This window comes from Lipophrys pholis, assembly GCF_963383615.2.
Source record: "Lipophrys pholis genome assembly, chromosome: 10".
NCBI lineage: Eukaryota > Metazoa > Chordata > Actinopteri > Blenniiformes > Blenniidae > Lipophrys > Lipophrys pholis.
Genome location: NC_137640.1, coordinates 17,475,993 through 17,536,940, shown reverse-complemented (window position 1 = coordinate 17,536,940; position 60,948 = coordinate 17,475,993). Strand labels below are relative to the sequence as shown.

The 60,948-nt window shown below is 39.4% G+C and overlaps 3 protein-coding genes across 6 annotated transcripts; all 3 read right to left on the bottom strand.

Moving 5' to 3' along the window:
• Positions 1-2,535: 2,535 nt before the first annotated feature.
• On the bottom strand, positions 2,536-14,260 carry LOC308116066 (phosphatidylinositol 3-kinase regulatory subunit gamma-like). Of its 2 annotated transcripts, none has more exons than XM_080474041.1 (12): positions 13,671-14,260; positions 10,461-11,179; positions 8,405-8,536; positions 7,862-7,967; positions 7,615-7,713; positions 6,587-6,767; positions 6,167-6,286; positions 5,883-6,025; positions 5,567-5,743; positions 4,405-4,476; positions 4,050-4,211; positions 2,536-3,214 (listed from the first exon to the last, which is right to left on the bottom strand). In XM_080474041.1, the coding sequence occupies exons 2-12, from the start codon at positions 10,711-10,713 to the stop codon at positions 3,025-3,027; spliced, it is 1,635 nt and encodes a 544-aa protein (XP_080330167.1). In that variant the 5' UTR covers positions 10,714-11,179; positions 13,671-14,260; the 3' UTR covers positions 2,536-3,024. The 2 variants fall into 2 exon arrangements, with proteins under 2 accessions (XP_080330167.1, XP_080330168.1); XM_080474042.1 differs by having other exon boundaries at positions 13,667-13,737.
• A 2,888-nt stretch (positions 14,261-17,148) lies between these two features.
• Positions 17,149-19,834, bottom strand: LOC308115231 (GTP cyclohydrolase 1 2-like). The gene is made up of 6 exons (XM_080472652.1): positions 19,400-19,834; positions 18,768-18,877; positions 18,579-18,634; positions 18,477-18,508; positions 18,290-18,374; positions 17,149-18,115 (listed from the first exon to the last, which is right to left on the bottom strand). Exons 1-6 carry the CDS (start codon positions 19,653-19,655, stop codon positions 17,944-17,946), a joined length of 711 nt encoding a protein of 236 aa, XP_080328778.1. The 5' UTR covers positions 19,656-19,834; the 3' UTR covers positions 17,149-17,943.
• A 5,120-nt stretch (positions 19,835-24,954) lies between these two features.
• Positions 24,955-53,326, bottom strand: kank3 (KN motif and ankyrin repeat domains 3). Of its 3 annotated transcripts, none has more exons than XM_080473557.1 (12): positions 53,187-53,326; positions 35,668-35,738; positions 34,687-34,767; positions 31,953-33,731; positions 31,731-31,833; positions 31,308-31,544; positions 31,029-31,119; positions 30,523-30,742; positions 29,766-29,908; positions 28,164-28,364; positions 26,595-26,696; positions 24,955-25,638 (listed from the first exon to the last, which is right to left on the bottom strand). In XM_080473557.1, exons 3-12 carry the CDS (start codon positions 34,721-34,723, stop codon positions 25,579-25,581), a joined length of 2,973 nt encoding a protein of 990 aa, XP_080329683.1. In that variant the 5' UTR covers positions 34,724-34,767; positions 35,668-35,738; positions 53,187-53,326; the 3' UTR covers positions 24,955-25,578. The 3 variants fall into 3 exon arrangements, with proteins under 3 accessions (XP_080329683.1, XP_080329684.1, XP_080329685.1); XM_080473558.1 differs by having other exon boundaries at positions 24,957-25,638; positions 53,148-53,203; XM_080473559.1 differs by lacking the exon at positions 53,187-53,326 and adding an exon at positions 39,066-39,109 and having other exon boundaries at positions 24,957-25,638.
• Positions 53,327-60,948: the final 7,622 nt, after the last annotated feature.

The window sequence follows — 60,948 nt, the reverse complement described above, 5'->3', positions numbered from 1 at the left end:
AACGTCACTACTTTTTCACTGCCACAAAGCAGAAACCCGGCACAACTTTTTCAACTTGGAGACAATAAACAACCTGTCAAGTGTACTTGCGCAATAACAATCAAGCACGTGTTTTTTACCAGTAAGAGAGAAGTGCATTTTAAAGTGACCCATTGAACACCATGAAATATATATATATATAGAAAAAATAAATTGTAATCAAACCAGTAACAGAATGCAATATTAGCTACTCTTATATGTCTACGTTTTTTTTTATATATATATTATTTTGGCCAACCCAAACTGACAATGCCACAATGAATGACTATGGTGTGTTTCCCTATAAAAATAGTTTGAATGATTCCCTGTAATCCACGAGCACCACTTCATCGCCCCTCACAACTGTCACAATCACAGGAGTCCCTGGGTCACAAGCCTGTCAAATCGAACCAGGGCTGCAGAGACCCATTTAGGTCTGAAATGTAAACAACTTTTGATTTTAAAATAAATATCTATTTTTTTTTTATATAGATGTTCAATCACCATTTTAAAAATAATTCACTCCTCAGGAGAAAAAATAGTTTTACATGTATGTGCTCATATAAAAATATCCAATTATATCACATTTTGTGGTAATCTACTCTAATTGGTCCACCAAAGCAGGAATCTTAGATTTCCTAACTAAAGAAACATGCCTCCAAAAGAAGCAGTAATTGTTATACTCTCCTTTAAAGTTATATAGGGTTTTTATATTATTGTAATTTTGTATCTAACTTGACACAATCCTTCTGCAATAGAAATAAGATTGCCAGAATGAAGCACTGAAAGGCACTATTCAACATTTGACTATAGAGCTGCAAACCCACAGTGTAAGCCTGTTTAAGTAAACAAGGCTTAACAAAGCTGGACTCCAACTTGCATCCTCACACAATAAACACCAAATATGAGTCATCAAATAGATGGACACTTTGCATATGCCATACTTGCTTTTTAGTCTCATATTCTAAGGTAAATCCATTGCCTCCTTTTCATATCTACTCTGTGTTACATTTCATTACTATTGTCATACAGATTTTCTGGGAATATGCAGAATGAAGAATGGCATTATGTTGTCACTCTACAAGAATCCCCCAGTGTGTAAACTGAAAGAAAACGTCCATAAGAAAATATCTATTCAGAAATCCCCTGAATAAAGCCGCTACACCCCACCGCGCCACAATGGTGTCTAAAATCCATGAGAACATGCCATTCTCATAATGATTGATTGGTGTCTGCTTCTGTTCTATATAGGGTTGAGCTTCAATAACTTCCAATATAGTCTTGCATTTGTATTTATCAGTTCCAAAAACTAATTTCTCAAATACCATTTGGTTTAATTTCCATCGTTGTGAACGACAAAATCTTTAAATATCCGCTATTAAAGAAATTCAGTATATATCATTTAGTGGTGGCTGAAATCAATCGGATTTAATGTAACTACATGACAATGAGGTAGAGTGCACCAGATATACTTGAAATTAGAAGAACATGTGTAGAGGCTGCAACTTGTGAATGACACATAAACTAGGATACTACTTTAAATGTTCTAGTTATAATTAGTAGGGTCTTAAATAGTTTGTTGTGGTTGGACATTTGAACTGAAGAAAACATTAAGAACATCAGTACTGGCTTTGAAAGATACTATTTATCTGATGTTTGTGTGGAGAAGAAAAGATAAAGACTTGATTGCGAGACTTGACAACACCAATATTCAGTATATTAATTTGGCTAAAACAGAAAGCAGCTGTTGAAACCCAACCCCATGTCTCTCTATTTAGTTCATGTTATTCTCTATAAAGTGCTGAAGTTCATCTTCTCAGTCTGTGCAATACCCATACTGCACATATGTCGTGTCGTGCAGAGCTCCATCCTGAGCTCAGCTTCCTTGAAGCACCTTTACCACTGCAATTGCAATGATTGAATGGATTTGATTGTGTGGAAGATGCATACTGTAAAGGGATGTGCAAATTAGTGTTTAAGATGATCGAAAATAGTTTGGCATGGAGGCGCATGTCCTGGTTTACATTAGTTTGTAAAGCAGAAATATTGTAGAACTATATGAGGTTAAGAGTGGTCAAATCTAAATGTAAACAGAACCTAAATGTAAAAATGTATTAATATTTACCAACTTGACAATATTTTGTGCTTGTAATTCAGGTAAAAACCAATAAATCTTCAATGCCTGGAATAGTGATTAACTTAAGATAAAATTGCACGACCAGAAAAAAAAACTAAAACTGTACAAACACAAACACAAACACTGCTATTCTGAATGATAATTTCTGCTCAAATTTTTGTGATCTTCTATATTCCAAAATTAATACATTTCCACTGTTAATATTTTCAAACAGTTTTTGGGGAAATTAGTTGGCATCAATCATTCTCTGAGTAGCAAGTGTGTACTTCTGCAGAAGATTAAACTGACTGCTGAATTCTGTTGAAGATAAGTACTTAATCCAAATTATGCTTTGTAAGCTTCATGTGCAGATGGTAGTAAAAAGGATTTTTTTTTTTTTTCACAAAAAGGAATAATCGCTTTAAAACAGAAATAAGATTAGAACATAAATCGAGGCCTGCTTTTGACAGCAGACTAGAAAGCCTTTTGTATTCACTAGGCAGTGTTAAGAGCGTCAGACGACTCCTAAACTGGATCTTAGTTCACCTAAACTACTCATCATGCTGGTGCCAGGAGTAATGTATTTAACCAGGATATATTTTAATGAATGTAAACGACGTCATCCAATTCAACTGTACTTTAGAATAACTGCCTGAACCCTGTTAAGTGCCTGTTTGCTTTTGTTTGATAATGCTTTGTTTTTGTGACATCACAACATTATTTTAGAGATTAATATTTTTCGCGTTGCAGCTGTTGTGCAATTTCCGCGTGGTGACAACACTAACTGGTCCGATGTTTGAGCCTGGTGTCAGTGTCCATTTGGGTGTGTCCTCAGCACTAATACTGTGGAGCTTTGCGAAAGCGCCTTTGGGGTGGTGTGCTGGTGTGTCTCAGCTGGGCTGCTGGCTGAGAGCGGGCCAGGCCAGGGTTACATTCAGCTGCTGGTTGTGCTCCATTAAGGACGTGTGCCGGTAGTGGAGGACGAGCTCCCTCAGTGATGAGTACAGGTTGTAGGGCTCAGCAAAACCGTATCCTGTGGATGTCCTGTAGATCACGCAGTGCTTCACATCGCCGTTCACACTGTGTGAGAGGAAATGGGTCACTTTCTGGTTTACAGTATATATTTGGAACAAAACTTATAATCGTAATTGTACAAGGTATGAGCGATCAGGCAAAGTGCACATCTATTTATAATACAGTAAAGTCAGTGGCACGCACGCACACACACACACACACACACACACACACACACACACACACACACACACACACACACACACACACACACACACACACACACACAAAATTTGAAAAGAAATGAATAAACTGTAATAATGTCCAATATGTTTATGCCACCAATCTTTCTACATTATAGTTGTTTCATTAAAATGCACACAGACATACATAAAGGTGTTCAAGATTTTACACGTCTGTACAGGTTTGTTAATGGTTTATAAATGTTTCGATATGCTCATTGATGACTGGAAAATCTAGGCGCTTAAAAAGGCACAGTTTACTTTGCAAGTCATTTTCGAAGCGCAATCCTAAAATGCTTTAAAACATGGATTAATGTGTTGGTGAAAATATGCCTGACGTTGACTGTAGTTTTCTCTAAACTCAGACTAACTGTCATTTTCAAGTAAACCAGCTACAAAACATACCGATTTTTCTAAAAGGGACAAATTAAGCATCTGGTTGTTTTTGTTTACAAGTATGTTAATAAAAGAGTCACTCGCCGTTTAAAAGTGCTCTACTTTTCATCACTGAGGGCCTCTCTCAATGTGAAAGATTGTTGCCATGTGGTATATATGAAGAATGATATATATATGAAGAGCCCCACCTAAGAAATGTACCACCACTCGCCATTGATTAAAATCTTGTGAACTGTTTCTAATGCCAATATGAAGGTACTCACACAACAGAACAGGCAAAGGATCCCCTCTGAGTCTGGCTGTCTCTGATTAGGAAAGTCCCGTCCCTCTTTCCTTTAAGCAGCTCCTCTGCTTCTTTGCGTCTCATGCCACCCACGTACCAGCTCCGCTCCTCCTGGTGCAGATCTTCTGCCAGGGTGTAGGGGCTAGTTGGGTGGTGGGAGGTAGGGCACATTCAGCCAGAGAAATAACAATTTTAGGGTATGTAATTTTCAGAAAACTATTTGTTATTTTGTACCTTTTGAAGGAAAAAAACAACAACCTGATAATATGTGATGGAAGAGAAACAGCCCCAAAAAATAGCAAAGGAGATTATCCTGACAAGAGATGGGTACTTACTCTTCTTCTTCACTCCTGATACCAAGCCAGTCATTAATCTGGCTCTGCTTTGTGCCCTGCTGGGTGAGCCAGCTGAAACACGGAGAAAGGATAGTCAGGCTGCCATAGATGAAATACTAGCAAAGCTAAATACCAGCAGAGCAACTGAGGGTTCATTTATAGAAAATATGTCCCAAATGGTGTTTAATAACGACATAATTAGTATAAATTAAATAAGAGCAGTAAAATCATTCACACAATTCTCAACATGGCAAACTTCCCACATTTTTTATTTTATTTTTTTTAAATCCACAGCTGTGGCAATGCGGACAACAGCTGATCACTTAATCTATGTTTATAACTCAGCTGCGTCAATGGCATGTTAAAATTTTATCAGTGTCATCTCAGATGGATTCCTTCTGATGGATGTGACAGAGTCATGTTAACACATCTGATTTGCACGGGGCTTTTGGACCCTATTGGGAGGTTATCTGATATATGGGCAGTTGTGACTTTTAAGAATGAGGTTTAGACACCTGTTTGATAAAGACATCAGAAACAATTTCTTTCTTGCAGTAGCTGCCACCTGCTTTTCTGCAGTATGCAGTGCAAGCAAAGCTTTTTTCTCTGCTTGGTATTTTACTGTACTGCATTTTTTCACATTCAACATATTGAAACTCCCATGTGCTAAGTCTTTTTTATGGTTTTTTTAGAGGGTCATAGCTTCTAGAACCTACTCCAGCTTACATTGTACAGAATGCAGGGTAAATCTTGGACGGTTTACCAATCAGCTACAGGGCCAGCACAGAGAGATTGGATAATTATATATACGTTTTGTTTAGAGTCACTATTAAACTGAACAAGCTTGTTGTGGGAGGTGGGAGCCTAATAACAAAGAAAAGAATAGACACATAGAAATATCTCAGCCAGGACTTTTAACTTGAACCTTCTTAATGTGAAGTGACATTGAAAAACACACTATTTAGCCTAATTATAATTCTACAGGTAGTTTATCATTAGTATGGAATCGATGGTCCATAGTCCACACACACACACACACACACACACACACACACACACACACACACACACACACACACACACACACACACACACACACACACACACACACACACACACACACACACACACTAGAATAAAGAGTAATCTGAGCCATACATACAGGAGGTATTGGTCTCTGATCTTTCGTAGTTGCACCAGGTCAGGCTTCAGACTGTTTATTTTCTTGTCCACCTCCATGTGAGCCAACACTTTACTGCTCAGCTCTTCCTCCAGTTTTTTCTTACTGCTGTGGATTTCTTCCACTCTTGATTGTAGTTCGTCTGAGTTGCTTTGAAGTCTGCATGTTGATAATAGTATAAATTCAGTCAACAATACAAAGACTACTATTGTGCTCTGAGCGCTTTGGCTTGATGTGCACTTAATTAAATTTTTTTTTAAATAATGTTATTCTTGATTACTGGAGTATAAAAGCATACTTTTCAGGTTCTGTACTGCTGTCTAATGTGAGGAACATGTCGATGTATTCCTTGCTGTAGCGCTCCTGAGTTTCACACTCCTCCTCAAAGATCCGAATGATTTCACTGAAAGCCTCTATAGCTGTCCTCTTACTCTGGAGTTCCTGTGAAGAAAGAAAACAGAACCTTATATATTTAGTCTACCGTTATTGCAAACAAGTTACAAAATGATAACGTTGCATTTAGTCAACCACAGATTTACTTGATAAAAAAAAAGGAGGCTCAGTGTTTGGGAGCTGGTGTACCTGGGAGGTTTGGTTCAACTCATCAAACAGACGGTCAAACTCTTTGCTCTTCTCTTTGTATTGATCCTGAAATATCCTCAGCTGTTCTCCAGCTGCATCGATGTCAACTTCCATCACAGCCTTTAGATAGACAGAGAAGGAACAAGGTCATTTCATTCACAATCTTTTGATATGCATTTATTGTGAAGTAGAGTACACTTAAATAAAGTTGGTAGACCATCATATTAAAAATTAAGAGCTTTTTTGTCTGTTATTCGTTTTGATAGCAGTGTTGCACAACAAAATCACTAATAAACTATTAACAACACCAATAACTATTATCTACTCGTATATTTAATAATGTCACACATACATGCAAAACTGTTTTTGCTGTAATGTAAGACACAGCACGCTTTCAACACAACACTTTTACAGACCTACCTGCTGGTATCTGGATATTGGGTAGAGTAACCTTGTGTCCAGTTTAGAGTTGTACAGCGCGAGTGACTTCTTCTGGAAAAACTGAATCAGGTCGACCACAGAGGGGAACGCCAGAGGCTCAGAAAAACCATAGTGTCCCCCATTATGAAAGATTTTTATTAGTCGGTTGGAGCCGTCCTTTCTGAAAAAGTGAAAACACAAAGAATGACACTTGCAATTGTTTTGTCACTTATTATTGATTTTTGGGGGGGGGGAGAAATGAGTGGGTTTTCCTCTCTAGAATTACTTATTTTGCTCAGTCAATAAAATAATATACTAACAGACAAGTAAGGGTTGGTTTTAAATGATCAGTGTACAATATATGAACTTGCTACATGTAAGCTGGATGAACGTGGACTTAAATCCCAAAAACTGACCTGAGATCATCATATGGAGCTCAGTTCAAAGTATAAATCAGGTAGCATTGACCGAAGTTGGAGTGTCTGTTCGTTCTCACGAGTGTGAAATGAATGAATGGAATGAGCTGAAGTGAAACTACTCTTAAGTAGACAGGGTATTATGTTGCTGGCCACTGGAGTCTGTGCCAGATTGTAATCAACAGAGCTTTGTATGTGAAACCTAGTCTGTAGATATTTAACTAAAATTAGACAGAAAACCACAAACTGTATATATTGTTCCATAATAATAGAAAATAAATTTGAACCCAAAAACTAAAAGATTATTGGATTTCAGCATTTATTTTGTAGCCTAAAAAGTAAGACACATGAAAAATGGTATGATGCATTCAGTTGTGCGTGTGTGTGTGTGTGTGTGTGTGTGTGTGTGTGTGTGTGTGTGTGTGTGTGTGTGTGTGTGTGTGTGTGTGTGTGTGTGTGTGTGTGATAAAGCGCTCTCACTAGTGAGCTTTAATAGATTAAACATCAAAAGGTTGTACACACAGGTTGTGCACAAACCACTAAATCTTTTTTAATAGGTACATGTTCTACGTCAACTGTGTGTGCAGCTCATAGGATTAAATAGGTAGTTACCTTAGTGTCAATGTGTATTCCCTCTTAATTCTATTGGAAGCATCACGGACAAGAAATGTGCCATCTGGAGTGTTTCTCATCATCTCATTTACTTCCTCTCTGGATCGCATAAAAAAAGAGAGGGAAGTCTTTGTTAAAACCACAGAAACTTGCCTATATCATAAGACTTGATGGTGCCTGTGGATTTGTGACAAAGTGGCCCAATTTGAGAAGACCACTCTGCTTTATGCAGTTAAAAGTTCCGTACCTTGAGATGCTGCCCCAGTACCACTCTGCCTCAGACAACTGATGCTCCTCAGCTCTGCAGTCACAGGCTGCCATACCTTCAGTAATGTGGTTCTCTGGTTGAAGTTCTGTGTGGAAAAAAAGAAGAAGAAAAAAGAAATTACATTACAGAACAATACTTGTGCAGAGGAGGCACTTTGTTCATAGAAAGAAACATACAAACATTCCTTGTTTTGTTTTCTTCTGACATTCAGTGTTGTTTAACATTAAACAGAGCTGGTGGATTCTAAATGAAGTAGTTAACATACCAATGAACTTGTGTTTGTACATTACATAGCTGCCATGTGCTTGTTTATCTTACACAAGCTGCGTGATAATCTGTTAAATGTTTAAAAATATCAGGACACGTTGGGGTAGGGGGACTTAGATACACTGGTGATTTCCATTGAAAAAGACAACAGCAGTTGTTTTCAATTAATGAATTAGGGTTTTTATCACAATATTCTATAAAACCAATATGTCCTATATGACTTATTACAAATAACACAAAGATGTTGGAGAGTACCTTCTTGGTTGGTGACGCTGGTTTTCGGTGCGGACAGTGCATCGTCGCATGAAGAGAGGTCCTGCAAAGACGCTGTTGGTTTGTGAGAATGCACCTCGCCGTCGTCCTGGCCCATCTCAGGCTCCGAGAACTCTGAAACGACAAGGCAGCAGTACCCACTCTGTAAGCTCAGACCAGTGTGGAAACTACTGTCTTCACTTGGTGGCTGTTGCTTCACACTCCCCTGGACCTACTGTCAAGACTGGAGAGGGAGATATCTCTGTGTTGCCTGGTCTTGCACCATGTGGGGGACTGTCCAGACTAGTCTGCTGACAGGTGACACTGTCTGACTGCCTAAAATACCAGAAATGGCACTCCTCAATGTTCAAGCACACGCAGTTTGACTCGGTGCTGCTTAGCGCCCAACCTCGCCTTGCCTCGCCTAACAAACAACAGCTGTCTGCAGCGAGATGCCATGTAAGCCAGAAGGACGGGAGCTGATGTGCCACTGTGTTTGGAGTTATTCTCCCTGTGTGTGTGTGTGTGTGTGTGTGTGTGTGTGTGTGTGTGTGTGTGTGTGTGTGTGTGTGTGTGTGTGTGTGTGTGTGTGTGTGTGTGTGTGTTAAAAGTTGCGTTGCGATGCAGGGAAAGGTGAGAACCAGTTTAGCTATTTCTCAAATTATTACATTTATGTGTGAATTGTTTACTTTTAGTGGCATGTAAATGTACACATGCATTCAGTGACACGTGCAGAGAGAGTTGTACTGCCGGCAGTTGACATAAATCGTCCCGTCAACACTTGTAATGGCATGTCTGGAGATGCTTTAAATCGCTTTTGCAGACAGAGTGATATGCTGGAGGAATCAAACTTATGCTGTTGTAAAATTAGAAAGGCTATAAACTCGTTAACCCACGCCCTACAAACAGCAAAGCTCTGTTGAAATTGGCTTGATTTAAAAACCGAACAAAGGCCGTGCATTTAACATATATTAATTTATTTCAGTAACTCAACCTAGTTCACATATTTTTTAGATAGTGTGTTTGCAGTAATTTTGTCATTGAGGATAGTTTATTGTTTCTGTTGTACTTTGAATTGTAAACTCTTTTCAAATATTGGTTATAGAAAAAATGTGTAATTTTGAAAGTTTCATCTTAGGTTTTATGATAGCTGTGATTTTTTGTTGTTTGTTTGTTTGTTTGTTCATTTACTTACTCAACTACTGTTTATTACAAGAGCGTTCCCATCAGATTCTTTTATTAAAAGTTCCTTATGATATCCCCTAAAGCACCATGACAACATTTTCTAAAATCTTAACGTGTTTGTTAAAACTTTCAGTTGTAAAAGTTAGATTCTGACAGAAGATAATCTCATAATTTTTCGAGAGATTGCTGCATGTGCACGTTTTAATACATTTCAAATCTACCTTGTTGAAACAATTGCTCATGTGACGCTACCCCTTCTGCTGAGTTCCTTCTTGAACACGTCATATCTGTTTTATAAGGGACTTGTGAAATGTGGTTTGGTTGTAGTCACACTTTTTATCATCATCCACCCAGTCATGTTTTCACAAGATTCTTAGAGCTTCGTCATACTCAACGCATGTTGGAGAACTCTTTTTGTTCTAATATTGCCTTAAGGCTTCTTCTTAGCCACTCTCCCTTACCTTCAGAACTCTTAGGACTATTCACAAAAGGGAATTAATGAAATATCTAAAATAATCTAATCTAAAAAATAAAAACAAAAAGTAGAACCTGTGTGAAGTTTCAGATTGATAGCCAGAACAGTTTCTGTCAATTTCTTGTCTAAGATCTCGAGGAGATGGACCTCTACACCTCTGCTTCAAGAAGCAATTTGACGAGTTCACCAAACTTCTTTTCCATTTATTTTGGCTGTCTTCACACAAAAATAAATAAATCACCAACATGCAGTGTAGAGCGTCACATTTGAGCCAAAGCAACACTCTTTCACTTGGGATTTATTTATCACCGTTCTTACATCACCTAAGGATATTTAAAAAGAAAAGGAAAAACAACAACAACATAATAATTAAAAACATTATCAAATGAATGGTCTTACCTTCATCTGCTGGTACAGCTGTAACAATACTAGCCATGGATATGTCTGCCTGTGTTTGTGATTGGTTTTGCGGTGATGACATCATGATAGGAAATGCAGGACAGAGCTGAGGATTATTTCCCATATGGTTGCTGTTCTCGTTGGTGGCAGCAGCCTCATCCCTAAGATGGAGGGACGCTAGCGATGACGTTGGTAAATCAGCTGGCTGGAGCTTGTTATCCTCCGTCCAGAGCTGAGAACTGTCTGCTGCCATTTTCACAACATTGACTGAAAAGTCCAGCGAGGTTTTATTGAGGCGAAGAAGCAGCGGGATGGAGTTGATCACATACTATCAGCTCACAGTCACACTCATGGCTGAGGATAGTAGTGAGGATGGAGGTGCAGAAATCATGGCTGCCCAGTGTTGCGGCGATAGAGCACAAGTCTCATTTTCAACCCCCATTGTAAACATTTATAGCAAAGCCATGACATCGCTTGAAGATCCAAGGTTTTCACTTTATTGTACCAGTTTAGAAGTCGACCTGTCCACTGTTTTAATTTGCAGTCATTTGTCTAAGAAGATTCCGATCTTTGAATCGGCCACAATCCATCACAGTTTGAGCATCCTCTTGGTCGGTTGATATATACTTTGAAGCTATTTGTTGACCTGTAAAGATCGTGGAGGCTGATAGGCTGCTTGAGGTCTTCCTGAGTCCATGCATCACCTCATAATTGGAAACCTAGAGCACAAAAAGCACAGTATGAAGTCAGATCAGCATTATTGAACAGCCCTCGCATCTTCTGTAGCAGCATATCACTGATTTCCTGTCTCTTTATGTTCCAGATGCCTGATTTAGACCTGATTGTGTTCTCCACGATTATTTAATTTGGGTGTTTGTGGAGACCTGCTACTAAGATTTAGATAAAGCGAGAAACTTAGTTGTTGTTGTTTTTTTTGTCTTTCCATTCAGGCTGAAATTTTTTTTTATGTTTTCAATAAGAATGGAAAAAACACAGTAAAACACAGTAGCCATTCTTATAAAGAAATATGCATGTCAAAAATGGGAAACAAATCTAGATTCACTAATAGTGGGGAACTCCACCTTTAATTACTGGTGTGACCGACGTCTGTCGGATTGTCTGTGAGATATCTTTCTGGGGCCCTGGTCATATAAATTGAGGCACATAGACTCTCACTTCTGCTCTCAGACATTTTCAATGACTGTTCATTATATTCTTATATTCAAAAATAATTCATACATTGAGGGAAAAAATGTTATAAATAGATAATGGAAAATAATCACTAAACTATACTATAACATTACATATACTAAAACCAATTATTTTATCAGTAAAATGTTCACGCTATTAATGAGGTTAAATATAGATCTGGCTGTGTAATCCACACGAAATAGTTCAAATGCAGTGGGCACTGCAGTTTAGCAAAATAGTAAGTAATCTCCAGGATTTATAAAATGACCAACTTTGAAAGGGTCCCATTCAAGTACAACAAAATAAATGGCCAGGTTAGTTGCTGTTTGCACAGGAGTGACGTTTATTTTACAGTGACTTGTAAAAGCAAATAGTTTGTAGTATTTCTAAATCAGCCAAAGGAATTGGTCTTTCATCATAAACATGTCAGAGCGGCCCGGCAGCAATTGACCAAGTGGATGATGAAGCAGAGATCCGAATTTCTGAAAAGAATTAGGAGGCAAAAATTGTTCTTCCCCCTCATGTAATCATCAGTCGATAAAGTAGAAACTACACTAAAATCAGTATGACAATCCTAAGGTACAGAGCGGTTTGGAAATTTGTCAGGATCTCAACTTGAGAAGTCCAGGGAAATAATTTTTTTTTATCGCATCATTACATAGGTTATAAAAAAAAAAGCTCCAGTTTAGTCCGTCTCTCTGAAGTATCTGGGATTAGTCAGCGGTTTATTATTCTGTTGTATTCTTTACACTATGGCAGCTTGTTAAAGAGATTTGTGATGGGGTACCACTTTGTGGTTATTAGATCAAAATCAAAATAATAATTTTTGTTTATCAAAATGTTTTTACCTAAAGGATTCTCTTGTTTGCAAGCATGACTTAATGCATCCTATCTAAATGAGTTTAAACAGGAAATGTAAAAAATAATAATAATAATAATAAATAAAAAAATCATAGTTTTGAGAAATTAAAAACAAAAATGAAAAAATCTGATTTAAGTCGACAAACAGCTTAAATTTCTTTTCTGAATCTTTAGAGTGAATACTTGGTATCAACGGTCTAGAAAAGATTTGAAAATGTCAATTAATTTATCCTGTTAGAATTAAAATTTGGTTCTTTCCATGTGTGTTATTGTTTATACTATATAGGGGTGCTCTGTTAAAGAAAAACAAAACAAAACATATGTTATAATTTAAATCATCGCAGTGGAAAAATACTATAGATTAGTGTTTGGGCATCGAAAATGGCGTCGCAACAAAATAGTTTAAACGGTACGCAGTTGCGATGTCGTCGAGTTCTGCCGTTGGTACATAGTATATTGTGACGGGGTCCTGTCCAAACTGTGGTAGTAAATGTGTTCCCTCAAAAAGTGGCATTATCACATTGCATTCTTGTGTTCCAATACGAGCCATTAAAATTGATGTCGTTGGGATGCCATGTAATGTAATGCCTATCTTGTACATAATCCAGAAAAGAGATGTTGCTCAAAAAAATGTTTACTTCAAAAAAATTTGTCAATTTGGTTATTTTGTTCACCAAATGATTAAAGACAGTGGCTAGAAAACCAAGTCCACTTCATGAAAATGTTGATACGCATCTTGCATTATACAGCATGGTCCCGTTGGAAATGTCAGATACTTTCATCGACTCTGCCGCAATTAAATTCGTCAACTCAACCTCCATCAGATAATGCTGAAGGTATCAAGCCGATCTTGATCGCGTTCTTGAAATGATTTGGCTTAAATTTGTTGAAATTTGTATTTCTTATTTAGTTTGCTACCAATTGACATGGTGTTCTAAATGCACAAAAATACGAACAGCTGATATACGCCATGTTTTCCCAACGCCTCCAAGCTTCCCAATCATCCCGTACCTAAGCTTCGAATGACAGAGCAATATAAGCAGCGAACATGCACAGAACTTTCAAAATGGCAACTCCCGGTATAGGTAACAGCCGGACGACCTGAAAAAAATGAAGGATCATCAGTAAACTTAACTGTACGGGACGGTACGCACCTACCTGGGCCAAAACTGAAGGGACCGGCCAGCATGGGAAGCCAGCGTTTCATCGACATCCATGAAGCGACGAAGAGACGTTGCCGGACGCACACGTGGCTCAGATTAAACCAACCACCGGCCTCGGTCCTCACGCCATTCGGTGTCCCTCCACCCCTCCAAACCTCACTCCTCCTATCCCATACAGCCTCTCCTTCCGCTGTCCTCCATCTTTTTAAGGTCCTTTCGACTTGGCTGTAGTCCGTCCCCTTTGAGTGTCTCCGTTTTCCTTGCTGCCATCCTCTGGGCATATCTTTCCCTCTTCACCAAAACATGACTCGTCTTCATGAAAATCAATCCTTCACTGAGACCTTTTCCACAGTTTTACATTGTCATGCAATTAAAAGAAGAAGAAAAAACATCAGATCTATCAGTTGTAGTCTTGAGAAAAACCTATGAAAAATATACATATCTATTTTGATCAAATAAGTAAAAAGCTCTGACTCTATGCAGATTTTACAGCTTATATAAGTAAAGGAAAGGGAAATCTAGAAGAGCAGCTCTACACCTTCCACCGTAACTCTTTTTCACAGTTTGAGAGCACAGTGTGGCTGCACAGTGGGAGGAAAGAAGCATGAGAATGAGTCGGTGGGGGAAAAAAAGAAAAAAAAAAACTCCTATATAAATAAATAAGAGGAGGATGCCACTGTTGCTATACAGAGCGAGGGGCTTAGCAGTCTCCTGAAATCTTATTGGTCGGGCTGTTGCCATGTGCTCAGCAGTGAGCAGAGATGCTGCTAACAAATCAAGGAAATGTTCTAATATTAGACTGTATGTATCTAGGCAGCAGGAGCCCTTGACCTCTCAACTCCTCCAGCGTTACGTTCCACTTCACAGATCAGCATAATGAAAGAAGTGGTGTGGAAGTAACTGGTTAAAAAAAATATTACGGCGCTGTAGACAAAACAGCACCCCCCCCCCCCCCCCCCTCCCCCCCACACACACACACACACACACTCCCCCCCACCCCATTCACCCGGCTGTCTCTGTGATATCCCAGCCAGTATAGTTACAGTAGCAAATAGGAAAACACGGATCTTCAGACATCTTCTCTGTCATTTCTTTTTAAAACATTTGTCACCTGATAGATGGACATGTAGACAGACAGCTAACATACTGGCATTTTCTGAACATTGAGCTCTCGCTGTTCTTGCTTAGATAAGATCAAGCTTGTATTCTAGCTGTACTAGATTCCTTCATTAAAATTTAACATACTGCGACTGGTAAGCAAAAAATATGCCTTTTTTTTTTTTTTTTTATCAACCTGTCTAGGTTAGGCTTTGCAGTTTTTATGTAAATTCAAACTACTGCACATTCTGCATTTCCTGTGAATTTCTTTTCATGAAAGATATTATGTCACACCTGAGCGCCACTGTAAATCCTGAGCAGTATATCTGGTCTGTTACACATTTTTTGGGCATATTATACATGTTTACGTGCATACACAAGCACAAGCATCCAGCAGCACATTTTCAACACAAACAGCAGCTGAGAGCCCACAGCCCCCGTGCTCTGTACGAATTAGTTCCGTTTCATTGTTGAATTCTGATGCTGTTTACACTGGGAGGCTATTGTGGCAGCACAAATCAGACAAAGTTAGACAGCATTTGACCTATCAGTGATAGATCAAGTATGGACGGCCTTTCGTTTTTGGCTTGTATTAGTTGCAACCTCACTCGTAAAAAAAAAAATTCAAAGTTAGGATGCTGTGGTGGTGTAAAATAAAATGTGAAAATAATGCATTGGTTTGCGAATCTCATGGACTTATATTTTGTTCCATTGAGAATAAAACAACATACCCAATTTTGATCATGAGAAAATGAGAGACTTTTAAAAATATGTAATATTTATCCTTTATTTTTGATCACAGCAACACAGGACAACTTGTGATATTGCCATGTACTGTATATCGCTCTCTCACTTGCTTGCTTCTTTTTTTCTTTCTTTAGTAACTGTCATGAACATCCAGGAAGTCAGGAGACCAGTGTGGAAGATTTCTAAAAACTCATCGTCCCTCCCAGACGTGTGAGCTGCTCAAGCCTTGCGCACTAGAGTAATCTCTTACCGTATGAAATGCAGAAATTTGAACTGTGAGCTGATAACAAGTTTTATGGTCCCTCGTTTCTTTGGTCTGCTGGTGATGATGCCTTTGGTTTCCAACGAGAATTTCACAGTTTGATCCATCTGACAGCAGAAGTGTTTTGCATTTTGCCTCAGACCATTTCAAATGAGCATTGGCCCAGAGAAGACGGCAGCGTTTCTGGATCGTTTTCACATGTGGCGTCTTCTTCTTCTTTGGTTCAGCTTCAACTTGCATTTGTGAATTTCACGGTAAATTGTGTTGGCATACTATGTGATTTGATATTACACATTGTAGATGGTGAGGTCTTCATTGTTGTACAGATTTTATTTGGGGTTATATTTTTTCAGAAGCTGCGCCTCTCTCAAATTCTAATTTTAACACTCAGTCATGATGCTCATCGAGGTGTTGTCAAATGCCCCTCCAGTTTTGGATTTTTGCAAATTACCCTGCGTGCATGCATATTTGCTTGTCTGTGTGCCCTGTTATACTCTAGTGAATTTGGCACACACATCCAGATTCATTCCTGCTTCATTCTGATTCTTTGACCTACATTACATGTTAGCATGCACTAAGCCAGTTAGGTGCCACAAATTATATGTGGACCGAAACAGATTTCACTTATTTTAATCGACATTTAATACAGATTAGCTCAATAATTTCTATTTTTATCTTTCTGCAGTGTCAGTGATCTTGAGCCGTTGATTATATACTGTATTCCTATAGCCAAGCTTACTCAGGCATTAAATTAGTGTCATGTTAATTACATGTAAGAGGAAATTGAATGCTGCTTTGTAAGCATGTTGTGACATATTCATTTTTGTAAAGCTGATTAGGATCCATCACGTGTACTTGTAGTACACATTATATTAACTCGTGAGTCCAGATTTTATAATGCTTCTCAAACTATGAATGTTTGTCTGTAGATATGTGTGAATGGACGTGTATGTATATATATATTCTATGTACTGCACAAGACGTGTGTGTGTGTGTGTGTGTGTGTGTGTGTGTGTGTGTGTGTGTGTGTGTTCCAAGAGATGGAAGGAAGTTAATTATGTTATTTACTTTAGGACAAGGGGTGAGAGTAAATAAGTTTTACTTCTTCTCACTCCTTTTCGAATACTCATCTGACGATGTTTTTCTTGATTTATTTTTATATTTTTATTATTACTGTTCATTTATTTATTTATTTGAGAGGAAAACTTTGTTGGTAATTTTCTTTTTTTTCTCCTTATTTTTTGTTTTTGTTTTCGTACCTTGATATTCGAAATAAACGTTTCAATCAATCAATAAATGAATGTCAGCATAAATATACACATGTGCAGGAATCTGTACAGAGTAAATCATTAAGACGAATAATTTTATCACTCACTTTATTTTTAGTGCAGACACACTTCCATTAAATATTGGCACAGTGATTCTAAAGTGGTGGATTCTTTCTAAATATAGTTAAAAAAAAATTATATTGGAAAATGCCATTTGTTACCTTTAGGCATTTAGCAGTTCCTTATATCCAAAGTGATGTACATCAGAGAATAAGTACAACAAAATCTTTTTGCACAATAGAAATAATATCACATTATCATTTTTACCCCATAAAATGCTTTTTTGAGTATGTCTTTGGAAAATTACTCAGACACAAGATGTCACTCCTGAGAGCTTATTTTAGAAGAAAAATGCCAATAACTTCCTGCAGCCTTTACACTCACACAAGCAGGCAGATTTTGCAAGGTCGTGAACAGGCTTGTCTTTAACAAACTGATATTGAGAAGAGAGTTTTTCTGTAAACAGTGTGAAACTAACCCAAAGCAGTTGTACAATTAAATTTAATATCCAAGACTGCTGTCTGACGACAACGTACACCCAATCGTCTCTTAACAAAACACAAACAGATTAATAATTCTGGGACTGACTATTTATTCATCTTGTCACATGCATCGATAAAAAGGGCTGAAATATAATTGTAATTGCACGCATGGAAACAAATGGTTGGATGACAAGAAAACATGTTGATTTACTGTACGTATCAGCACACAAAATAATTAAGTGTTTGCAAGACATGTCCTGTATCCTATATTTGAACAGGACAAAACAAGAATATCAGCTCACTCGAGGCTAAAACCGATAACCTCCCACAATTGTATGTGTGAACTTCCATTTATGTATATTGTCCACTCAACATCGAACTTGTAAAAACATTTAACTTTTTTGTCGTGAGAGCAATGAATTCCCTCCTGGTCTTGGGATCATCTTGAAATCCTCCCAGCATGACACTTGTGACGGTACTGGCATTCATCTTCTGCACACCTCTCATCACCATGCACATGTGACTGCAACACACAAAACACATTGTGAAGCATACCAAAGGCTTGTCAGGGATATTCACTGATATTAGAGAACTTGGTGTTGTGGAATATAACCAGTCATTACATTCCGTTTCTCAGTTATTGCAAAAACACATTCATGTTCGTTTTAAAGACATTACTGTCACACGAATAACTCACGCTGCCTCAATGACCACCGCCACGCCAACTGGCTCCAATGCCGCAGAAATAGCTTCAGCAATTTGCTTGGTTAGACGCTCCTGAACTTCAGAGATTGTAACACAAGACACTTAATATATCAGATATAAACAAATAAATAAAAATACACACCAGGAATAAAAAAAAAACAATGAACTGCTGTTTTTACCTTGAAGCCTCCTGCTGTAGATCTCAACAATTCTGAAAGAAAGAGAGGAGAATGAGTGTGTGCGTGCGTGCGTGTGTGCGTGCGTGCGTATTACCTACTTACCTTGCCAGTTTGCTGAGACCAACCACCTTCTTGTTAGGGAGGTACGCTATGTGAGCCTGTCGGGTTAAAACCAATCAGAAACTTATGTTACGTTGTGTAAACATTGGTTTTATTTTCCATATTACCGCCCATTTTATTCCTGTAACTCAATGGTTCAACATGACAGTAATGTCTTCAGAGTGAAATTACCTTTCCAAAGAACGGCACCAGGTGATGCTCACAGAGAGAAAACAAATCAATGTCCTTCACAATGACCATCTCGTCGTGATTTTCATCAAAGATTGCGTCGTTCAGGATATCTGTGAGTAAACATTTTATATTAGAATCTATTATGTTTCATCAGTTTTTCTAAATGCAGTAAACTGAATAAAATAAAATAGCAACTTCCTCTGTATAGAGTAGAAATAATGACAAATTAAAAGGACAAGAATGTGAGGCTCATGAGCACGAAGTCATCAGCTGATTCCTACTGCTGCTATTTCAACTGGTTTTCTCGAACTTCACTGTGGATTCTGAGGTGAGACTTTGAAAATCACTCAAAAAATGATCTGGTGTTTCAATTTTTAAGGTTATAATATATCATTACGTGGGTTTAGTGACAGTGCTGCTTATTCAAATTAACGCATTAATAATCTAAACAAAAAAGTAAAGAGAGAAAGAAAGAAAGTGCTTGTAGAACTATTTAAGTTGTCATTTTTTCCCCTCTAGATTTTGCTGTGGGAATTTGGTTAATCATTTTTGTCGTATCCCAAGGTGTGTGTAAAAATATCTATGTTTTTAATTATGTTTCACACAAAAGTATTATCAGAGATTATACCCACCTTGGATTGTTTCATTGTAGCCTTTGGTGAGGAACTGCATGGCTTTGGCAGCTCGTAGTGGCGTACGGAGAAGTCCCTCTCGGTCCACATCTTCTCCGAGTTCACTCAGTATGGTAGTGTAGGATTCCTCAATGCAAGACAGCTTGTTCACCTCTGCAGTTCCGTTGGAGTCGTTTTCCTCTTTGAGCTTTGACTCGATGGACATGCTCAGGTACTCATCAGCAACTCCTTTCGTCTCTGAAGCGTGGTTCTCCATTCTCGCTATTCGTATTAGTATTACTTTTGAGTGAGAGACACAGACGCCAACAAACGACTCGGTGATTTTAGAAGGAGCATCCCGTAGTTAGTATTTATACCCTGACGGAGGCCCTGAGGCGACCGTATCGAAGCCTCAAGACACTCATTCATGAGAAAATTACAACTGAATAACTTTCTGTGTGACTCTTTGGTTGGGCCTGAAGTTTACTCACAGACAAGGTATCTGGTGACCACAGAAATCAATTCCGATTGTGCAGAGTGTTCTCTATCAGAGGTCACAGAGCAGCATTTCACTGATCCTGTGATTTGTGTTCAAATACTTGCAAGTCCCGTGCTTTGGTTTTCCATTACTACGAATATGTAGCAACACTTTTTTTTTTCTGCACCTCGTTTAGCTTGTTTGCAAAGGGATTTTGAGAATATTGTCCCCCGCAGAAAAAAGAGTTTTCTGTTTGTTTGTTTTACTGCTGATAAAACATACTGCATATTGTAAAACGGCTCGTTCATTCGCCGAATGATACAGAAGAGTCATCAGGACAGGTTACTAAATCTTTCCCATCTTTAGCGGAATCAGTTACTTTTCACAGCCACAGATGTTGCAGGATATTTACATTCACAAGCTTAGCAGAAAGGTTGTGTGCTCGCATTGGCAAGTACTTTAACCACCTTCCTCTCGCATACTGTTTCTCCCAACTTCGGGTCGCAGGGCGCCGGAGCCGAGCCCAGCTGGCTGTGGGTGAAGGCAGGACGCTCTCTGGACAGGTGTCCATTTCATGACACTGCAAACACAAAGAGACAAACAGTCACACCGTCTCACATCCAAGTCTCCAGTCAGTTTAGAGTCACCGATAAACCTCATAAGCATGTTTTTGGACTCTGGAAATAAATGTGGAAAAAAAAAATCCTGGAGTTAATCATGCTTGATAAAGTGTTGACAACACAACAAATTCTATAAAGATACATTGCTGCTTTTCGGACATGAGAATAACAAGTGAAAAGATTTTCCCGCACTTCTTCAATAACCTCATGGTGACTTTTCTTGGATGTGAAGTTAATATTGATGGCAACATTCGCAACCTCGTTGTTGATGAGCCAGAGAAAGCTAAACCTCGGAGATACAATCGTCGACTCAAGATTAGTGCTCACAAGAAAAAGGAGCTTTGAGAATAGTTGGCATTTTTGCAAGCAGTGAATTATGGGCTTCCAAAACTCAGTCAGCATTATCCATGAAGTTACAACCAACATATTAGGCTCCATTCCCGTTCCTATCTTCCGATTTGTAATCATCACGTTCTTGAAAACTGGCAACATAACATTTCTACCACATATTGTTCCTCAAAGTACTTGGCAGTATTAATCTAGGAAGAAACATCTTGAAAGGATTACTGGTCTCCTTCTTATGCCTCCATCTGTTATGTTTAGCATTATGTTTTCAAATGGTCTGTCCATTGCATTTTGGTTGACCTAATCTATTTTATACACCTTCAGGAATTTCTTTAGGTTTTGGCACATAGGTTTACCGTTCAAAAATAAAGTGTGTTTTTATGCAGGAATAGTTTCCTGAAAGGGCTTTCTTGAAAATCCCCAAAGAGAACAAAGATTTCTCGCCGGTCTCTATGATTTACGGTTTCATTTCCCACATGATACCATATGGAGTCTCCCCTCAGTCAATTCTGCTCTTTGTTGTGTCTCATGTTATCATTGGAGACGAAACTAAAAAGATTGTGCATGCTCGTTCACCACAGATTTACATTTTGAGTTGTTGTAAAGAATGTTTGTGCCTCCAAGAAATGTCAGCTCAGGAGAATTGTTTACAAGATATCTGTGTGTGTGTGTGTGTGTGTGTGTGTGTGTGTGTGTGTGTGTGTGTGTGTGTGTGTGTGTGTGTGTGTGTGTGTGTGTGTGTGTGTGTGTGTGTGTGTGTGTGTGTGTGTGTGTGTGTGTGCGTGTGTGTGTGTGTGTGTAACATTGTGATGTAATCAATGTAAGTTGTGATCTTTTCTTTTGCTCTTTTTATATCAAAACTTCCCAGACATTGGCATAAAGTCATAAATACATATTTCTTTCTTCATATTGTGCTCTCTGTTCAGATGCAAGCAGCAGTATATGGCTTACAGTTACTGAAGCCAGCGTGAAGAATGGACATTAATAATATTAAATTCGAGCTGAGGTATTTTGTATTTTACTGAACTTAATGTGATTTCCTTTCACCCTGCTGACAGTTTTGTGTTTCATAAAAAAGGCCATTATCTTACCACATCTTGCAGAGCATTCAGATAATCACAATTTATTAATGCACCTTTCAGGATGCATGGTGTACATCACATGTACATTCTGGGAACGAATGAACAATTTTGTCTGTGGCAACCAAAATAACGAGGTCAGACTGACAAAGTCTCTCACGAGCCTGACAAGAAGGTCTGCAGTTGAAGTAGCTGCTTAATTCCTCCTGAACAGGTCACACTGGTTATTTGTTGACTGCCTCTTTGTTGTTCTAATGGAGTATTCCCTAGAGGCTCTTAGAGGAAATCATCCTACCGCTAGTGTTCTTTGTCACTGTGTCTAATTACCACATTAGCACAAAGCAGTTTATGACTTTAACTTTTGCAACGCAAAATCAATTCTTTGATTGTTGTGCATGTGGACTCATGTGACCCTGGAGCTGGATGAACTTTTGATGAAGACATAAACTATTACTCATGACATGACAAGGTGAAGCGGTGATGCAAGGGAATTCCTTAAAATCCCAACACTAATCAAAGTTAATTGTTTTCAGCTATATAATGATATTATAGGACACACAGTTATGCAGTGTACTCTTGTCTCGTAGCAGGAAGGTCTCTGGTTTGAGTTTGAGTTGGGGCCCTATTTGTCTGAAGTTTACATTTCCCCAAAACATGTATTTTGCGTTGATTGATGACTCCACACTACCCATAAGTGTGAATGTGAGTGTCCCTCTGTGTTTGCCCTGTGATGGACTGGCGACCAGTCCAGGGTGGACCCTGCCTTTACCCATAGATAGCTGCAAATGGCTATCAGTATTTATTTATTTTTTATTGTACACAGTATAACAATTTGTACTAGAAACATTGATTTGACTCAGATGCTTTGAAAAAATTGCAGTCAAAATAATCTTCTCAACATTACTACATTGAAGCTTTCAGATTCAAGAAACTTTATCCCCTCGGGGCAATTTAAAAGCAGCACACTGAGTAGTTCATGTGAGAGTGAGACAACCATCCAACCTTAAAAACACCATGATAGCATCAAGAAAATAGCATAAAACACATTATACAAATGAATACTTATCGAGAGTGCTCATATAAAGTGCATTGTGCGAGAGACAGAGACAGAGAGAGAGAGAGAGAGAGAGAGAGAGAGAGAGAGAGAGAGAGAGAGAGAGAGAGAGAGAGAGAGAGAGAGAGAGAGAGAGAATGTCCAAATAAACTCAGTTCAGAGACCCTTCTTGTGTGTGCGTGTGCGTGTGTGTGTGCATGTGCGTGTGCGTCTGTGTATTATATTATGGCAATCCTTTAAAGTGGCATCAAAACTATTCCCTACTTTGATGCCACAAACAGGAATGGACAAGCTCTTAGAAGTCGAGTAATTAACAGAAACTTTCTTGTGAAAGACACATCTTGAGCTGTACACCCAGTTATAATTGTCAACCATTTATTAGGTAAACTTTCCTTAAGTTTACTGATTTATGCAGAATATGAACTGATTTCTATTTTACTAAGCCATGAAATCTAAACAGATGAACTGTAAATAAAAAAACAAACACCTATAGAAATAATATATCCCTCACATAATATATCCCCCTTGGCATCCTGAGCCAAATGTAAATAGCTTGTAATGTTGTGATAACTTATCTTTTACCTTGCATTACTTCAAGTGGCCGTACCCTTTACAGTGTGCTGTGATGGCGCCACCCGGAGGATAAATGTACTAAACATATAAGCATTATAAATAATAGAAGTCTTTCACATATGATAAATCATTTTATTTTGAGAGGACACTTTCAGTATGTCAATATTGGGTTCTTTATAATGTAGAGGTCACAGATGTAATGCATGTTGGGTAATGTCTTGACGTTATAATTAAGAAACAAGTCTAGTAATGTTTCTTTTGTTTGAAAAAAAAAAACCATTTCTTTAACATTGTCATTTCCACAGATTGTCAATTTGTGCTTCTTGTATTGGTTGTGTTTTTCTTTTGTACTTTATTTATTGCCTATTTTGATATTTTCTATTTGTAGAGTCTGGTGGACAGTTGCTGCATTTCATTGTCATACCTGTATGTGTATGTGTTGAATAAAAATCTAAATCCAATTCTATTACCATTATTTTATCACCTCATGTACAGTTTATTTGTGAGAGGTTGACAACAGACTTGGCCTTGCTGTGCTTCTTGTGCTCCAAACGGCCACAGTCTATTACTTAACTCTGAACTTCCAGAACATTTGAACAGAAATAGTTCAGCACATCAGATAGAAATGATCAAAACACTGGCTTATTATGACGCATGTTGGAGGGTCACATGAGAGCTGGAGAATGATCACAGTCTCCACATTGTTTTGCTCTCTTTCCACCAGTTGTTGCCGAAAAAAGTATTTAGAGATTATGCCTCAAATAGATAACTCGATTGTGTACATTATATTTAGGAACATATTGGAAAAAAGGTTTTATTTATATATTAAACTTTGGTCATAACTGTGTGGGTAATGACATATGAGAATGTAAAACATTAACATTTCCCATACCGATGTTTGTTTTTTTGGAATTACAGAAAGAACTGCAGTAAACAGAAACGCAGTACAGTAAATCTTTGAGGTCATCTCATTTGCCTGCCGTTAACCAAGCGTGACACTCATAAGAAAATCAGTGATCTCTTACAAACACAACATTTTACTCTTTTTGTTGACTGTGTCTGGAGCGTTTTTCTAAAATTGTCCAAATGTTTACTTCGTTTTTTTAGATTGCCTATTCAAAATAAAAAGCATAAATGATTTCTTGATTTGTTACTGAATATATATATATATATATATTGTTTGCACAAGTTAGATTCTGTATTTGTACAAAAATCATTACATTAAAACAGATGTACTAGTCCTGTGTATTAAGAACTTTCAATGAATGCTTTTCCACCCTCTTGTTTATTCTCCCCAGTGTCCACTACATACCCAATATTCAGCACATGTTGAACTGAAATGTTTCCGTCTCTATCGGCGTCATTATGAGGGGAAAAAAAGACTATCAGAGAAATCTTTGGAATAAAATGCCAATAACCACCCAGTTGTATGTAAATATGCTTTATTTATATATATATATATTTTTTTAAAAACATATAATGTACAGACAGTTGGTACGACCTACGGAGAAGAGGAGGTTTACATATCAGTTAATAAGGGAGGGGTAGAAAACAGAAGGATAATTCACACACACCAGTTCTGTTGTATCAATGTTGTCTGAAACAAAAGGTGTTGTCCATGACCGACCAGTTTATACAATTTATTGGGTTTTATGTGGAGCTTTGATTTGGAAATATACTGTACATATGTATATTTTTTTATTTCTTTCTCATGCCTTGCATGGTAAAAAAAAACAACCCAACTTTTTTAAGCCAATCTTGTTCTACTTTTGTGTAATCTATAACAGTAAAATATGTGCAAAAAAAAATAATTATGTAAGGTGTTCTCTAAAATCCTGGAGACCTTACCTTTTAACAGTTCATTTTACACAACCATTCGTAACTCTCTTTGAAAAAAAAAATATTCTCATTAATAATACTTATAAATGCAGGACATATGGTAATATATAATTACATTATACATTTTCACATAAATTCCAGTGGAGCTTTTCATAGCCCAGATCCCAGTATGTTTGCTGAGCTGTGCGTCTCAGAGAGCGACCGTTCTGGAGTCAGTCTGCTGGCCCGGGCTTCTGCTGGCTTGTGGGGCTCCGTGGGACCTTTGGACTTCCCTGCACAGCATTGACGAGGACATAAGCAAAAGTTTAAAGAGGAATACCTCTACAATGAATGCGTCCAACAGGCATTAACACCACGTGTGTTAATGTTTGCTCGGGAAATCTTGTTTTTTGGCCCACATAAAAGGACAATGTGTAATTTTGCAGGATGGCCTGTGTCTGCACTTTTGGAACCTTTGTGCTACTTTTTGTATCCTTGAGAGTCTACACTGCGGGAAACAGGAGGATCTCTCTCGAAACGATTCAGCCTTTGAGAAGGCGCTGTCCGACTTCATAGTTAGACAAGCTCCTGTACAATCATGCACAGTTTGTACTGTGACATTGTCTCTTCTTGCAAGAATAATGGAATAAAATTGTCTACAACTTATTAAATCTTTCATGTTGTTATTTAAAAGTGTAAATATTGAATGTAGTACCATATCACATACATTCAATATTTACACTTTTAAATAACAACATGAAAAATCAAAGTGGTTTCAAGTGGTGTTCAGTTTAATGATTTCAAACAAACACCACAGCAGAGTAATACCTCATGGGGGCAGCAATGCACCTTGGGTCAGAGTGTCCCCACACCCAAACTTGACGTTGGAGCTCTAATCCTACCCACATTAAATACAAGAAAACATTGCTCACTGTACAGTTATGTTGTCAGTGTTATTTCTGCCAGAAGATTCTAAACTGAAAACAAACAAAAGCCAAAAAAAAAGGCAACTCCTGGAATCTCACTACTGAAGTTTTTTTTGTTTTTTTTAGGCAAATAAACCAAGTGCACCAAGACATTATCTATGTTATGTGGAATTATTCAGCTCTTTCTTTCTATAATAATAATAATAAAATCCCACTAATCATGTCACATTTACAATGTTATCTGTATGTTTCCGGTTAGTTGATTGTGTCTGCATGTCCACATCTTTAGAAAGGCTTTGGTGGTAGTGGGGGAATGGACTCACCGTGGCTGTTTGGGTCTTAGCGTAGTTCATATGGGCGTAGAGCAGCACAGCTGTGTCATTGTGGGATGCCTCTAGTGCAATAGACAGAGCGTTGCTGCCATCCTGCAGACAACAATGGAAAGACAGAGGAAGGTTCACAGACGAAAAGTCAATTCAGTGACCCTGAAAACGATGAAGGGTGCATAACGAGAACAGAAAGCTTCATTTTACAGTTGAAGAAGAAGCGCATGACTGTCATTATACACGGTTGTTTCTTCTTCCTGTTGTTGCAGCGTCCACTGTATTAAAACAGCTTCTCTTTCAGTTGGGTTGCTGTTATGCATCTGTGATTGGATGAATGTTATTGCGCATTTCTCCGTCAGTGGATTGTGATCAGTGTGGTCCAAATGAAAGCTTCAGTACAGTGTTGAATGAAAGTTATGTTAGAAATCTATGCTAAAACTTATTCTTGCAATCTTTCTCACAGCTTGTGTAAGCAGCTGGTTTCGACTGTGGCTGGGTGATGAGGGCTGAAATCCAAACATTTGGTTCAGCAGCAATTTAGCAGAGCAGAGAGGACTACAGAAATGCTGAGCACACTACTGTGTTTGTATTCTGCTGCTCTTTTTTTTCCTTCTGCAATTCGGGTTACAAATACAACAAATCTAAACCTTGGTGTTTAAAACAATTGCTCATAAGATGCATTTTATAGAGTGGTGTAAATGTGGACGGGTATCAAATTAAAAACAGTTGGTTAAACAGGCATTGTACAACTGTATAAACACTGCATGGCTGCCTTTGGCCTTGCAGTTATGGTTTTATCCAGTTGCGTCTCAAACACGGCGAGGGGGGGCTTTCCCAAATTCCCCATCCCCCCAGTCCAGCTGTGCTGTATTGCAGTTCAGTCCAAGAGCTTGCTTTTCTAAATGGCCACCTCATTCTGGCACAGATGTGAACACTCACATATCTGTCTGTCTGGCTCGTCTTCAAGCATCCAAACCAAGCCACTGTAAAATCACTTAAAATCTTTAAGCTACAATGTATAGAGCAGAAAATGAGAAGCGGTTTGTCTCATAGTGACATTTTTACAAATAAAGGCAGTACTCTGCTGATATTACAAACGTAAGGAGTGCAATTATTTTGTGGCATACATTTGAACAATTAATCATCAGTTGTCTGGCTGTTAATATATTTTACAGAGCTTTTGAGCTGGCTCTATGAAATGTGTGTTTTGTGAACAGAACAGTTGTGGCTTATGAGCAACCCTGTGACGGTGTTCTCTCTCTAAAGCGTTGATTTGCAGCAAAGCCAGATGTGACTTATCAGAACTCAAGCTATTGGTCTGTGTGGGAAAGGTGAGAAAAAGAGAAACGACACGAGGGAATTTCCCATGAGGAGCAGTTTCCTGACTTCAGGTTAAGCTGAATGCCAGACAAGAAACCCCTCACATTCAGGAATCCGTCATACCACAAGCCTGAAGGTGAGGTGCACCGCTTCTTTAAGTTACTGAAGCTCAGTAACTTTAAGTCGATTTTTATTATTTAAAAAAATTTTTTTTTTTTAAATGTTAGAAACTGTAAAAAGCCTTACATTATCCACAATGGATATGTCACATCCAGGCTGCTCCAGGAGCAGTTTGACGATCTCAGCTCGACCATGCTCACTGGCACACATCAGGGCCGTGGATCCTTCATCGTCCTGCACATTGACGTCGGCTCCACACTCCAGCAGTGCCCGCACCATCTCCTGCCGCCCGTGACTCACAGCTAACATCAACGCCGTCTGTCCAGCCTGCAGATTAAAACACATGTACACAAATTTTTTATTCTATGTTCTTCCTCAAGTGTGTTTACTATCTAGATTTTTCTTTTCTTAACAACGTCTTACTTCTACTCTTTGCTAAATCCACCCCGAAACAGGTTGGGCAGACCTCCTCTGACATTTTAAATTAATTTCTTGAACATTTCAAAAAGAAGCAGCCATTTGTTTACCAAATCTAAGTCTACATATCAGTTGTGGGGGGATCTTCCTACAATGAGCCTGCTTCTCTGGCCTTTCACACGGCTGTTTCCTCAAAACAATGCCCCTTTGGCCATCTTTTACAAATTAGAAATCACTCCCACATTTACTCACTAAGAGGCAGTATGCCGATCACGAGACACTGCTGTTCACTTTGCTTTGCATGATCATGAATGCAGGAAGCAAAAGCGACTTTAAAAAAAAAAAAAGCAGGCACTTCTTTCTTAGATTCTACTATGGAAATGTTCGAGTGACTAAATCATACTTGTATAACAGACTTATATAAATAAAATGAATGACACAACAAATGCAGTGCATTAAATGGGGCTAAATTAAAAAGAAAAAGTCGAACAAGGACACATTAATTAACCACCTACCTACCAAACTGGGTCCAAAAACTAAAGTGAAAACATGGCAGAAAACAGTATGACTTAAATTCCTGACCCTAAAATTGGATTGAATGCCTCATGTTTTATTCCCTGCAGCAACAAATACAAGCACCAGTAATTGTGTTTATAGACACTGATGCTATAACTGCAGTCCTATGACTTGGCAGTGTGAGAGCCCGTCAGGCGCTCGGTCCAAACCCACATGATTAGGTCAACCAAAGATATAAATCTAGTTAAAAGTCAACAGATTCTCATGAATGACACCTCTGACTCGCATATACCTAATCTCACCAACGGTTTAAATTCCCTAAGACTCTGATGGTCAAACAACTACATTTATTTTAATGGTCATTTTCTACAGATGAAGTAGTTCACTCAGAAATGTTTTTAGTATTGCATATTATAAAATTCTGTGTTAAACGAGCAGGTAAAACAGTGACACCAAGTTTGTATTTAGTGAATAAATTACACTATTACAACGTTATGCTCACAAAGTTAGCAAAATAAAGATCAGCTGATCTCATTTTTTCTGATGTTTCAGTCATGTGGAACTGACTTCATGTTGTGTGGTATTAGTTTTTCTTTCTTGTCATGAAAAAAATTTGAATATTTAAACGTTGGTCTAAAGTCCCTCAAACTATTTGTATCCATACAGAGTTACAGTTTGAAGTCTAAACTTTGATTACTGTACAAACAAAATGAATGACTCTGGCAGGTTTCATAAGCTCAAACTGACCAAGCACACAGGCATTTTGAAAAATAAACTGTACTGCTGATAACTTGCCTGACTGGCCTTGGCGTTGACGTTGCCCTGACTAAAGAGCTTCTTGACCACCGCCATGTCCTCCTCTGCCTTTACGGTTGAAAGAGCAGCCAACATGATGGCTGTGTATCCTGCTTTGTTCTGCTTATCCACAGAACACACACCTGTAGAAAAACAAAACGATGCCTTTTCAGCACACGGTAATTGTGTTTGCTTGATGTAGATATTTTCATGTGCGTCAGCCCATAAGACATTGTTAGTCACAGTACATAAATGCATGTGAAACAAACATCACATACTTTAAATTGTGATACGTTCCTCTCAGTATATGCCAGTCATAATAATGAAAAATAAAATCACAATTGCTTAGCCGTGATTTAAATAAATGCAAGTAAAGAAACCAACAATTTTCGCTTATTGTCCACCTCTGTGGAAAATGTGAGCCGAGACTCAAACAACTTCGGTTTTCCAGAATGTTCCTCGTCTGAGAATAAGTGAAAATGAAAGGGCGCTGCTCCACTCACTGGGAAATGGAGGCTTTAGTTCATTGTTTAGGTTCTCTGGGTACACACGGACGACTTTGGTTGGCTTTTGTTGTTCTTATCAAGAATCCTTATATAAAATGTAAACTGAAATTTTCATACACAATCAAGAACATGATTCAAGGCTTACTTGTCAGCATGAAACAGCAAGTAAAATAGTCTGAGAACATGAATCTGTACCGTTTTGTCCAACTGGCATGGTAACATCTGACGGAGAGCTTTGCTGTCCGCCTCACCTGTGTCGAGCAGCAGACCAACCACACCGAAGTTGGAGTGGGAGACGCTGTAGTGAAGACCAGTGTTGCCATTGCCATCTGTCATGTTGACTACATGCTGCAGCAGCATCGCCGAGATCTCAGAGAAAGCCATCAGGTAGTCCGAGACCCGTGACGGTTGAGCCATCTTGGCACTGGAAATGCGAAACCACTCGAGCTGAACAGTGTGTGTGCTGGAGAGCTAGAGGTGAGGGAGGGATGTGATCCGGTCAATTAACACGGGAAACAAAAGTCAATTCCTCATTTCTCATTCCTCTTTTATTCTTGGAATAATCCGATATTGTTTGCCGTCATTGTTTGGTGGTGGAAAAATATCCCTATCCCCGTATGCAAGTCCAGTCCTCTGACTTTCAACTGTTTGATATAATGAACTATGGAGAATTAACTTTGCATCATTGTAGTAAACTGATCCAGTTTATCAAATCAGTCGCTGAAATAATGACTTAAAGATGAATGCAGAGACTTACCACTTCTTTACTTTTCAGTGTTTGGATGTCATCGTTCAGGTGGTTCTTCATAATGAGACAAGCTTCGCGCATTTTTGAGCTCAGTTCAAACCTACAACACAAACATGGGACACATCTAACAGGTATGTTTTAGGGAGTTTGTACAACTATATTTATAAAATGAAACCGTCTCTTCTGTTCATCAAAAACATTTAACTTTTGTAGGCCTATGTTTGAATGAGAAAACTAGTATTGGTTCAGTTCTGTAGCCTTGAACAAACAAACAAAAAAACAACCTACTTTTCTTTCACAGCATCAGATGAAAAGTTTGCGTCTCTCAGCGTTTCCTCATCAGTGTCACTTTCATCCAGGTTGACATTTCGCTCCTCCTCCGATGTTTCCTCGTCCAAAGCTGCTTCATCCTCCTCTGTGCTGTCCAAACACTCGCCGTCCCCACTTTCTCCCGAAGAACTCCCATCTTCATCCTCCTCTTCCTCTCCTTCTTCCTCTTCTTCTTCACTTGATGTAGATTCATACCTGGAGGTAACAAACGTCGACTAAGTTTGCCATTTTAAACAGTTGGCTCTGGGAGGAGGAGGTTTTTGTTTTGTGTTTACCAAACACTGACGAGGTCAAAGAGTCAATCTCCAGACTATCAGTCTCCTGTACTTTATTATTGCTGTGGTAAAAAATAAAACTACGTTTCATGTTACCAGTACTCACCCTCCATTTAGAATACCAACAAACTGCAGGCTCTTCTTGCCAGAGGTGCGGCTCTCACCAGAGTTACTCCCATCCTTCCGCTTCATGATTGATTTCAGCATACCTGCAGCCAGATAAATGGGTCAAAGTACAGTGCAGAACCGCATACCTCCCACGCAGGACATGATGGCAAAAATGTCAGGCCGTCAGCTGCGAATCACAGTGAAATCACACAATACACACCAGTCCTGGAGTTGCTGACTGCGGCCGCATCTCCTTGGTCTGCATCTTTTTTCTCGACCGTTCCAACCACTTCTTCTTCTGGTGAAACTTTGTACTCTGCGATGGTCAGCTGCCTCCTCTTTGGCCCAGTTACTTTCTGCTCCTCGGTTTTTTCATCACACACATTCTCACACTGGCACCCGATGCTCACAGTCACAACACGAGCAGCCTGAGTCGGTGGTGCTTCAGCTTCAGTTTGGGTGCTTTGATCAAGTTGATCTGCTGATAAGCCTTCACCTACACATGCATGAGTCACCTCTGGGCAACACATTACTGCAGCATGCTTTGATGAGGGAGTCATGGTATCTATTTGAGCATTGGCCACATCTGGTTTGGCAAGAACCCCCTTCTCGAATGTGACTTTACAGGTTTTCTCCTTCATCTGCACTTTAAGGACCCCCAGATCTTTGTCAGCGGTACTCAATCGATCCTCAAGAGCTGCAATGGACTCCTGCTGGAATTTGATGGTGTCCTGTAAGGTATCTATTTCTCTCTGTGCCTCAGTAGTCAAACCAAGAAGAGACTCCATGACCCAAACCTCCGCTTCGTCTGTCTCAACTGTAGCTTGTACTCCTTCCTCTTGAACCAGTGGACCATCTGTTCCTATACATTTTTCACTAACAATCACCGCTGTTCCCTCAGAGGCATCTTTTACACCTTGGCTGTGGTAGAAAACAACAGAGTTCATTGGCACATTGTCACCAACAGCCACCGACTTCCTCTGAATGACTACTTTATCTGGAGTGTTTTCTACAACTTTAGTGGACTGATCTGGAGCTTTCTCTTCCGTGCCGTCAGATTTCTTTGTCGGCTTTTTCAGCTCAGCAGACTTTCCAAGACCCCTGTAGCTAGAAGAGGTTGGTGAAGTCAATCGACTGGGGACAGTTTGGGTCTCTGTGGTTTGAGTAGATGACTCTGTGGATTGTTGCTTCTGCTGTGCAACCTCCAGGGCTACTTTCTTTTCCTGCAGGGCTAACAGAAGGATGTCTTTCTCTGCTCGAAGCTTTGCCACCTCTTTCTCGAGTGCAGGAACACCCTTTACTCTCTCCTCCATTTCTTTGAGCTGCTTCAAGGCCGTAGCCATCTGCTCTCTAACCGTCTGCAGCTGGCTCGGTGGGATTGGGGTTACTGCGGTGCCAGCAGCTGGAGTACTGCGCCCAGAGGTCTGGGGACTGGGTTTACTCCAACTACTGGGCAAAGCCTGTGTGGATGGAGAGGGTAAGATCTGTTTGGGAGGGTCTGCAAGCTGAAAGCGCCCCCCGTTCTGATGCTGATGGGTTTGTTCCTGCTGAAGCCGACGGCTAGTTTCCAGAAGAGTTCGCTCAACTCTTGGATTGCGTAAAGGTGGCGGCGGGGGAACTTTTGCCCCTGCAGAAAGTGGGGGGACGCTGACAAGGGTCACGGGGGAAAGAGAAAGTACTTCGCAGGGCGCTGACCCAAGGCGGTTTCGTGGCGGTGGCGGCGGAGGAGCTCGGCCATCTTCACTTGCTGGCGATGCAAGTGACTCAGTAGATGTCCAACCACTGGTGCGCCCACCTACACTCCTCTGGGAAAGTTTAAGCCCCCGTCCAGAACGCCGGGAGCCAACAGGAGCCCGACGGAGGTTGTGCCCACTCTCTATCTCTTCCACATATTTAAGAAAGTCTAGATCAAGCTGGAAGCCGTAAGGTGTCTGGACAGAATAAGAGCCTGGTTGGTCGGCTTCCTCCTGACTGGGGTAATGGAATGGAGAGTTGAGGTCTGATAGAAAAAAGAAAGGTCATTGAGCAAGGCATTTCTCTCACCTGGGATTTATTTGCAAGCAAAAACGAAAACAATCAGTATCACTCAGTACCTAAAACTTCTTTGTCAAAATGTTGATCCTCTAACAAATGAATTGGATTTTCTACTTGAGAACAAATTATTAAATATTTGGTACTTTTTCATGCTCTATATGCACGACTGCAAAGACTTCTAGTGAGTGAAACAGCCAACATGAACCAGATAAAAAAATCCTTGGGTTGCAACTAAAATACCACCGTTCAGCTTTGAGACAAGAGAACGCATGTTTGATCCCAACAAAAAGAAGAACAAAAATATATACGTCTACTTTAACAAAGTAAAAATAAATTACGGCAAGTTCAAATAAATAGTTGGTAAAAAAGTCATGATGTGCTGACATCAGTTGAAATATCTATGGCATTTACAGGGTAAGCAACAGAAACGCAGAGAAATATCCTGAGACCATCTAATTGTTACAGTGAGATAAACATGACAACCCTGCTAACTGCATGTTGAAACCAAGTGTATGATTTATGACCAGAGGTGGAAATCACAGGGTAGTGTGTGTACAACCCCCCCGCCATGGGATGAACCAAAGAAAATTGTCCTCTACAATTATGTTATATGAGAAAACTACTTGGATGATTTTAAACTGTAATACTGGAAGCACTTGCAGAAACAAACACTACAAATGATGGAAATATAATTATACTATAAAGGTATAAAACTGTATGGATCCAGCTTTATACAAATACAATTGCTCTTGAGAAAAGTTTGTTAATCATCCCTTCTCCTCCCAATGACAATTAAATGTAAAAATGCTGCTAGTATTTATGACTGCAGTATATTATGATATCAAATGTTACAAATATGCATGCATAAAGTACATCTGACAACAGCATGGACATACAACAGGTTCTCACAAGGCTCTCACCTGACAACTTTGGGTTAACTTGCACTGACTGAGTCATTTTCAAACGTTCCAGCACTCACACAGCTTCAAATCAACACCTGGCTGAAGAAAACAAACAGTGACACAAATGCATTTGTCAGAGATGTTCTTGGACCAACGGGAGAAAAACACTGTACACCACTAAAGCACGACAAGTCTACAATGACTAAGCTGGTGAACTGTGTCTTGTGTGTTTCAGTGTTTCTCTGAGCATCAAATGTAAAAAAAAAAAAATCTTTCTTGAAGATGGGCACATTTTCAACAGGAGACAGCTGTTCAACACAACAAATGGCTTTTTAATAACATCAAAATTGCCTAAGGGTCTCCTTGCTCTCATGTTAGTGGCACACATAAATGCTTCTTTATTGGAGTTACTCTCCAAGAGCAGAGAGGCCCGAGGAAAGCCTCATCAACACATGTGACCAGGGCGGCCTGTGACTGATATTCAAAAGAGGACGAATCCCCAAAAGCCACAGATTGAGGTTTCATTACACGCATCTCAGGTTGTTCTTTTCCTCCTCAGAGGTGTTGAACGACATGTGGACTGACATCATTCACATGTGGCACCGTGAGAACATTGGAAAACACCTCAGAACAAAGTCAGCAACACTCAAGTGAAGACAGATCATTCAGCTCAACTAAAAATTGGAGATGCTGCAAACAATAGAGACTTTCTGCCATTGTGCTTCAGAAGAAACTCGATCCGTGTATCCTTAAGGCGTGATGTTGATTTATTTACATGCAAAACAGAGAGTGTCTAAGGTAAGCGACTAACAACCTGGCTTCTTCTTCAGGAACTATAAACTGCTTCCTGTGCTGCAGGGATAGCAACCAGTTAGGAGGAACTCTTCACAGCAAGTGGAGAAGTTTACGAGGACAAGAAAGCAAGAAGACAGAAGAAAGGAAATATTAAGCCAAATATGACCGGTTGTAACTCTGAAACAGCATCGAAGAGATGTTTACCTCTCTACAGCACAGGGAGCAATTCATGCAGCTGGACCTCAGGCTGGTTTCCTCCTCTGCTCCACACAGCCCTGTGAAGGAGTAACACCAGGACTATTAGGCAGTGAGAACATGATTATGAAAACCAGCTACAGTCGCAGTACACTGAAGATATGTCCAGGGACGGCCTTGAATGGTTTGACGTTGGTGCAAATGATGTTGAATCATATTGAAAGCCACAAAACCATAAAGAAGAGAATAAGTTCAGTGAAGTTGCTGTTGATCCTGCCAGCAGAGTCACGTTGTCTACACTGCAGCTGCCCTGGAGGCTTGTAGTGTCTCAACACCTTGCTATCCAATTTAAACCACTTTCATGTCGCTTTTCTATTAATTTGTTAAACACAGTGTACATCGTACACCAGAAATCTGCAGAAGTCTGCAGCATATTATCTAATATGATATTGCAACCTACTTTCACTACAAGCACTTTTCTCAACCTCCATTTCCAGTTGTTTATCAAAATGTCACAGTATGTAAAGCACAGTGAAAGGACAATTTATTTTAACACCTGGCTTTGCAGATAAAGAAAATACATATATCATTAATCATTTCAAGTAATTAATTTTGTTTTACTGGTGACTTGTCCAGGGTGTCGATGACCCTCGCCTAAAGTTAGCTGGGATTGGTAAGTAGACTTGCTGTCACTCAATTAAAGCATGTTTCATACCTAAGAGACTCATTTTAAAACAATAGATTCTGATTCCCTTAAATTTGAGAGATCCCCATATGATATATTTTCCCCGCAAATACTCAAGGGTGTCATATGTACAGGATAAGATCGCCTGATAAGTGAAGAAGTTGAAAGAGTCACGGTGAAAATGTAAACGTTGTTGTTATACTACAACACCAGTGTTGAGGAGGTGCGTATCTACCGCAGTGTTTCTGATATAAAGATAGGTTTGGTGCAAGACTGAGAGTTGCATGCAACACAATATTGCAAATACGCTCTCTGAAATATAAAAACAGTCTTCGACGAAAATCACAGTCACCGTACCTGTAGTCATTAATTTTGTTTCAAACATACACACACTCTCACAACACACACGTGCTTCCCAGCAGCCTAAAGCACATTCCTCACACATGCTGTTGAAACACGCCAGTCGTCCTGCCGACTGACTGACTGCTACACGCACGCACGCACGCACGCACGCACGCACGCACGCACGCACGCACGCACGCACGCACGCACGCACGCACACACACACGCACACACACACGCACACACACACGCACACACACACGCACACACGCACACACACACGCACACACACACGCACACACACACACACACACACACACACACACACCAGGGGAGACTTTACTGTCACAAAGAACACCCCCAAGATAAAACAAACAGACGACCAATTATCACCAATCAGACTGAACTGTTGTAGATGATTTATGAATTAGAATATATGATGACCTCAGGGGGAAAAAAGTTTCTCCTTGGACTGATAACAGTTTCTGCTCAGTGTCTTTTTTTTTCTTTTTTTTTTATCATCAGTCACAGCTCTGTTTCTCGTCACAGTTTCAGTCAGCTTCTGCTCTAAGGTCAGACCACAGTAATCACAACGCTGCAGCTCAGTCAACCTGTAAGACGCAAGCTGTGCAAAAGCCTCTCAAAGATGTGGTCTCCTCCAAACCAAAAAGAAGTTCTTCAGAGTTTTGCTTCCAAACAAACAGAGCTTATAAACATGTCTAGTATTTTGTTTATTGGACAGACTTAGCAACATGTAATCCCGGGTGAGATTAAAGTTTCTGCTATTGGTCTGAGCCCCTGTATGAAGTTCAGCAATCTTAGTTTTTGCTGCCGTTATGTTCTTTTATTATATGTATGAAATTCACATTCATTTCATTTTGGTGACGTTACTCATCGAAGTTTGTGTTCTTTGTTACTTGCAGTCATTTGTGCGTCTCGATTTAGGGTTTCTCTGCACAGCTGAAATAAACAACTTGTCTTGACACATAAAACAAGCACATATGTTTTGGGGGCAGCTTTGACGTGACATTATTTTTGGCGCACACATTCGTAGGTTCCATAATCTCATCATAATCAAACATTTGATGACATGCAGGCACATACAGCTTCCACTACACATTTATATTTAGGTACTAGTACTAAATCCACCATTTCAAAAGGATGTTGATGACAGCTGTTTCAATGCGGAAATACTGTATTTTATCAAACCTTTTGCAACAATAAAATCAAATTAGACGTACCCTCCGTGTCGTCTTGCAAGTGTATACATTTTGTTCTTGTCAGCTCAGCAAGCAGCACAAAGGCGCAATAGTTGCTGTACGTGCAACAAGTTAGAAGTCACAGTTCTGGACCTTTTCAAAGCGGGAACTTGAGCTCCGTTTGGTTTCTGGGAAACTCCAATTTACAGGCGACTATGTTGACAGCTGTTTCTTCTGATCCCATCAACGGTGTGTTGAAGCCCATCATAATTGTTGTGCTAATATAAGACTGTGACCGATTGTGTGAGACTGTTGGAAGAGATGAAAAACATTTATGCTGGAAGCACATTTGTTCATCAGAAAGACTTTATAATAAAGTTAAAGGATTTAAAAAAAACCAAAAAAAAACAGGAATGATGAAGACTTGGCTTTATGGCTTTTTGAACACTTAAAACAAAACTCAAAGTAGATTAGCTGATTTCATGTTTTCACACCAGCACGTCCAAAATTTAAATCAGCTGGTGAACACGATCAGCACTGTATCAGAACCTATTCTGTGTCGACATGGAGAAAGTCCTTAATGCAGCTGCAACACTAAATAAAATGAAAACTTGAGAAAGACTCTCATTCCATTAATTTTTGGTAGATTCCAGTCTCGACTTTGTCCACACCACACCCTGACATTCTACACATTTTCGATTTTTTTTCCCCCCTGCTTTTTATCATCAATTCTGGTAGAATGTTTACGTTGATAACCCAAATCAAAGGTATAGACTCATTAAATCATCAAGCTTCCTCCCATGTCTGTCTACAGGAACATTAGAATTTCATTGATACTATTGGAAAACAAATCTAATATTTTCCATTCACAGGACCAAAGAGAAACAACTAGGAAAAAACTCATTTGAGTGGCAACAGTGGTGCCTTTCTGACCAAAGTCGGACTTTTTACTGCGAAGAACCAACGAAGTGGAAAAAATGGCGACGCTGAACTGTAGAAAGTGTCATAAGTAATCAGATTACTTTACGAACTGTAATTTACTGGATGTGACTGAACTTTTGACTTCTCCTCCTCACGACTTCATGTTTGTTATAAAAAAAAAATATTATTTCTCGATTCCTTCCTCTTTTACGTCATCGCGCTTCATCAGCTCCCTTCATTTTATTTCTGTTCATTCTCACCTTCTTTTTTCTCCGTCTCAACTTTCTTCACACGACCGTGTCCATGAAGTCTCCCCTACTCGGACACACACAGACTCACTTCAGCAACTCTTGAGTGTTGCTGTTTTTCTCGCTGATTTGATGACAGCAAATTACAGACTGCAGGAAGAAGCTGAATTCCTTCTCTTTTCATCCAGCCTGACCAGCTGAGAGCCACTTCTCCGCCGCATGCACACACTCGCACAAAAACAACACCCGAAGACCGATCCGGTGAAACTACAGAAATGTGCACGTGTCAACACCATCACTTCCAGTGAAGACACATTGGGATGTCATTTAACCTGAAAAAAGAAACAAGGGATAGCATGAAAGTTAAGCGATCAGTAGTATTGGTATCACAATATATAGACGTTCAGTTTAAAATCTGGACCAGGATCACTTTCTATCCAGATTACATGTTCTCCCTGAGCCTGATTTTGATTTTTTGTATTTCCTCCCACTATCTCAATGCATACTTGCTGTGTGAGTCTGTGACTAAATCACTCTTAAGTATGAATGTTTATTTAGGGGACTGTATCTGTGTGTTACCCCTGCGATAAGCAATCGACGTTATCAGGTTGTACCCTCACTTACGTTCAGTGGCAACTAAAGACGGATGTGGAATGCTCCAGTCTGGATAGTTGAATAGAATAAACAAAACAAACAAAACTATTTGTTCGGAGTGAAAACGATCACACTTAACGGTGGATTTATTCAGTCTATTAACAGCTTCAGTTTGCTGAGACCATTTCTTTGCAGTTTAATGTTGTACTGATAGATATTATTATGAATATGCTACATAGAAGTGAACAATCAATACAGTTTTGTCAGATGATAAATTTTAAGCTTTAGTTTGATTCGTAGAATTGCCTCCATTGAGGTACAGAAATACCACTGGATGAGGAAAACAGATGTCATAATTCTGTTACTATTTTCAGGGTGTGTTTAACTGCTTGTGCTTTATTGAAATCTCCCACTCCACTTTTGCTGTCGTTTACTAGCACATGAATGTTGAATTAATGTCATCTCCATTTTTATCTTGGGTCCCAACTGCAAATACTCAACCGGCCACTATTTGATGAGCATCTGCAGACAGTAACGTCATGATTTAGTAATAAAGCCAAATACCACAAATACCACAGCACCACTGATTATACATTTTGGTTTTTGGACAGAATGGAAAAGAAGAGTCCAGCAAGCGGATGGTTGAGTTTGCAGCATAACCGTGCAGTTTAGTGGAATGCAATCATGAGAAAAAATGTATTTACATCAATGATTGCGATCATTTGAGATAATCTTCCACTGACTTTTTCTGATTGTGACATCCAAAATTTAAAATGTCTCAAACATCCAATAATAATAATAATAATAATAATAACAATTATAATCTCAAAAACAGAACTAATTTGTATGATTTCATGTACTCGTCACATATAAACACAGCAATCAGGGTATGAGGTTCAGTGAATACACTAAGGCTATACTAACCTAGTTTACTAAATAAACATCCAATTAGCTATTACTGTCATCCAAACTGTTTATTTCAGTGGTATAAAAACTTGATTTGATTTGGAAAAAGTGGTTCAGTCTGTCCATAAATATCTGTTTCCTTATCCTTCAGACCAATCACTTGAACAGGATGTATTCATGGACCTACTCCAGTGTCCTTCCATGTCCAAATAGTGCCTGTGAGGTAACTAGTTACCCTCAATTGCTGGTAGCTGTGAATGTCAGTATAGGTGTCACTTCGAGTTGTGTTTTCCCAGTGACGGACTGGCAACCCGTCCAGGGTTTACCCTCCTTTCACCCAATGTTAGTTGGCATCAGCTCGATCACCATGTGACCCTGAACAGTGTAAAGTGGTATAGAAAATGGGAGGATGGTTGTTGGTTTACAGCAACTGTTCTCCGAGCACAGAGTTAGCCATGAAAATAACATTTTGTACGACAGAATGCAAAATTGTTTCCCCCAAAAATGTCAAATTGAAAGCAATTTAATAATGCATTTGTTTCCTCCTCAGACCGAGTAGGAACATGTGACGATGAGTGGAGGAGCCCTGTCGTCCCAGTGCAGACTCACAGACCTGATGAAGAGAACATTGGTTTGTCCTGTGTTCAGAGGAAATGTTGTGCTGGTTCGAGGCTCAGGGCCATGTTTTGAAACAATGACTTCATCCTCAATACCACCCTTTTCCCTATTCCCGAAGAAGAGGGAGAGAGAGAGGGAGAGAGAGATTCCAACTGACAAGGAGGGGAGACACTGAAAGCCTACATCCTCTCTCTGACAGCAACTTCTACAATCTGACTGTTTTGCATGAGAAAACCTATTCACAAATCCACACACCACACATACCACACACACCACACACACCACACACACCACACACACAAAATTGAAAAGTTTTCTTTTCAACAACAAGCACATCAATTTAATCTGGCTTTTTAGGGAGATAAGAATGTATCTGCAAATGAACCTCCTAAAAGTTATCGCACAAAAACTTGCAAGCCGTTTCCTGTCCTGTCTCCGAACTCAACCTTTTCAGTCGGCAATGAGAAAACCTCCGAGTGCTCAGACAAGAATGGAAGTTAATTATCTACAACTCAGTAAAAGCCTGGAAAAATCCATCTGTAGATTAGCTTTGTACAACAAAACTGAAACCCAGAGAAAAGCTGATGAGATGAGACTCATTTCCAGGTCAAGGTCAAGTGTGCTTTCTCAAAAAAAACAAACAAACAAAAAAAAAACTTCTTTCAGTGCAAATTACAATTACAACAACATTTACACACAAACTATGCCAATCTAAAAATCTCTCATTCAATCACTTTTAGAGGCAACTTTTCTGTCACGTCTTTTCTCATGAGGGCATTGGGGCTGCACATGCACACAAGCGCGAACACACACACACGGGCCTCTCCGCTGCTGGGATAAATCTACAGTTTCCTGAAGGGAAGCCCACTACTCCCTTAATAAATCCTCCCTCCATCACCACACACACACACACACACATACACACACACACACACACACACACACACATCTCTCTCCATGCCCCTGCAGGAGACCTCCCATTGTCTCCCAATAGGAACTGAGAGGGGAGGAGGGTCCTGCCAGGAAACCCATCGAGCCGTCCTGAAAGCTGCTTCCTGTAGGCTGCAGGAAAACACCCGAGCAGAAGACAAGCACAAACTGGGAACTGAACACACACGCGCACGCGCACACACACACTGCAGCCAACAACAGCACAGATTCCCACATCACATGATGCATCACGCTGAGTTTAGCTAGCGTGTTATCACATTTGGCGTGTACTCAAGAGTTTAAGTGTTTGTGTGACACGCTGTCACCTCCACATACAGGATTTCGCCACCCGATGCCATATTTCCTGTCGTCCGTTCCTTCACATACAAACGTCATATATCTCGCATCTTTCCATAAACACACAAAATGTATTTTATCGCAGTCACGTTGACTTCAAACGTCACATGCGTCCTGCCTCCCCTCCCTCTTCCTTCCAGATCCTCCAGCAAACACAATCAACCACATTCAGCCTCCACAATGAGGCATTATGCCTGTTCGGTGGCGACGCTGTTCTCGAAAAGTTTTGTAAGGCCTCGTTGTTTTCTCCATAGAGCAGACCCATCATCCCTCCTCAGACGCCCTGTTTTCCCCACACTGTGTCCGCGTTCAAAATGTCATCAAGTGAATTTAATAAAGTCGTGGGGGGGGGGGGGGGGGTGTCAGACACTTGGAGAGTTTTAACATGAAGAAAACAGTGTTTAGTGTTAGAGGCACTCCCATGCGAGGGAAATCTGACGATGCTGCTGTCAAATCTCCTCAGTGTGATGCTCAACACAGTTTGGAAGTCAGTCACGATGAAACACATGACATTGCCGCGTCTCGCCTCTCGTGGCTCCCCCCAGCAAGAAAATCTCAATGTACCAGAATAAGTCGACCGTTTATATCACAGATTTATGGATCTGCACGGACTGTTCTCACTTGAACACCATTTATTAAGTCTCCTGCTCCAAAAATCAAGACCTCTTAACTTCAATGTCTCACTACTTGAGATGTAAAACAAAACAAAAAAAGCATTGGATTTTGAAGACGCTGGCAGTGATGCAGTGGTTGACACCATGACCTCACTGTGAGAACACCCAAGGTTTGACATCAGACTATTGATTTTTTTTCGTGCGCATTCTGCATGTTCTCCCTATGCAGGTTTTCTTCATGTTCTATGGCCTTGCCCCAGCAAGAGACATAAGCTGTGGGATTTGAACCTGCAAACACCTGATCCCAAGTCCTCTGCTCTAACCTCAAAACCACCACTGGCTGTCAACTCCCTGGAGTCTGTTTTTGATAGTCCGTTAAACTGTGGCGGCCCAGTGCTGAACTCGCCAGCTACTTGATTGACTCGTTTTTTTGTCTTAAGAACAAGAGAAAACCGTCAAGTGTGTCAACTTGTTTTTACCAAAGTCTGATATGCTTTTCTTGTCCTGATCAATATATCCAATTTATCATTAAGAGCAGAAGGAATGAGAAGCTATCAATATTTCAGATGCAAGAATCTAAAAGTTTCGTTTTACAAACAAATGTTTGTGTGAACGATGATGAATAATGAGGAATACATCTCACAAAGCTTCCCAATGACATTCTGCTTGTATCCCAGCAGCAACATGGAGCCTGCTGGGTGCCCCTCCCTGTAACAAAGCAACGTTCAGAAATTGAGTTTTCCCCCCATTTAGCCAATTTCCAGCTCTAACAACACGTCGCACTCAAAGTAAATCCACCTCGTTTTCCCTCAGTGGTGACACACAAACCCTTTCTTCCCTCCACAAGTTTGACAATCTGAAGCTTTGTAAAAGTTTGTAAATGGCACAAATACAATCAGCCATTTTATTCCCTTTAAAAACCGTCTCATTTCCTTTTCCTCAGATACTTCCGCTTGCTATGTTTCACAGCTGAGTAAACAATGCAAATACAAAAGCTTACAGCATCTCTTGAGTCTTTTTGAGCTGACCCAGATATCTGCTCCACAGATTTGTATTTTAGAGGAGACTGTGACCTGGTTTGTCTCCTTCACTGCAGTAGCTGCTTTGGCCTCCAGATGTTTGATTCTCGTTAACTATAGAACAAGACCAGATGTCAGTCTCGGTTGTTTCATGCCCAGAAACAACCGAAATGTGTGTCCATTATCATGTTATTTCCTTCACTGGTTTAAATTATACTAGTGTTGCATCTCTTTGATGGAGAGGGCCGGGGTAATGACAAGGCAGAAGATGTGCGTCGGCCTTTGAAATGTCTCCTGGAGCCCCAGAGAAATGCACCTTCATCTTTGAGGTGTTGCTCTTGAGGAAAATACATGTTTGTGGGCTCTAATTCAGTTTTCCCATTATGCTGCGATTCAGTTATCGTCACAGGTTTGGCCCCACCACCGTCCCCCTTAGCTGCACTAAGTTACAATTTTAAGTGTCCTGGCATTACGGAATGTAGGTGAGCATATCAACGCTGCCAGTTGACTTCAACCGAATTGCAAGCAGAGCCCCGCAGAGGCAAAAACTAAAAGGAAAATACTATTTTTTTTTGGCTTTGAGCGGGCTTCGTTTGGTTTGTCAAGGAGATCAAAATCACTGTGATGGTTTTTCACAGGTTGTTTTGTGCATCAACATGCCATCAGTGGCTTCTCACATGCTGCACGTAAAGCCTCTATATAAACACACTCCCGTCACAGTCTGCCTGAAATATCTGTAGGTAGGTTGAACTCTGGTTAAGACAGTGTTGTCAACCTGCTGTAATCCAGTTATTTGTTAAAGGTCTTCAAAAAGTAGCGGAGAGAATTTACTGCAAGTGATTTGAATTAAAGTAATACTGCATTCCCTTAAAAAAACAAACAAAAAAAAAAAAGATACTTAAATATGCTAGTCATAATTATGGGCACTTCGCTGTAGTATTTGAGCTGTCAACGCTGTTTGGATTAAGTTCAGCTGAAATTATAGGAGTTAGCAGGAGGAAGATGCTCTATAACCTGAATGCTGCAGTACCAGAGGGAATAAGGACTTTTAGTAACTCTTAACACAAGTATCACCAGTAGCAGTACAGCTGAGATCACCTGAGAAGATGCAGACAGCTTAAAAACTACACAAATGTTTCTCATGGTGGTTTATTACAACTGCTGCACATACAAGTGAGCGGTAATGTCACAGTCCTATGATTGTCGTGTCGCTATCAGTAAGACTGAGTTGAGGATTAATGAGCTTTCTTCTTCAGTTTGATGACAGAGTAAGAACTAAGCAACACAATCCGGTAAAGCTACAGCCTTGCAAGTTCATTAAGTCATAACAGCACAAAGGTTACTCCCAAAATTAGTGGTCTCATTTCATAAAGCATGAATTACAGTACTGCTTTTGAACAGACTGTTAAAGAAGACCACGCTGAAGAAGATGCATCCATAGGACAGTTGTAAATAATTTGTTAATGGTTCTTAGCTGGAGGAGGTTGATTTTCTTTTGAACTATTTTAGATGTTCATGATTGTCACTTCTGTTTTAACCTTGTTATTTGTGAAAGGGATTAGTTATAAATGCAATAACCTATTTAAAAAGAGCAGCTGGTGAGAGAGCAACACCGCGAATTCTAATATTTCACTTTATGAAGCATCACTCTGGAGAAACAAATAAACACAGCCATAAACAACCAAGTAATATACACAGCAAAGATGAGGTTTAATAATGCATCAGAACAAATAAACAAATCGGAGAAGGGTTGAACGTTAAAAGGATTAGAATGGCGTATAAAGGTTGGTTATATTCTCTGTAGTGGCAGTGGAAACGGAACATGCAGTCTCGGAGCCTTGTTAAGACTTTTTATAGGATTCTGTGACTTCACAGGGCAGGGGTGCTTTTTCCACATGCACCTCTGTGTGAAGCACAGCATTCGTTCCATTAAGACCGTGCAAACAATGGTGACCTCTGTGCTGCCACACTTAAGAAACCAGGCTCCCGTATGGAGTCTGAAACTGAATTCATTGCTCCCAATTCCCATTTAGTTTTTTTTTCCCCCCAGACAAAACTTTACTGTTGGACAGAGTCTGAAGTGTGTGGCGGCATCACAGAACTTTGCATAAAAAAGCAGTAAAAGTTTTGTCTCTTGCAGATCATCCGATCCTGTGGCTACTTTGTCCATCACAGAGTTTTCCATCTGAAAGCCCTTGAATAAATCCCTCTGGATGAGTTCTGTTCACTTCGCAAGTAAGAGAATCAAACATCCAGAGATGAACATGACTTCAAGTGACTTTACCTTGGACACATTGGAGGACCGCTTTAAAACTACATACACATACAAGTAAATATAAACTACTAATGTCTAACTATGCCAGTGCCTCCAAATACCTTTTAGGAAGGTTCCGTTAAATGCGAGTCAGCCTGACTGCAATACGGTAACTGGACCTGATTATCAATAATTGCTAGAGATGCAATGATACCAGCATTGGGTGTTGAGTCCAATACTGCATGGGGTGCTTGAATTAGTGAAAGCTCCCCAATACAACCCGGCAAGTATTACGTAACGTCATGCTTTAGCAATGTCGCCCAAAGGTACGCAAGAGAGCAAGAGCGATGTCCAGTGTTTTCAAGATTCTTTAATATTAATGACGTGACAAATGTAAGGCAGACTGTGAATTATGATCTGCGAAAGCGAGTTTGTAGGACACCAGCAGCGTAATCACCAGTGACTTTTAATGCAGCAGAAATATTGTTGAATGTTCACACAATAACAGTCTTTAACTTTAATTAAAGGCGAGTTGACCTTTTGAATCTGTAACAAGGACACAGGAGAGGACAGCAGACCCTTTCAAAAGGAACAACCTTGAAGGCGGTCTGACAACTCGTTGTTTCAGTCTGCTCGCGTTGCTTTATAACAGTGTTATTACGGGCTGTTAGTAAACGATCAAATCGTTTTTCCTCGTGATGTGTTCTCCAGGATAATCGAGTTTGGCTGAGATCAAATGTGACTTTCTTATGACTCAGAGTCTGTGTTCACCCAACGGCTTTACGTGATGCCAGAGTGAGGTCAGGACTGATTTCAGTTAAACTGCAGTTGAAAAATAGACTTTGACGTGACTGACTTAGGCTGACAAAGTTTTATTTCCACAAAACCAGCTGCCGTCGACATTGAGGAGTTTTCAAAACAATCCAATTTCTTAAAATATAATTATCATGTGTACAATTGGTCCCAGAGTTGCTTCACCAATAAATAACTCATGGTCATGAGTTGATTGAGACAAAAACGGTCATGAGCAACAGACCAAGTCCTGGTTTCAGTAAACATCTACAAAGCTTAAAAAAAACCCCACAGAGACACAATGCTCCTACCTACAAAGGGTGCTGTTTTACAATCATACAGATTTATGTAGACTTATACTTTTTCTGCGTATTTTAAAGACTTTGCTTTCTATCCATCCTGAGTCAACTGTGAAACTGTTGTTATTAAAAAAAAATTTAAATTTAAAAAAAAAAAGAACAGATCAGACTGTGACGTGTGGAAAACTAAAATTCTTTTGAAAGACTCCACTTCAATGTAGCACAAAATTCAAAGTACTAATTATTACTTCCAAAGTCTGGATGCCTGCTTATTTGTGATGAAAGCTCAGGCCAGCACTTTAAGCTAATTGTTGCTTCACAGAAGAGAAAAACATGCTTGCACTTCAAAGAGTACGCACATTACCCCCTTACATACACACTACACATTTTCTGAATATTTTCTGGTATTTAAAAAAATAAAAATAAAAAATAAAGTAAGGAAGGAATCAGTCTCTGTAATTTATTTTGACACAATATCTTAATAATTGCAGAGGTTGTGCAGAATCACTTGGTGGTAAATCAGGGGTGTCAAACTCAGATCCTCGTGGGCCGCAGCCCTGCACGTTTTCAATGTCTCCCTCCCCTGAATGTCCTGATGGTTCATCATCACATTCAGCACAAAGCCAGATAACGAGTTGCTCATTGCAATCAGCTGTGTTGAAGCTGGGAGACATGCAAAACGTGCAGGGCTGCGGCCCTCGAGGCCTGGAGTTCGACACGTGTGTGGTAAATCATCAAAATTTCTAATTACAACTTGTGTGTTTAACATTAAGAGATGACATAGTTGTCATGTGTCACATTATACTATGATAAAGTCTGTCGATAAAAACGTTTCACTGTGGCTGAGGTGGCACAGCAGGTTGTTGACTTCTAATAGCAGAGTCGGTGGTTGGATCAGTTATCCTACACGGTGCCCCACAAACTACAAGGTGTTATCAAACAAAACCTAAAAACTTACCCTTTTTTAAAAAAAAAAACTTCTCTTATTGTCTTTTATGTGTTCCTTTTGAACCTAATTTCAACCTTTTTTTCCAACTGTTCAGACTGCTGCACATTCTGGCATCATAAAGTATTATTATAGATGTACAATGATGTTCCATGAGGCCTCGTGGTGCTTTTCAGTGAAGACACATCGGCACCAGGTTTCGAACCAGCGAGTTTACAGTTACAAGCTTGCTTCCCTGATCTTCAGGCTCACTCACTGTCACGTCTATCAAACGTCCAGGATGTATTGTGATAATATATTAAAATAGACAAATCATCTACGGTACTTCATTTTGATGAAGCAGTGAAAATATTCTCATCATAGCTTCTGGAAAAGAAACTGAATTAATTAAGAAGGCAATTGAATATAATGACAGTTTCATTAGTCCAAATGTCAATAACTGGAAAGTTTAATTCATTGTTATTGCTGCAACCAGTAAATACCAACAAGGTGGTTAAAGAAATTGCAAAATTGATAAAGGCAACATGGTGGAGTTTTTAACGTGTCGATACGGACTATCTTCACAACTCCTAATCTCACAACCCCAACTTTGCCACAGGAGGACGAGACACAGAGTGACAAAGTGATTTAACGTGTGCAGTTACAACCAAGTACATACCGTCGATTGCCTCCCTCTTCAGCCACGACAGATTCATTTTTCACTTCTGTCCCGACACCGGTGAGCCCGGCTGCCTCTCATCACGTCACCTCAGTGCACCAAGTAACTCAGACGCATGCTAAAATTAAAGCCACTTGTAATAAAGCTAAAAATATGACGGCATGCGTTTTATCAAGCAGCAGCATGGACACCAATCCAGTTCCAATTTAATCAGCTGTTCTCCGTCTGCTCCGAGGCGCTCGTACGCATGAACTGAGGAGGTGAGGTTCAATAATGAGACTACGGTCTGGGTGAGAATCAGACTGTTACATGCCTTTAACTGAACTTACAGACAAGCTATTTTTGAGGTGGCTGCAGTAAGTCAAACCCCAGGGTCCAGTTGCAGAAACAAAGTTTCCCCTGAGAGAGCCACTCAATGTTGTTAGGAGCTTAACGCCAAATCAAAGAAGGATTCTTAACTCCAGTTTATGATCATGGCCCGCCTCACTTCTACTGCAGCTCATCATTCACCTTGGATTAAGAGATTCAAGATCCTTTTTTGTTTCGAAGTCAGTGGCCCTTAACTTCTGCAAAGACCAACACAGAGCAGCCGACTAGAATGTTCAGGACTCACAGGAAGGTCAACAAACAGGTCGCCATATCCTGATATTCCTCACACATTTCCTCTTTTTCTTCAGCTTCGTATCCTCACTGTTTCTCCTGCATTGTTCCCACAATTCTACCCCAAACACTCCAACCAAGCGAACACATGTCTCACCCCAACAGTGGATGCAGTTCAAATAAAATTTGATAAAAAAAAAAACCTTTTCTATTTTCAGACCGTATACAAACACGATAAATCAAAACAGGAATATGGTGAAGGAGAGCTCTTGTTTTCATTGAGAGGATCATGAGTCTGACTATCTGTGTTTATTGTGGTACTTTTCTGCATTTTATGGTCTATTGTGATTCACAAGATCAGTCCAATACAACCACTGCACTAATTTATCTCATGAGTCATCATATTCTCATCAAGGCAACATTAAGAGTAAAAACGTTCAGAAAAATGACCTTACTAAGTTTGACAAACCGTTTCATAAAATAAAAGTTTAAGGCTGTATTATATTAAACTATAGGAGGACTAGTGTTCTATTTTAAATGTCCAACACAAGGTTATGATATAAACAATGACTCACTACTAATCCTTTCTCATTTTCTTCTGCGTGTCACGCAGTTTAAGGACCTCCAATGATCCACAACTTCCTGATAGAAATGCTGACATGTCTTTAGTTTTCCTTTTGTTCAAGTCATGTTCCACAGTGTGGAAAGTTCATGTGTTTTGTCTCTCTCCTGCCCTTTAACAGATTTTTCAAGGCGCCTAAGCAGAAAATAGAACTCATTACATTGATTCTGTTCAGGCTGGCGGATGGTTGCGATCGGTTGATGACCAAAAGTGTCATTGCTCACTTGTATAACAGCGAGAATTGATTGCAGTAATCTTTAGTGCAAATAAAACATTATCAAAACCGAAACATAGTCAAGAAAGAAAACTCTGGTGCCATGTAGTTTGTAGAGTTGATTTGCTCATGAAGACGTTTTGTATACGTCTTCAGGTCGTCTTTCTTTTGAAGAAGTCGTCTCACTTGCTGTGTGAAGGTTTGTTCGATCGTGTGCAGGATTAATGAAAGTAACTGATCATGTAAAGCGCATTGAAACGGCTGAAGCAATAAAAACAGATAAGAAGAAGTCCATTTACAATGTATTGATAATCAATGCGTGCAACTCTTCCTTGTGATTCGTTGACTTTTGTTTGATTAACTTATGTCCAGTGACATTTTCTTTTCCACACACAGACCTGCTTCATGATGAATTCTTTTCCTTCTATACGACACCTTTAAACACCGTCCCTTCAGCCAAAACAGCTGTTCACTACCAAAACCAAGAAGAAGCTTTATCACTACAGAGTGAGCTTCAACATGAGCAACACCAGATTAACTGTATCAATAAAGTTAATCCAGTAAAACATTCTCTGTCACATATCAAATAGTAGGAGGACTTTACTTATATAGTACATTTTTAACTGCTTCTGTGGTCTCAGTGGCAAAGCAGCGACTCCTGACTGGACTTCAGCTTCAGCTCGGAGTAAGAGACGTACAAATTAGGATTCATTGCTTGTGGATCACCATAAACTGAATGTCGTAAATAAGTTTTTAAATGCAGGGCCGAAGAGATGTTTATTTTAGTAAATCAGATGGTTTCAAAATAAATGTAATGACAACAAATCAAAAGACATAAGAGGACGTGACGTGAGAGGTAAGACTGTTGAATAACAGCAAAATTATTATTTAGATTTTTTTTCAAATTATAGCAAAAAACATTAATTGGTCAATTTTGCTGAACACAGCCGGTTCAACACGGAGTTAAAAATGCACTTGTGGCGTGCACAGTTCCAGTCACAATCTTTCACACAGGACTGTTGGCAGATGCCTTGTAAATTGCTGAGTTCAGTGTCCAGGGACATTTCAGCAGAGTGAACCGGGGATTGAACTGTTAACATTGGAATTTGAATACAATCGGCTTCAACCGACCCACAGCCGCCCCTGGAATACTTAAATAATACTAGAATCTGAAAGCCTTTGACCAATCACTTCTGAGTGACGTTAAAATGACTCGTCTTTAGGAAGGCATGGATGGATTATCGAACGTTTCACCTCAAGGGACTGAGATTCGTCTCGTCGTCTCACCATCAAACTCCCCTCAGAAAACATTGGAGTTCAAGTGAGAATAAATACAAACAGACCTCGCCAAGAAATGCTCACCGGTATTTATTAAAGCACGCTCACACAAACCAGGGCAGCACTCGGCTCGAGCCAAACATCAGCAGCTGTGGCCACAGGCCGTGCAAATGATTCACACTGATGAAGCCAATAAAACTGAAAGCAGACACTCACAAGAAAAAACGTATTATTTTTTTTTTCCCCCCCAAGTATTTACATGTGGAGCAAAAACAGAAAGCAGAGCTCGAACTCATGAGAACAACTGGCCAACCTCATCGTTCTCATACAGTCAGAATGAAGTGAACTTCACAAGTGACCTGGAAGGTGACGAAGGAAACGATGCAGTGCAATCTGCTTTATTTTCCTCACACCGAGCAGTTTTTTTAATCCCATTTCTAGTTTTTCCATCAAAAAAGAACATTTTGAGCACAGCTGTTGGAAAATAGTCAATATCGACAGCTTTTATAAATATCCAGCTTTTGAAATGACTAAAAGGAGCTATGAGACACCAGGCAGGAGGGAGGTGGAGGGAGCTGGAGGGCTTCTGACAATAGAAGTCGGGGATTTCCGTTCACTGAAATGATTTCACTCACAACAATGTAGGTAGAAGAGATTATTCTTCTCCATCTGGATTTACCACAAACTCTATCTAAGAGGCCCTTTAACAACATTAACTTCACTCCTCTACAAGAAGTACACATACTGGATTAACAAAATGGCACTCGTTTTATTTTTTTAAGGAAAAAAGCATAAGAGAAAACCAACAGGTTTTAGAATTACTTTTACAGATGTGAACTATACTAGGTTTTTTTTTTTTTTGGGAGTGTGTGGATGGACTAAAAAACAACAACTCAAAGTATGACAGGAGAGCACAGTAAACAACTACATCAGCTGTCAGGATTGAAAAGCATGACCCATCACCCTGATGAAAGCTGCATATCCAAGAGGCAAACACCAAATATTTTAGGTAAACAAAACAAATAAATAAATAAATAAATAAATAAAGAAGTAGAAAATGGCAGTTTCAGAAGCTAGAACAAATATTCAAAAAGTCAGATTGGAATAAGGGATTTACCGAATAATACAAAAGCTGCAGAAAGACCTAGAAGTACCGCACAATCTGAGGATTTTGGAAAAGCTTGCATCGTTGATGCACAGTGAAATCCACTTTTAACTCTTTTAGGACAGTGAACGTTTGTGAAATAATGCACTTCTGTTTTTACTGCAGCCAACTGGGATTTTAAGACCTGCAGAACTAATCAGCCCATTATCGATAAGAGACCGTGACAGCGAGAAGAAGCTCATCAAATCGTTCCAGGTTAGTTGTGAGTCTCGCCGATCATCAGATTACCGGTGCGCGTTAATCCATCCCGGGGCTCAGTCCTCTTACCTTGTGGCTTCTCTCCGTCCAGTCACACTGAGTCTCGTCATAACTTTCGCAGTTAAGAAAAGTTTGGGAGGAGAAGAAAACACTCTCTCCAGCCCCTCACACTTCAGCAGCTGTCTGAGACTACAAGACAATCTGAATCCGGTTTCCACCGAGAGATTTCAAAATAAAAATGCCACGTTGGACTTGATTTGCTCCCAGTAAGATTTTCTCTGATATTACCTTTATCTGCAGCAATGAGTGCAATGATCCAAATAATTTAGAATATAGTCACTATCTTAAGGTAGGGAGACCTGAGCATTATGACGGGTACCTCACACAGTCCGTATACAGTCTGATTAGGATTATTTGAAGGAATGCATGTTCCACTGCATTATTATCATTTCTTTATTTTATTACTTGGTCACTATCGGAGATATAATTGTTTTTGTCTCACTCCTCTGAGTGGTGACCAATCAAGGTTGTCCTCTGCCTTGGCCCTGTGCCAGCTGAGCTCAACGTCGGCCTTGATATGACCAAAGCACATTTCCAAAATGTCAAATGAAGTAGCACTCGCTGTGACCTCTTTGTTTTCTCGATTTCCAAGTCTAGCTTGCTTTTGTTTGGTGTGCTCGTTTCTGTTTGGGTTTTTTTTATCTTGGAGGATGATTGTTGTTTATAAATGTTGTTGTTGTTATTATTGTGGTTATTCAGTAGGCAGATCATTCTGTGAATGTTTTTGCCTGGACCGAATTGCCATTCACTGTTTAAACCATGACATCTACACATATGGTAAATGTGAGCAGGACTGATGAAGTGGGTGAGGCATAGTTTTATCTGATAATTTGCCAATAAACCAGCCGGATACACTTTGTATGATAAAGCTCAAGAGTGAAACAAAGTCAGTGTTGGGATTTTATATTGTGTCCAAACAATGTTTTTTTTCTTCTTTTTTAAAAAAAATAAATCATCCTGTCATGTAGTAATTTGTGAATTATCTTTTGTGTAAATCCCAAACCTGCTTGAGTTGTTTATATTATGCTGCATTAACAAATACAGAGATTTTATTTTATTTTGTTTTGTTTTGTTTTGGACCATTAATTGTGTGCTTTTCCTTTGAAGGCAGCTTGGCTTCTCCTCTGCTCACATACTAGAGCTTGATGAAGTACTAACAAATCGGAGTTGGTGATTGACAGCTCCATCATCCAATCAGAAAGCAGATCTTCATCCAGTACGTAAGTGGCGTCACAGGGTGGGACTAGAGTGATGGTATGGTCAAATGGCGCCAAAGTGATGGAAATGTCTTATGATCATGAATAATGGCAGTGGATCTTAAGGGCGTTTGTTTATGAATACCAATAACATTACTTGCGACAAATCTTTATGGCATAACCTTTTCTATTTCCAATCTGAAAAGCGAAAAGTATGTACGTAATTGAGTTCATTTCATTTTAGTTTGTTTATTAAAAAATACTTTACAAAATCTATTTATCATGTATTTTGTTTGTTTGTATGTTTGTTTGTTGGTTTTTGTCTTCTTTTTAAGTTGGAGAGTGTTATAAAACAGTCACCATTACGGCTTTAAGGAAATCAACTGCTGATCCCAGAAATAAACACACTGCAGATGTATTTCTGGCCATACAGCAGCTGAGGGCACTATTGCTTTTTGCAAACATTTAGAGCTGAACTAAGGAAAACTGTACACAGGAGTCTTTTAGTCGTGTTATCTCAATTTATTTATAGTTACGTTAGAAATAGATATGTCATCATTGTCATTGATATTAATAACAGCATCGTACAACAAATAACAATAATACAAAACAATAATAAATCACGCTTCTTCCATTTTTAAAGCATTTACGTCACAAATTGACATCACATGAAAGACATAAATAGGACCAAATGATTAAATTATGGATGATTTTTCCTTGTTTGTATGTCAAGCTTGTCTACTGAAGCCTATGAAGACATACATTTCAGCAACCCGATAAAGAATTTAGTTTTCATGGTTTTTCTCAAAAATGGTTCCAAAAAGTTAAAAGCATATGTATGAGCAACACTGATGCAACCAAGGTGGAAATTTGGAAAAATAAAAGGCGGGTTGATTGGTTGGTTGATTGTCTGGTTCCAGTAACCATTCCTCCTAAGAAGTTGAATTGTCATACAGTCTGCCGCCTGCTATGTCAACCTCATGTGGGCCTGTGATTGAAATTTAGTGGCCCAACCTTGTCCATAAACTGTGTCGCTTGAAGTCACTCACATTTGTTTTTGTGTAAACACAAAAAGTGAAACATCTTTATGAGTCTTGGTTTGAATGAGTACAAATGAGTCCACAGATGCTCCCTGCTGAGTATCAGACAGGAAGGCTGCACCCGCCGGTGACCGGAGAGAACAATACAAGCAGGTCATGGTGACCCAGCAAAGAACAACAGGACACAGCACAAATGAAGCAACGAGCAACATGACACAGAGAAAACATCACTTACAGACACAGGCCTGCACAGGAAGAGCAGCAGATTCAACAGTTTAAACCTCTCAGAGGTCAAACTTCTCCACCCAGCGGTATAAGATACTTATAAATACTAAATATCTGCATGACAGTTGTGTTGTGAGAGGCTAATATTTTTCATGAAATAGTAAAATGTCTTGCTGTTCACTGCTGCTTTGTGTAGATGTTGATATACAGATGGTGAAGATACTGATAATCTTGTAAAATTAGAAGCTTGTGTTAAAGACACGAAAGCCTTAGAGAGCTATATTGTTTTGCTTCTGAACTCAGATAAAACAGGAGTTATTATATTTGGCTGAAAACATCAGAGGGAGAAATGATCTAAACACCTAGTAACACAGGATGGTATTACTTTGACCTTCAGTACCACTGTGAGGAAGTTGGGAGCTATTTTTGACCAGGACTTATCATTCAACTTGCACCTTTACCAAGTCTACAGGACTGTCTATGTTCACCAGCGTAATGTCTCCAAAATCAGGAACACGTTGACCGACAGTGACTCTGAAAAACTAATCCACGCATTTGTTCCTTCCAGAGTTGTAATTCCCTATTATCAGGGTGTAGAATAGTATTTAAAATCCTTCTTTTAACTTATAAAGCTCATAACAACCAGACTCCATTGTATTCTAAAGAGCTGTTAGTCCCATGTATCCCCAGAGGAACACATTGTTCTCAGAGTGCTGATCGACTGGAGGTTTCTAGGTTTCCTAAAGTAGAATGGGAGGTAGAGAGTTCAGCTTTCGGGTTCCTCTCATGTGGAACCAGCTCCCAGTTTCAGTTACGGAGGCTGATACGTTCTCTATTTTTAAGGTTAGGCTTAAGGCCTCTCTATTTAATAAAGCCTACAGTTAGAGCTGGTTCAGGCCACCCTGGAACGTTTTTCCATTAAGCTGCCATAGGCTAAGTGTCTTGTTCTGTAAAGATGGAGTCTTTCCTTCCCGCTGTCTCTTGTGCTTGCTCAGATGAAATAGTTTTTCTCTGTACAAGTGCCTTGACATGACTGTGTTGTGCTTGGCGCTACGCAAATAAAAATGCATTAAATTAAATTGAATAAGAATGAAATATGGGCCAATATAACTTCAAATTTTGAAGTAGTGTTTATGTACATTTACATATTTCGTCCTTTTTAGAAACGGTTAGTCTGTGATGACCTATGATGGCAGTAATGTCCATCTGCAGTAGCGTTACAAGAAGGTTCCATCTTGTTTTTTGTCTCTGTCTGTCTGTCTGTCTGTCTGTCTGTCTGTCTGTCTGTCTGTCTGTCTGTCTGCCTGTCTGTCTGTCTGTCTGTCTGTCAGTCCATTTTTGTTTTATTTTGTTGGGGTTTTTTGGGATGTGGAGTTGCACCCATTGCATAGTGGACTTACTGAATGCCATGATGTTTGGGGTATAGAAATTCAGAAAATTGTGTGACCCTAATTGTCTCACCTATGCAAATCTTCTCATTCTCTGCATCGGGGGTGTCGAACTCACATCCTGGAGGGCCGCAGCCCTGCATGTTTTCCATGTTTGCCTTCTTTAACACACCTGAATAAATGCACTCATTCATACATTCACTTTTAAACCAACCAGCCTGTGAGTACCTGTCCATGTCTGTGCTCTATACTGCTATTAAATGTCCTGTGTTTGAAAAAAAAAAAAAAAAAGTGACAGAGCTTTCTCTGTTGCAGGTTTTCTTTATGGAGCGAGCAACTGATCGTCAGATAATCACCTTCACCATCCACTTTTAAAACCAATCTTAAGGTCCACTTTCATTCCCTGGCTTTTAACCATGTTTGACTCATGTTTTTATTGTGATCAATTTTCTTGTTTATTTTCAAGTATTGCTGCTTACTCTTGTTTTGTTATTATTATTAGTTTATTTATGCAAAGCACTTTGGTTTCAGCCGCAGTTGTTTTAAGGTGCTCTATGAATAAAACTGACTTGACTTTTCCTGCTAGATTTGGTCCCCTTGACTTTAATAACTGCGCCCACTAGATGGTGCCTTCTGCTATACTTTTAAATCACTGCAACAAACTAAGAGACGAGGTGGAATACACACACACACACAGACCCTGGAGCCACACTGAACTTAATCAGACTTAATAGGCAGAAACACACCCTCCTCCTCCACGTCACACCTCAGGACATAGAAGCTCACATTCCCCTTATAGAAGCTACAACTCTTAAGACATATTCTTTACAAACTCAATAAATGACAAAGAAACAAACACTTCTGATTATGTTTACAGTTAACAGTTTGTGTATAAACAGCAGTTTACAGAATGGAGCATTGGAATATGCACTAATGATCTTTTTCAACTGAACTTTAGAATAATACATTTATTATGTGTAATAGAGTAATAATCATTTGAAATTCACTAGCATCAAGTGAAAATCTAAAAATACTTTTTTTTTTTTTTTTTACCTTTGAATTATCTTTTGTTTAAATTCTAGTAGGGATGAGAGTTAAAGGGGTAAAAGTTTTCTCTTTTAACCCAGGAAGTTGAAGATTTAGTAAGTTGTTCTGAACTCCTCAAGGATTACATCGGTGGCGGTTTGGTCCCCCTAAGTCATTTCTGCTGCCCGTACAGGGTGTGGCCAAATTTGGTCAAATTTGATTCAAGTAACATTCACACCTCTACCAGAAACTAATATTTAAAATTTGGAAGTGCCACATCCTTCCTAAACCTGCTTCCTGTTTGGGAGCAGGCTTATAAAATAATTCCACTAGATTATGAGTTTATATTTTTCAGAGGCCCCACCGTTCAAGTTTCAGCTCTGTTTGATCTGTTACACTCACTTCAAATCAAACATAAGTAATTATATAATGCATAGAAGCAAATCTGTGGTCAAATGTAACTAGTCGGTAACTATGTTTTATTACGTGTGAAAGTACATTGTTGTTTGTCGATAGAAATAAATAAATAAATAGATAAATAAATAAAAACTAGTAGTCTGTCATGCGACGTCAACTTCTTTCCAGTTCATTGTTTATAGCGTCCGCAGCAACCATCATAGAAACACGAAACACATAGTGGAGGCTGTAGGTATGTACGTCTAAACGAAGAAACTACGGATCACATACAAGAACCAAATGGAGACTATGAAAATAAAAGTTATCAAAACGAGGCTAAAGCCTCAAGCTATCTTGAAATATAACAATTTCTGCCAATAATAGAAAGGATATCCGCCATGTTTTTTGTCTTGTTATTTTTGGAGCCAGGAAGAAACTTTGTGACCTGAAGTTATGAACACAAGAAAGATGAGGCAGATGAAATGGAACCATGTCACAATTTCAGAGCCGTTTTTTTTTTGTTTGTTTGTTTTTTTAAACGATGATGTTTTGTGCTGTGAACAAATGAAGACGTCACAAAATGTGGAGTGAGATTGGGTTGATATGGTTGAAGCCAATAGCTTACTCAGATTCGATACTCAGGTTTGGGGGCGGTGGTGGCCGAGAGGTTACAAACTGGGAGTTTACAGGTTCCAATCCACAACTGACATATAACTACTGTGGGTCCTTGAGCAAGACCCTTGACCTCCAATGTGGCTGCACATCTACATCATAGAAATAGGTTGGGTCAAAGTGGGAAAAATGTATTTCCTCAGGGGGATTAGTAATGTATGATTGGCTTAGTTTAATAGTTTTATCAATGTTATTATAGTTTTAAGGAAGTTCGGGAGGCAAGAAGTGTCTCAAGGCAATAATTGAAAAGATGAGACAAAACATGAGCAAAGTCCAAAAGCACAGTGAGTCCAAAACACAAATAAAGACGTGGTAAACAATCACACACACAGAGGGCGGGCAGACAGGAAGAACAAGGGCACATTGACAGAGACAAAACAGGTCAGTACCATAAAACAGGAAGAGACAAAACAGGTAAGACACATAAACTTTCCACAGACACAGAAGGGGACCTGACAAATAAGATATACAGTCATACATACCATACGTTTTAGAGATGATAATCTTTGGATTGATGAAACCAGAGTAGACACGTGCAAGCACGTAGGAGAACATGAAACCGCTCACTGAAAGGCCCCAAGGCTTAGAATTGAACCACAACTTGTTTTTGTCTTTAAGGCGAGAGAGGTAACCACAAAAATTCACTCTTCGGGGTTTGTCCCAGGTTAAGTAGGAAGGTTTGTAGCTAAACTTTTTATTTTACAGTAAAGTATATCATTGTCAATGGAAGAACAAAAAGACCAAAAGTCATTGGTTGATGACTGCTTATTACTTGGAAAGTATAAAAAAAAAAAAGCAAGCTGCTGCAGGTTTTAATTACCAACTCATAACCATCAAAACTAACTGACTTGATTCATAACACATTTTATAGTTTTATTAGGCTGCATTACATGCCTTAGATATTTTTGAACACAGTTCAAAATATATGTGGTATAATAAGAATGAATATAATTTGTACTCTTTCTACTTTTTATATAATCAAATCAAAAGCTGGAAGGAAGATCACTGCATGTTCACAAGGTCGCATTGCTGTTCTCTGCCTGCAGGTGATATTTACTTGTTGTTTTGTCTTTGGAATGTTTTCTCTGCTTACTTATATTGCAGGTTACTTATGTTAAAATATATTCTATCAGGGCAATGTTTCACAGAAACTGCATATATATAAAATAAAAAAAAACCTTTGTACTTACTAATTGCCCCCTGAGGGGAAAAACAAAGCCACCAGCCAAACACCAGCCGCTCTTTATCAGAACAATAACCTGCACAATCATTTCCCCTCCGAGCAGCGAAGGGTTCTGACAGGATGGAGATGGGAGGATACTTGTCCATCAGCTTAGAGTACGCGTCAAAGTCCAGACACGCTGGCAGCAAAACATGTTTTCTTTACTGCGGCCCTCAAGGAGAGTCCACATGGGGCCAACAGGATGAAGTCGTAAACACATTTGCATTAGTCGTGAGGCATTCAAGGACAGGATGGTAATGGTTGTAACTAACTTTTTTTTTTTTTTTTTTTTTCTGCTGTGTGTTTTTTGACATATTTGCAGTTTTTTGGGTGAGATTCTAAAGTTACACCACTTCTCTTGAACGTAGCAAGTAAGAACTGATGTTTATTATGAAGAAAGAAACATGGTCACGAGAACAGACGTTTCAGGGAGTTTCCTATCCTTAAAAACTGTAAAGCTTAAGAGCTGCTGTCTTGCTCTTCCGCTGACTGAAGCATATTTTAGAATAAGTGAACAGTTCGCATTATCATGTCATCCCTGTACATCATACACATTACAATGACACCTGTTCCCTGGAGTTAAGTCCTTAAAAAAACTCGATTCTC

Bases quoted from the DNA above. Each gene is read 5' to 3' on its own strand.
- LOC308115231 (XM_080472652.1), bottom strand. From the start codon at position 19,655: ATGGAGAACCACGCTTCAGAGACGAAAGGAGTTGCTGATGAGTACCTG. The intron at 18,635-18,767 runs GTAATTTCACTC...TTAACCCGACAG, and splicing joins TGGTGCCGTTCTTTGGAAAG to GCTCACATAGCGTACCTCCC. The intron at 18,509-18,578 runs GTAAGTAGGTAA...TCTTTCTTTCAG, and splicing joins GGTCTCAGCAAACTGGCAAG to AATTGTTGAGATCTACAGCA.
- kank3 (XM_080473557.1), bottom strand. From the start codon at position 34,723: ATGACTCAGTCAGTGCAAGTTAACCCAAAGTTGTCAG. The intron at 29,909-30,522 runs GTGAGGCGGACA...GTTTTTCTACAG, and splicing joins TGGTCTGCTGCTCGACACAG to GTGTGTGTTCTGTGGATAAG. The intron at 28,365-29,765 runs GCAAGTTATCAG...TTTAATCTGCAG, and splicing joins TCAACGCCAAGGCCAGTCAG to GCTGGACAGACGGCGTTGAT.
- LOC308116066 (XM_080474041.1), bottom strand. From the start codon at position 10,713: ATGGCAGCAGACAGTTCTCAGCTCTGGACGGAGGATAACAAGCTCCAG. The intron at 7,968-8,404 runs GTACTCTCCAAC...TTTTCCACACAG, and splicing joins CAGCGTCACCAACCAAGAAG to AACTTCAACCAGAGAACCAC. The intron at 6,768-7,614 runs GTAACTACCTAT...TCACTTTTTCAG, and splicing joins GAATACACATTGACACTAAG to AAAGGACGGCTCCAACCGAC.